Genomic DNA, 70,851 nt, shown 5'->3' on the forward strand with positions numbered 1-70,851 from the left:
ACCTCTGCTCTGCAATAGCCTATAGAATGGGAAAAGAATTTTACCAGCTCCACATCTGACAGGGAGCTAATATCCAAAATATATAAAGAACTCAAGGAACTAGACATTAAAAAAAATCCAACTAAAAACTGGGGCACAGATCTAAACAGAGAATTCTCAATAGAGGAAACCCAAATGACTGAGAAACACTTAAAGAACTGTTCAACATCCTTAGCCATCAGGGAAATGCAAACCAAAACTACTTTGAGATTCTATCATACACCTGTCAGAATGCCAAAATCAATAACACAAAAAACAGCTCATGCTGGCAAGGATGTGGAGTAAGGGGAACACTTCTGTACTGCTGGTGGGAGTGCAAACTTCTACAATCACTATGGAAATCAGTATGGTGGTTCCTCAGAAAATTAGTAATCGATTTACCTCAAGATCCAGCTATACAACTCTTGGCATCCTACTACAAAGACATTTACTCAGCTATGTTCACTGTGGCCTTATTCATAATATCCAAAAACTAGAAGCAACCTAGATATCCCTCAACCAAAGAATGGATAAAGAAAATATGCTACATTTACATGATGGAGTATCACTCAGCAGTTTAAAAAAATGACGTCATGAAATTTGGAGGCAAATGGATGGAACTAGAAAAAAAAATCACACAAGTGAGGTAACTCAGACCCAGAAAGATAAATATGATATGTATGCACTCATGTGTGGATATTAGCCATTAAGTAAATGATAATCATCCTACAATCCATAGACACAGAGAGATTAGATAAAGGGGAAGGGACTGAGGGGGGGCATATATCCCCTCTTGGGATATAGAGAATATATATAGAATATATATCTTGGGATATATGGAATAGATTTTTATAGGTGGAGTGGGGGCAAGTGGGAACAGGAACAGGAAGATCAGGTGGGGAGGAGGAGGGAAGATGGGATTGAGGGAGGGAATATGGGAAGAGATGGTTGGAATTGGGGGACAATTGAAGGATGATATGGAAACCTAGTGCAATGGAAACTTCCTAAAACATATAAAGGCAATCCTAATGAGGTCTCCTAAAAATGGAGGATACTGAGTTCCAACTGGCCATCTCTTGTCACCAAATGAGTCTTCCAGTACCAGGACTGGGTTGCATTCAATTGAGTTGTTGTCCAAGGGAGTCCCATGGGAATCTCCAAACCACCCAGGCTTTTGCTAAGACAATGGGTTGCTCTCTGCAAACCAACAACAGGGCCCCACTGCCAAGGACAGCACCCACAGAACTCACTGAACATGAAGAAGTCAAGCTGGGTGCCTACACGGAGCCTTCACATGGACCTAGTGCAAAAGCAAACACTATTGGTCTAAAAAGGAAAGTATCAATAAAACGACTCCTAATGACATTCTGCTGCACCAATAAATTGGTGCCTTATTTAGTCATCATCAGAGAGGCTTCCTCCTGCAGCAGACAGGAACAGATGCAGAGACCCACACAGCCAGACATTACACAGAGAGAGAGAATTCTTCAAACACACAGCTCTATATAGGATGTCTCCATCAAATCCCTCCCCTCAGAGCTCAGGGAACCACACAGAAGAGGAGACAGAAAGAATGTAAAAGCCAGAAAGGATGGAGGACACCAAGAGAACCAGGCCCTCTGAATCAACTAGGTGAGGCTCATGTGAACTCACAGGGACTGAGGCAGCAAGTCCAGGGCCTCCGTGGGGCTTCGCTAGGTCCTCTGCATACATAGTATAGCTTTTTAGGTTAGTATTTTTATGGGACTCCTGAGCATGGGAGCAAGTGGGTCTCTGATTCTTGTGCCTGCTTTGGGGGCTCTTCCTCCTACTGGGCTGCTGTGTCCAACTTCAATGTGATGGGTTTTGCTTCATCTTGTTATATTTTATTTTGCCATGTTTGGCTGTTATGTCTCAGAAGCCTGTTCTTTTCTAATGAGGTAGAGAAAAGAAGTAGATCCAGAGGAGAGGGGAGACGGGGAGGAACTGGGAGGAGTAGAAGGAGAAGAAACTGTAATCAGGATGTACTGTATGAGAAAAGTATCTGTTTTCAATAAAAGGGGGAAAGCGACACACACATTAAGGAAAGATTACTAACTGGGTTCACTTGTCCAAGGTTAAACCCTGTATCCAAAAAGCACCCAAAGGAAAAGCAGGAGATCCTTCTTGAAACAGTAAATCGACTGAGGATTTATCCTTGCTCTTCAAAAGGGACCCCAAAGGTCAACTACAGTTAAGTAAATCCATGGACCATGATCCACAACTCCTACTATTATCAATAGCTTCTCTAAAACTTCAAATAATACTTTGTAAGGGTCCAAGAAAGTGCTGAAGAAAGACCCCAGACTCAAATAGTATGCAAGAATAAAGAGCATTTATTACCAGCGTGCAGGGTCGAACACCGGTACAAAATGGCGATGGCCCCGAGAGGATTGTGCAGGCTGTTTTTAAGCACAGCTAGGGGAATTCCGGGAACAGTTAAGTCATCTCAAACATGATTGGTCAATGGGCAGCAGCATTACATTAGTATGTTTTTATTGGCTGAGGTTTAGTTTTTCCGTCTTTGGGCATACTGGGGCAAGTCCTGGCCTGTTTCAGGGGGTTACAGGAACTGTCCTTTTTGTTCACTGTCTTGTGATACTGTGGGGGCTGGCTCAGGCCTCATCCTGGCTTCCCTCCTCATCTCTGCTGCCAGGGGTGGTGTAACCTAATTCCCCTTTGTTGGAAAAACAAAACAAAACAAAATTTGTTCTTAAAAAACTGAAACCTAGATCTGGTTGTAAAATGAGAAAAATTTAGACCTCTCAACTACCATAACCACATCCTTTCACCGAGGGCCACTGGATCACCTGAAGTAAGGCCAAGCAGCAGCTTTCCTTAGTAAGAAACCCAAAAGGATCAATCCAAACCCTTTTCCGAAGTCCATATTTGGATCCAAAGCAGCCAAGAACAGCCCTCACCCAATACCCCAAAACTGAGTCCCAAAATCCTAATGAGAAAAATGTTATGATAAAAACAAATATGTAAATTAAATACATTGAAATGTTAAAGGGAAATAAATCATCTTACAGCGGAGTCTAAGATAGCCAGATTAACCTGATTTTAAAAAATAAATTCTTAAAAAAAAAAAAAAACACACACACACACACACAACAAAATCTTTACAGTTAACCTTTTGGTTTGGCCCAAACTGTAGTAGTTCAATACATAAAAAGTCCTATAACAACACATGAACACTTTCACAAGCTGAAGCTAAGTACATTGTGTTGATAAAGTGTCACATGTTGTTTGAGCTACTGAGCAGCTGGATCTAGATGAGGGCTGTATACTGTCCCCACACCCATTTCAAACCCAAGCATGTTTGTCTCAAAGTCCTCCAAGGCCCTTCATCTGGGGGTGGGATGACACCCCCCCCTCCCTCTGTGGAAGGAAAGAGAACAAGAAAACTTCCTGAGAGTAAAAGTCATCAGCCTTGAGAACAATTGAAAAGTGAACTGTTCCCAATGGATGTTAGTGTTGTCAAATCCACATTTCAAACGTGCCCACAGTGAGGAGAGAAACCAGAAGTTCATTGGTGGGAAGCTAAGCCGTGGAGTGAAAGCTCAGTCCAACCCTACCTCCACTTCCCAGTCAGTTCCTCCAGGATGTACTGAGCACCTAATCTAATGAGGATGTGCTGTCTGTTTGTTGTGCTCTCTCTGTCTCTGTCTCTGTCTCTGTCTCTCTCTGTCTGTCTCTGTCTTAATTCTTTTACTTTGCCTTGCTATATACTTAAGAAAACTCAATCACTCAAAATCTAACATATGGCTTCATATATCATTCTCTGGGTGATACAGCACCCAGGACTAAGCAGCTAGACCCACCGACACACACACACACACACACACACACACACACACAGTAATTCCTCCAGGGATGCAGGGTAGGGCCATGAAGGATCCACTGAGCTTTCTGAACAAGTGCAGCCTCCTCCTATAAGTCACTGTCAGTGGATTCAGTAGAACCCTGCCTGGGAAAGGCCAAAGGGGACGGCATAGGTGCCTGGTGATCTTCGTGGGGCCAAGGCAGCAGTACTGAGGCAGCCACAGCAGCTGTTCCTTGCAAATGCTCATACACCCTTTCAAACCTCCCAAGCTCCTCCTGGCCATCGGCTGGATAAAATGGACAAGCAGACAGGTCGTTTTCTCCTTTGAGACCCATAACACACTGAGAGATCCATAAGGACAAAGGAAGATAGCTTACTTTCTTTCCTGCACACCTCCCAAGCTTACTCATTGCTGGGCATGATCTGTTTCTGCTATGTGTAGTGTTCTCAAGGGACAGAATCAACATACTATAGAGAGACAAATCATTTGGGGGTTATGTGGGTATGCATGTGCTATTTGTCATGGGAAGAGGTTCCTGTGATTGGTCACCCCATGACATGCCCATTGTAAAGGAAAAAGCCACACAGCCCATAATGTATTCAGTCAGACCTGACTGGACAGGAGGTGGGAGGGGGGGGAGTCCCGGGTCATGACGGAGCAAAAAGAAATCAGACAACCAGGCCAGGAGATGATGGGCATCTGGACATGACAGAAAGAGTTCGCTCATCATCTGCTTATTTATTAATTTATTTTTTGCCTATCGGTGAGTTTTTAAATTTTTTAATTTATGAGTACAGATATTTTGCCTGCATGTGTGTCTATGCACCACATACATGCAGTACACACAGAGGACAGAGGAGGGCGGCAGATCCCCAAACTTGAGGCCCAGACCATGGTCGGCTAGCATGTGGATACTGGGAACCAAACCTGGGTCCTCCGAAAGAGCAAATGGAGCTCTGAACGTCTGAGCCAGCTCTGCAGCGCCCCAACTAGAGTTTGATTAAAGCGGACCCATCTGCAATCAGTTCTCCATGAACTGAGTGAATTACACAACATTAAACATCTTCACTGACAGGAAGATTCATTGACATTAGAGGAGGCATAGATAATAACAATGAACTGACAGTTACCGTATATTCAATTCAGTTTCCTTAGACAGAAAAGGATTAACAAAGAATGGACATCCCCATGCCAGGAGAGCTTCAAGCCAGCTCCAAGAGGCCATCAGAAACCCAGTAAAGACAACATAATAGGCACCTAATATTGACACCGCCTGTGGGAGGTAGAGGAAGCATCCTGGGTCCCTGCTGGGAATGCCCAACAGCCCATCATCACTCACTGAGACCCACAGCGGCGTTCACAGTCCAAAGTCCCCGGATGCTACAGCGAAGGAGATTCTAGGCAAACATACTTTACCCCCTTGAGCAGTATTTCTCAACCTTCCTAATGCCAACACCTTTTAATACAGTTCTTCATGTGGTGGTGACCCCCAACCATACAATTATTCCATTGCTACTTCATAACTGTAATGTTGCTGCTATTATGAGTTATAATGTAAATATCTGACATACAGGATATTCGATATACGACCCCTATGGAAGAGTTATTTGACCCCCCTACAGGGTCACGACACACAGATTGAGAACAGTTTCTCTAGAGAGTTTTGTCACTGCTGTGAGAGTCTCAGATTAGAATCAAGATATTTCAAACTCCTTCTGTTCCATTAGACTCCTCAGAGCCAGCACGACAGGCTCGGAGCTCAGACTTCCGGAAGCAGCTGTAACACTCGGAGAGTCCAAAAAGGAGAAGGAATGAGACACAGCACAGAGCAAGTGTGTTTCGGGCTTTATTGGCGATGAGAAGGCCTGGGGCAGCCCCCCCCCCCCACTGGGGAACTTGAGACAGTATTGACCTTTAGGGTAATTCTAGGGAGCAGAGTTCAGGGCAGGCATCAGGTCATGGAAGAGGACTGTGTGGTTGGGTTGGGGCACAAATGAGGAAGGGGTCTTGATGAAAGGAAGTGGGGAGATGGAGACTGCATGGGCTTGACCAGGGTCTGAGCTGAGGAGACTGAAAAGCTGGAGAAGGCGGTGGGAAGGAGATGGAAGTGAGATCAGGGAGGCTGAGGGCAGAAGGCCGGCTGTCCCCAGGGCCCGGAGGATCCCCAGTGTGGACTGGTCCTCCTTATGAAAGCCAGTGTAGCGGGGGCCTACTTGTTACTCCAGTGGGCCATCTTTGAAAATATAGGTGTTGAGATGAAGCGGCTGGTCTTCATGTAGGCAGAGATCTTCTTCAGGCCCTGTAAAATGGGAAGGAGGGAGCAGGGGGGCTCAGGTCTGCAGCCCACTGAGAGGAGCAGCCCCGTGCCAGGAACAGCCTTTGTCCTGGGCTCAGGCTGGAGCACAGGGCAGCCTGCTTAGCTCCCAGCCCAGGCCAAAGAGCTCTTCAATTTCCTCTGTTAAAGAGAAGACTGGGTCCTGTGTGAGTTGTTTTATACCCGCTAAAAATTACAATATAGGTTCAGAAAACCTATATTGATCTATATCATTGATCCTGCAAGACCAGTTATCAGGGGAGAATCTGAGGTCTCAATGTCCTCTGGCTAACACAGCTCGTAAAACAGCTGCTTTGGAGCAGACATCTATGGGTGCATTCTCTCTCTCTCTCTCTCTCTCTCTCTCTCTCTCTCTCTCTCTCTCTCTCTCTCTGTCTCCTCCCTCCCTCTTCCCTCTCTACTCCTCTTCTGACCTCCCAAGGAGGCACTGTTCCAATCTCTCTGCATAGAAACGATCCTATTCGTGCAGAGGCTCTTTCTAGCCTGTATTTACACACAGAAGAGATCCACCAGGACAAAGGACCAGGAAAACAGGACTGTGTGTGTTTAGGAAGACAGCCAACACCCAGTGACTCAGCAAATCATGCAAGAAGGGGAACATCAAGATGACAGCCCACGAAGAAAAGCCGAACAGAATTCTAATCAGTTTCCTGAAAGCAGAGTTAACTGTTCTAAACCTGGTGCTCAGTGCAATCTCACTGCACGCTGGCTGTCCTCATCTCCCCTACGAATACAGGCACCACCCCCATCTGACTGCGTGTTGTGCTATGAGCCATACACCAAGCTGGAGAAGACACAGATAATTCCAGAGGGCACAAAGAGGTCCACGGCCAACTATACAGGAGCTGGGCTAAGTGACCCCGAGTTTCTCTACACGCCTGCCCTAGGCCACGCCAGCTATTACACAGTTCCGAGGATACCGAGCCTGGGACAGAACCAGAGCGAATGAGAACTAGCTGAGAAAGGTTGGACATTTAGTTGGGTGGTAGAGCGCTTGCCTAGCAAGCACAAGGCCCTGGGTTCAATCCTCAGCTCTGGGGAAAGAGACAGAGAATTAGCTGAGGACGTGCATCCCTTGACAGAGAATGGGCTAGGTCAACAGACTGCAGATTGGAAAAAAAATCCTTGGATCAGTGTCTCCAATTCCCAGATGTCTGAATGACCCAAGGATGGTGTAGGTGTGGTCCAGCCTGGGCTCAGCAGCCCTGTGCCTCTCACAGTCTGGATCTCTAAAGCTCTCTGCCTACTCAGTCTCAAGATGGAGGCATTTTACATACCCCCTGGGACCCAACATGAAATTCCTAGAGAAGAGACTGCCAGAGAATCAGTGAAGACCCCGTTTCACAGACAGGACCTGTGGGGCGAAAGAGGAGCGTGACCAGGAGGAAACAAGATCTCACCAGCACACACTCAGAGTAGATGTCCCCAGCAGGGTGGGCACTCCCGTGTCTACTCAGGGAGGCCCCAGCTACAGCCCTGAGCTCTCACTGTTCTGCAGAGCAGGGCTGGATTTTCTTGCATCTGGGTACGTCACATCAGTCCTGCCTGTCTCACTTTCCTAATGCCAAGACCCATATACGATTGGTATGTTCTGCTTTGCCAAGGATCCCAAAAGGAAAATGAGGCTGGGGGTGGGGAGGGGGACTGAAGCTTTTTCTTTTGACACAAAGCTGGGACAGTCATTGAATGCTGACCCAGAGACAGATATGGAGCCCAGCACAGCCGCTACTGGTTCTGAACCCATGAACAAGTGAGGACCCTTCACAGAATCAGATCCCTTATCTGTCCGATGGGACTCAGAATCGCATCCACCTTTGGGGATTTTGAAGTGATAAATGTTGCCCCATACAGTTCTTTACAGAAATCTCAAGCAATTCTAGTTATTTTCCTTTACTCTCAGGACTAGAAAAGCATTGTGGAAGAGAGGAAGAAGGCCACCCAAAGGGAGTAGGATCAGGGCATCACCTCAAAGCGGGCCAAGAAGTCCTTCAGGTTTGGGAACCCATCCAGGCACTTGGGCTCAAATATACGGTGCTGGTCAAGGATATCGTAAGCGAGGAAATCCACATAGGTGATCTGCAGGAAGCCAAGGATGAGTGTGCTGGAATTTGAGGCCTGGGAAGATGGCAACTTCTCCCCCACACCTCCCTCCCTTTACCTTGTCCCCTGCAAACCAGGGCCGCTTGCCCAGGAACTCAGAGTAGAGCTTCATCTTCTCCGGGATGGTCTTCAAGAACTCTGGTTTCTGCTTCTCCTGAGGCAGAAAACAGCGGTCACGACCCTAAGACTCAGGCTCCCCAGCAGACAGGTTGGCCTCCCAAAGCTGTGCAAGGGAACAGCCACCTTCCCAACAATGGGCCATGTCTGTGTCTAGGCCTCCATTCAACACATCACTATTTTACTGGTGGCAGAATTAATGTGCGAGGTGATGGAGACTCAGATTGGAATTTCACACTGTCCCTGGGATCTGCCACCACGGAAGTCCAAAAGTTACCCCCAGGACCTCCTGAGCATCTTGCATGTTCTGGCTGCAGAGATGCAGTGGAAGAGAAGACAGTTATACTGGGCTGGGGAGGCAATAAAAACAGATCACATACGTGAAGGGTCTGCATCAATTTAGAGCAGTGACTAATATTCAAAGTTAGAAGCTTGAAGGTCAACTGGCTGATGACCCTGAGCTGCCTATCAGAAAGACGACCTAATTTCTGTTGATACCTAAGACAGAACCATGGGAATGCACTGGACAGATGTGTGAGATCAGTGTGCGATATGACTTATGTTCATCATTTGGGGAGTACACTGTTGCCTGTTGGTAGAGGAGAGCCCAATGTTGATGTCAAGTGTCTTTCTCAATCACAGTTCGCCTTAATTTTTGGAGACAGGGTCTCTCATTGAATCTAGAGCTCACAGACTGGCTGGACTCATTGGCCCGTTTCTCCCCCAGAGCACTATGATTATAAGAGCATGCTGCTACTCCCGGGTTTTTATGTGGCGCTAAGGATCCATTCTAAAGCCCTCATGCCACACAGCAAATGCTTTTAACCACCAGGCCATTCCCACACCCTCTAATTTCATCCTGGAGGCTTTTGGTATGACCACTGGGAAAGACAACACATGGAAGAGGTCAAAGGACAGATATGGTCAAGATTTACAACTATGCTGAAGGACTTAGATCAGCTGTCCACCAGATAATCTCAACCATCTCTTCCATGGTTACATTAGTAATGGTAGATTCACAGTGTTCATGTGCTGTCTCACTGGGGTTATGAGGGACCTTCAGTGTAAAGAAGGAGAACTCAGAGTATCAGTAACACTCTTCATTCACTGAAGGAGGATGCTGCAGCTCTGAACACACGACTTTAAGTCCTACTGCAAACCCTGTCTGCTCCACCCCTGGTGACTCACAAAGTCAGGGTTATAACAGAGCATGATGAGTTGCATGCGGTTGTCCATAACCTGGTTCTCCACAATGTCGGCACGAATCCTCTCCTCCTCTGTCTCTCCACCTGCAGCGCACACAGCACACTCACCCTCAGCATCCCATCCTAGCCAAGACAAAGAGGTTGTCCCACATGACCCAGCCTGTAGCCAGCCCACTCACACAGGTTGTGCTTGCGGGCAAGGTAGCGCAGGATGGCGTTGCTCTGGGTGATCTTGTGTGATCCATCAATTAAGTAGGGCAGCTGAAAAGACAAGCAAGAATGGTCAGATGAGCCGGGCGGTGGTGGCACGCCTTTAATCCCAGCACTCAGGAGGCAGAGGCCAGCCTGGACTACAGAGTGAGTTCCAGGAAAGGTGCAAAGCTACACAGAGAAACCCTGTCTTGAAAAACCATTTAAAAAAAAATGTTCAGATGAGATATGGGGTCCCTGCATCCCTTTTCTGGGTGAGGACAGACAGGTGGTTTGGCACTCAGTGTGGCTGGCAAGGTGAGCCCTCCATGAACACACTTCACACTGAGTAGAAAAGCTGGGTCCCAGCCCAAAACAGAAACACTGTGCAGCTACCAAGAATGAGCGTGGGAGAGCTGAGCCTCTGATCTCAAACTGTCTCAGCCAGGAAAGGAGATAAGATGAGAACACCAGCCTTCCCCATACCTCCCCTTCCCTGCACCTACATTGGGAAAGTCCAGGCCCAGCTTGAACTTCTCATTCAGCCACTGGCTTCTGTCAAAGTCAGGAGCTGTGGACAAGAAGATTTATAAAGAGAAATCACCCCAGTGTCCCACCCTACTCCTGGTATTGGACCAGGAGCAGGAACCCCTGAGGTGAGGAGGTGGGAGGTGAAGGGGTGGAGGAGGTGGTAAGGGAATGGGGGGGGGACTGCAACCCCTCAGAGTCACTTTCCAAGATGGAGGAGAGAGATGTAAGCAACGACTGGCAATAAGAGGAGCCTGGACCCCAACAGTGCACCCAGCCTAGTTAGTTACTAATAACACAAGGACCAGGAACTGCATTCTCGATGTTCTACACTGAAAAACCAAACTGCACCCGCATGAGGTTCCTGGAAGCAGCAGGCTCTAACTCCAACTGTAGGCTGGCTGCAGGCCTGAGGAATAAGAGGCTAAGCACGGGTTGATGGGCATCACTGGGCAGGTGGGAAGCAGGTGACTGTCAGGGAAGGTGCCCTTACCGTCCCCCATGGTGTATCTCTTCTCCTCATAGCTTGAGTCTGTGTACTCCAGGAGCATGCGGATGGGGTGAATCAGCTGGGAGAGAAGAGCACAGGCAGAAGTGAGAAATTGGGGTGACCGTTCTGTATGACTTCATCTTCTCCATTTGAGACCCCCACACTGAGCAAATACAGCCCCCATGCAGTGTGCATATCCAGGAGCGAGTTCGCACCTCCCTCTCCCCTCCCCCACCACCCCCCTATACACACACAGCGTCCTCCTGAGCTCTGAGAGCTACAGGTAGAAGATTCTAGGGAGGCCTGAGGAGTATCCCTCTGCTAGAAAGGGCCTTGCTGTTATGAACTTTCTGTTTCACATCCCGGTCCCCTCTCTTACACCGCGGACGTTCCAGTATCCCAGTATCATAGGCATGGTGCTGGTGCTGTGGCTGGTGCTGGTCTTCTCAGACTGGCTGCAGCAGGGTTGAGCTGGGTCTTTGGACAAGTTGCGACTTTATGCAGACTCCCAGAGAGGCCTAGGAGGGACCAAGCGGCCTGTCCCTCCCCACTCCGCGCCAATCCCAGTCAGGCACGCCCCTTCCTCCCTTGTGTAACCAGAGCTGCAGATCCTGACCCAGAAGGCACAGGGCCACACCCTCTCCGAGAGAGGAGGGATTAGATCCTTTGCCACCTCTGGCCCCAAGATTCTGTTCTGTGCACCCTGAAGGCAAAATCTTTTCTCCTGCTCCAAACCCTCTTAGCCACTGCCGCCATCGCCACCTGCTGGATGCTCCGGAAACTGGCACTGGAAACTGGAGACTGGCCAGAGAGCTAAAGAACCAAGACAGACTCCCTTCTTCCTTTTCTTTGCAGAGCTCGGTTTTCAAACTCAGACTGTGGGAATCTGTCATTGGGGAGGCTCAACTCTCAGCTTAAGGACAAAAAGACGCGCCCCCAACCTGAAGCCTTAATCTATCACCTATCCTTGAAGAAAGGACTCGGCTGATCTGACAGCTACCAGACTATTGGGCGCACAGACTCCAGTTACAGGAACAGTCGGAGACATGAAAACAACCCAGGGCAGGGACAAGCAGAAGAGTAAATGGTCTCTGTATTTTATTTAGATTTGGGAACCCAGTCTTCAATCATAAAAAAATCAATCAGTGTTTTGGCCGTGTTTATGAATCTAAATTCAAGACCCAAACACAGAGAGGCACGAATCTGAGGGAAGCCACAGGCGTGGACAGCAGTCAGCTGACGGAACCAGCAGGGGAGCAAAGAGCTCACCGACGGGGTGTGCAATAGAGTGGGAGAACATGTGTTCCCAGAGGCTTGCTTTCAAGGGACAGCAGGATGTGTCCACACAGGAGCCTGTAACACTCTGCACAGGACACAAGGAGCCCAAAGCTAGATCCTCAGCTCTCCAGATGCCTGGATTCTTTCTGGTCCTGGCCCAGGCTCCTGACACACTTGTGTCTAGATGTGACAGGGTGGGTCAAATGGCCTTTCAAGTTACCCTGGGGTATGTATGGGTCCTGGGGGAACCTTCATAAGGACAACGTCCTACCAACAACAGGTCCCACGTGTCTACTTTCTTCCTTGAAGGCAAGAGACTCTTCCAAAAGCAAGAGGCTTGTGCCTAATTGACCAGAGGATGACATCACCTTGTTTACAGAAACTTATCAGAAATCGTGAAAACAAATGAGGGAAGTGGAGACTAAAATGGGTTTGCGTGTCACAGGGCAAGGCTGCTGCTCTGGAGAAAGTACTTTTGGGATTAAGTCATCCTTCCCTAGGTCTACAGGATGTGAAGCCAGCATGTCACTGAGGGTTTGCCCTCAGGAGGGTGAGGGGTGCAGAGAGGGTGCAGGGGACAGGCTGAGGCTGTCTTCATTCTGTGAAATTAGAGAAGCCACACGTTTTGCAGGTCTCCATGATGACACAAGCTCAGAGACCATGTCACCGGAGCTGACAGTGTCTGTGGCAAATGCTGCTTTAACATTTGGACATTTGGAGAGAAAATTGAACTTTTTGGGTTTATCTGAAAAAAAAAATGAGTGTTAAGTGCTAAGATTGACTAGAATAATAACTTTAAAAGGCATTAAAAAAACATTAAAACAATTTTACATGGAACAGAAATGGTACCACTGTGTTCATCCAGTCTCTTTCTGACTTTATTAAACATTATTTCTCCATCATTAAAATTAGGTCTCTAGCGTAGAGTCCACACAGATAAGAAGGCCCTTCATGTGAACTCTAAATCAGCTACTAAAGACCACAAGTCCAATGGGAATTGCAGGGAGGTATATTGTGTACCCTAATAAACCTATCTGGGGATCATGGGTCAGAGCCTACCACTAGATTAGACAAAGAGGCCAGACAGGAGTGCCACACATCCTTAATCCTATCACTCAGAAGGCAGTGATCCATCTGGAACTCTGTGAGTTCAAGGCCACACTGGGAACCAAGTCAGGCAGTGGTGGCACATACCTTTAATCCCAGTATTGGGAAACACACACACACACATACACACACACACACACACACACACACACACACACACACACACACACACACACCTTTAGTCCTAGGAAGTGATGTTGGGCAGAGAAAGGTGTATAAGACATAAGTAAACAGGAAGTCTTGCTCTTGAGGCTGAGTATTTCATAGAAGTAAGCTAGTGGATGCCTTCTTCTGTTTCTCTGATCTTTCAGCTTTCACTCCAATATCTGGCTCTGGGTTTTTTGTTTTTTTTTTATTATAAGACCTTTTAAGATTTGTGTTACGGAGGTATTTAGCAAGTACGATGCACATTAGTATATTTCCACACACTACACTGGCTGGAGAAGGGGAGTGGATGATAGAGAAGGAATCCTTGCTGGACAGAACAAGAACTCAGGGACCTGGGAAGGGAGCCAGGGCCCTGCAGCCCTTCAGAGGAAAGAACAGCTCTGCAGAAGAGGTAAGGGCTGGGACAGCAAGTCCTCAGTGCAGGGTCCCGGAGTCTAAGAGCATCATCCTTTGAATGACAGAGGTCTCTAAAGGCAACAGGGAGCAGTGGGGACCAGGGACATGGGAAGATGTCTGAAGCCTGTACTGTGCTGGAGAACTGAACCCCAGTGTTGATCACTGATCTCTGGCTGTCACTGTGCCGAGTTACAAGTTCACAGCACAGCCAGTCCAGGTGGCTTAAAAGGACACTGTGCATGAAAAATCTAAATATATTAGAGGGAATTTGTCCTATAGCCTGGAGAGTGACATCTGAAATGGAATCCATAATTCCTTCCAGCCTAATGGGTGACATTTTAATGTTGTCAATGCAAATTCACAGAATTCTACATATAATGGCTTCAGTGGTTTTTTTTTTTCATTTTTTGTTTATTTTTTCTTTTTTTGTTTTCTAAGAGAAGGTTTCTCTATATAACAGTCCTGCTTGTCAAGGAACTCACTCTGTAGACCAGGCTTGACTTGAACTCACAGAGATCTCCTGCCTCTGCCTCCCGAGTGCTGGGATTAAAGGTGTGCATCACAACCGGCCACTGGCTTCATATTTTGAAAGACTACAGGAGAAATGAGCACCAACAAATAACTCAGTGTTCTCTGCCTCGTGGAAACTTTCTGAAAGTCTCTGCAGTGCTGACTGTCCAGAACACTCGGGAAATAGAGAAGACACACAGTATTTTCTCATTCTGCAGGAAATGATGAAGTGAATGTCACCGTGTCCCAGATGTGAAAAAAGAACGCCCTCATCCCTGTGATGGTAAGAACGGGTAAAGGGCTGGGAAGGAAAAGCAGAACAAGGAGCCTGTGCTGTCATCACTACAGAGCAGAGACAGGAGGTGAATTGCTGTGGATATCGCTCTATATAAATAAAACACTGATGGCCATTGACCAGACAGGAAGTATAGGCGGGACAAGGAGAGAGGAGAATTGGGGAAACAGGAAGAAGGGGGAGAGACACTGCAGGCACCGCCAGGACAAGCAACATGTAAAGATGCCGGTAAGCCACCAGCCACATGACAAGGTATAAATTTATAGAAATGGGTTAATTTAAGATATAAGAACAGTTAGCAAGAAGCCTGCCACGGCCATACAGTTTATAACTAATATAAGCGTCTGAGTGATTATTTTATATGTGGATTGTGGGACTATGGGGCTTGGTGGAACCTGGAGAAAAGCCCTCCAGCAACAGTGAATTTTCAGGTTGTGCTTTCATCAGAGAACAGGCAATCTGAGTCAATGGTGGTTGATACCCTAGGAAAACAAAACATCTTCACATTGTGTCTCCACCCAGTGGGTGTTTACAGAGTTAGAGGTGGCTTCAGGGAAGCCACTGTGTGGCCTGCAGGATGCCCTATGTATAAACTCAGATCCATCAAAAAGATAGGAAGGAAGGAGAGAAGGGGAGGGGGAGAGAGAGAGGGAGGGAGTTACCAAGGGAGGGAAGGAATAAGGAAGAGTCACTGGGATTCAAGAAAAGAGAGAGGTTTCTCCGATCCCACCCGGACCTGTGGTCCCACAGCTGCTTATAAAATAATCACTCAGAGGCTTAATATTATTTACCAGTTGCTTGGCCTATGACAGTCTTCTTGCTAGCTAGTTCTATCAACTTAAATTAACCCATTTCTATTAATCTAAGGTTTTCCATGTGTTCCATGGCTTTACCAGTCTGGTGGCATGTTGCTCCTTGGGCGGCAGGCTGGCTTCTCTCCAGACTCCGCCTTTCTCTTTCCTGTCTCTCTCCTTGGATTTCCTGCCTGCCTCTAAGCTGCCTTGCCATAGGCCAAAACAGCTTTATTTATAGCCAATGGGAGCAGCACATATTCACAGCATTTTAAGGTGAATTTTAATGGTCTTATTAATAAAAAAAAAAAAAAAAAAAAAAAAAAAACCAGAGCCAAATATTGGGGTGAAAACTGAGAGACTGAAGAAGCAGAAAGAAGTCAGCCACGTTCTTACTGCTATGAAATCCTCAGCCAAAGAGAGAGTGACTTCCTATATACTCACACCTATCTACCTTTCTGTGCCCTGTAGCTAGAGTTTTCCTGCCTGGCCCACAGTCAGGATAAATCTTTGTCACCCGCCAGTCCCACAGCCGCTCAGACCCAACCAAGTAAACACAGAGACTTATATTGCTTACAAACTGTATGGCCGTGGCAGGCTTCTTGGTAACTGTTCTTATAGCTTAAATTAACCCATTTCCATAAATCTATACCTTGCCACGTGGCTGGTGGCTTACCGGCATCTTCACATGCTGCTGGTCATGACAGTGGCTGACAGTGTCTCTTTCCACCTTCCTGTTCTTTTCTCCTCTCTGTTAGTCCCGCCTATACTTCCTGCCTAACCACTGGCCAATCAGTGTTTTATTTATTGACCAATCAGAGTAATTTGACATACAGACCATCCTACAGCAGTGCCCTGCCATCTTACTACCTCTTTCTGCCCAGCTCTATCATTTCCTGTCTGTCTGTATAGACCTCCAGAACTCTGTGGTTAACTAGTGCTGGGATTAAATGTGTGTGCCACCATGCCTGGCTCTGTTCCCAGTGTGGCCTTGAATTCACAGAGATCCGGGTGAATCCCTGCCTCCTGAATGCTAGGATTAAAGGCGTGTGCTACCATTGCCTGACTTTTATGTTTAATATAGTGGCTGGCTTTGTGCTCTGATCTCCAGATAAGCTTTATTGGGGTGCACAAATAAAACACCACCACAAAACCTACAGAAAGACATCCTACAGCAGGGGGGCAGTGAAGACAGATGGAGAGAAAAGAGAAAGGAACAAAACTTGAGTTTAAATGCATTAAGGTTTCAAAGTGTCAGAAAGCAGCCACGTTTACTGTAAAATAAAACTGCAGAAGAAAAATTGTAGGAAAAAGAAAAATACAGAAATTTCTTTCAATGTGCACATGAACCTAGTAATCATAACATAAAACATTAGCAAAATTGATAGAGCATAACTCCAACCAGAATTAAAAAAAAAAAAAACACAGGAGGAAATTTCAGGTGCTGAAGAAGTGGCACGTGGTAGAAAGTTTGTCTAGCATGCACAACACCCTGGGTTCGGTCCCAGCAAATCACAGAGCAAGCATCGCTGTGCTCACCTGTATTCTCAGCACTTAGCAGGCAGAGGAGGCTGGGACAGGAAGTCAGTCAAGGTCATCTCAGCTCTCCTGGGACATAAGACCTTGCCTGTCCATGGGGGCAGGAAGATTTCAAGTTAATAAATATCAGGAGACAGAAAAGAAGATGTATAAATCTAAACAAATGATTTCAAAATTGGGGATACATGTTTTCCACAGATGCATGTTAATGCTACAATCAATTGCATCTAACAAATACAGCAAAATGGGGATTTCGAAAATGAGGACCTGAGAGGTAATAATGCACACCAACTAGTGATTTTCCTTTTCGTGGCCTGTTTTTCAGAAACTGCCGGTATAAAATTACAAAACCTGCCGGAAACTTACTTCAGTTGTCGTGAACTACTCTGAGGTGTGGCATGAATGGTCATGTGGAAGGCAGCACCAGAGGGTGGCTGTCAATCACTGTCTAGTCTGTACCGAATCCTGAATCCCCACCTAGGCATCACACAGAAAGTGTACTGTATCGTGGTAAAAGTTGTCCAGACAGAGCATGGTCGAGTCAGCAGTCAGAAGGGTGGAGTCAGAGGAGGGGTAAGGGCTTGTAGACATACAGAGCTGCTGGGTTCCGACGGGGGAGCTAGACCATCTGCAAGGCCCTCTGTACACACTAGACATCAAAATACAGAATTGGGTCCTCACTCAGGAATCCTGAAAAATCTGTTTGACTATGTCTACTTGTCAGGAGGGAACCTGAGGTCCAGGAATGCTTAATCAGCTTTCCTATTTTCGCTCTGTGGGTGCCACTCTGTGAGGCCCCTGGGCTCATGCCTCCTGACCTCCTGCAGGGGACCCCATCCATCTCTCTCCATGTGCATAGACCTGTTCCTGGTTCACAGCTAAGCTCCTTCTAGCCTCTGTTTGCCCAAAACCTGAACTCCCAACAGGACAAAGGAATCCAACAAATCCGGGCAGCATAGATGAGATCTTACCAATGACTAAGCAAAAACTGGATGAAAGGGACATTGCCAGCAGACCCAGAAAGAAAGCCTCGTCAGCAATCAAGGCCCTGAGAACAGAAAGGTCACGTTTCTCCACTTGGTGCCTGAGGTCAATCTCACTGTGCCAAAACTAACCTCTTTCCCAGCAGACCCGTCAGAACAACAGTCAAGGACGTTCTATATTCCAGGCCTTCTCTCCAGGCAGTGAGTGGCAAACAGTTTCTAAAGAGGTCAGAGACAACCAGGGCTTACTGTAGCACCACGCCAGCTGCAGCCAGCCTCAAGCGCTGACCTCAGCTCTCCCTCCCCTCTGCCCTCAGGATTGTGACAGAAGGATCTGACACAGACAACACACCAGAGGGCAGGGTTTTCTTTGCTGTGCCCTATGTCCTTATTAACTAATTTGTCTATGTATGCTTGTTTATTGGGAGGGGGACACCCAAGAACCATGAAAACAACTTACTGGAATCAGTCCTCTTTCCACTGTCTGGGTCCTAGAACCAAACTTGGGGTGTCAGCTCTGGCAGCAAGCCCCTTAATCCACTGAGCCCTCACGCTGATCCCAAGAGATTTGTTTGGCTCACGGATTCAGAGAGATTTGGGGGCCAACATGGCAGCAAGTACAGCTCTCTTCCTTTTACCTTGAGCCTGGAAAACAGCGGCCACGCCCCAGATACTATAACATCTTCATTTGCTCAGGGAGGGCCTCCAGGTGCTCTGGCTTCTGTTTCTCCTGATCCCACAGACAGCTATCATCATTCTCGTGCACAGGCTTGCTGGCAGAGAGGATGGCCTGGCGTGGCTGTGCGGGCCCCCGCTGGGCAAGAGGAGCAGCCATTTTCCTGAGCCCGGGGCGTGGGTTAAGGTCAAGTTAATATACAGCAGTGATTGGACCTCATGAAGCCGATGTCTATGAAGGTGATGGGAAGTCAGACTAGAACACAGTATTGTCAGCCTGCCATCCTGTGCACGCCTGTAATGCCAGCGCTCAGGTGGGTGAGCTGGCAACATTGCAGTGAGTTTGGAGTCAGCCTGGGTCACATAGTGGTCTCCAGACCAGCATCGGAGATAGTGGGTTTCAACCACAACATGACTGAAGAGATGGCTCAGCCATTAAGACACTTGATGCTCGGGAAGATGGCCGGAGTTTGGTTCTCAGCACCCACCTGGCATGGCTCGCAACCGCCTGTAACACCAGCTCCAGAGGATCCGACCACCTCTTCTTGCCTCTTAGGTTATCCATAAGTATGTGCACGCATGTGCACGCACACGCACACACACACACACACACACACACACTACAAATAAAATAAGCCTTTAGAAACAATATTTTAATCTGAAAAATGAAAACAGCATAACAAAATTAAAAAGAAGACAAAAACTGTCCCTGAGTCTGTTGCCACTGATGTAAACTCTCTTCTGTGGGTTTGGCACAGCCATGTCTGAATGGAGTGGCAGAAGTCATAAAGCCAGCACAGCTGCTTGACAAAGATCCAGCAGAGCTGAGCCACATGATGGCTGCCATGCCACCTTTGGTTTACATCTCCACCTGTTGCATACTTGGGGCCCTTTTAATATTTGTACGGTTTGAGGATATTGGATTGATGGAAAATTCCTTATCAATCATTTATGCCTTCTCCCAGGAATACTGCTTCTAAGCTTTCCCAGGACAGTCCTGAACATACTATTCCCCTGGCTTTTAGGGGGATATCCTTATCTACTTGAAGGTTTCCCTTACACCTTGGAGGTTGTGACACATAAAGAAACCAGAGGTCTCTTCATGAGGCTATGAGATATTCTTGAAACATCTGTCCCTGTACTTACACAGGAATAAGATATTCAAAACAAAGTAAACTTTAAAGGGTCAACAAGAAGTATCTATCCCATGTCTAATTCCTCCCTCGCCACCCTTGCATCCATCCATCTTCAGACCTTGGCCCCATCCAGAGCTGGACTCCGGCATGGGTCGAACTTAGGAGGCTGTGGACCTCTGACCCCATCCAGCCACGGACAGACTGAAAAAGCAAGGAACTGAATTGTTCCTCAAAGGTCAAGAGCTTTACCCAGTGAGATTTCAGAAGAACAAAGTAAGCATTTGGGAAGATTTCCATAAAGTAGAGGAATAACGGGCTATAAGGAGGGAAGGAGAGGAACGTGGGATTTTTGGCGCTGAGAACAGCATTACATACATGCAGCAAACTGAAAGGCAAGCTGTGGTTTTCTGAGTTACCCGTTAGGAAAATCTGCTGATTCATGTGTATGTATGAGGGACTGCACTGGGAGAGGCTTGCACAGAGTTCATAAGCCAGGGTTCCATGACAGTCCATCCTGGGATTCTCGTTTTCGTTGACTGAGCCAGAAATGCACAGATAGAATGAGTCAGCTGGACCACAGCCCTTGGCGCAGGCCAAGGCCAGAGGTAGAGAGAGTACAGAGCAGACACTACTCTCTGGGAACTCAAGGTCCACTCTGGAAGAACAGACAGTCTTGAGGTTGGTGGGCCTTGATAAGAACATTTAATGCAATTTTCCCAAGGCCAGCCCTGTGAAAATTCCTCCCAGAGTCCTAGGAAAGACACTACATCCAGCGTGGGGTTATGTGAGGGAAAGGAATCTACATACACCGCGCTTTTTTTTTGTCTGTTTACTTTATTCCTCTATGACAAAATTCTATCTATTCAGCTTCATCTCCATCCTCACATTCACCTCTTCCCTGTGCCCACTTTTCCTGTCCTGATAGTTTTAGTGAGCTCCTATGCTTTTGACCTCATCTTCGTCCTCTGTCCCTTTGTCCTCCATCTCACCTTCCTGTCTTACTCCTGTCTCTCAGAAACTCTACCAGAGATCTGCCTTACCCTCTACAGAATCTCTGTCTTCCTCTCTCTTCTCGGGCCACACGGTTCTGTGTCTGCCATCATAATTCTGCCTGGTTCTCTCTGGACCAGTCTATAGCTTCCCCAAGACAGCAACACCTTCACGTTTATGATACAACATAAGAACTGCAAGGTCCCCACCAGAAGTTTCCTGGCAACTTCATTTGCAACCCAAAAAGGGGGAGAGAATAAGGGTGGAGCTACATAGGAACTGGAATAAATCAGAGAGGGAATTTATGTGCTAGGAATATATCCTTAGTGTGATGAGGTGAAAACATTATGAGTCTATCATAAATGTGCTCAAACTATAAACTTACAGGTGATAGGGTAAAGAAATCTATAAGTCACTAAAAATAAAACTGCCACTATTTTTCTCTGCTACCAGTTTTCTGACAGGGTGGGGGAAGAACACTGGCAACTAGTCAATCTGCATCATAGCTTAAAGGACCTGGTGAGAGAAAACCCCTTTGACCTAAGAAGTTGCTCTGGAGCAGTGGGAAAAGGGGGAAGATTTGAACTTGATTTGCAAAAGAAGCAAAGCTAAGCACCTAGAGGGCCAGGCACTTGGCCTGGGAGCCTGGTGGTCTGTAAAAAGACACTTAACCTAGTTCAGGGGCTTCAGGCACCTAGCAGGTGATTTGATAGCTGTTGTGTTCCTGCTCCTTTTTCAATGCTTTGTTTTGGAGCTGGCCCAATCTTTGGATGTGGCTAAAAGGGGGTATTTGCAAAGGGCAGATGCCTAACACATGCTCATTTTATGGGAATTATGACCACAAGAAATTTATAGCAAGGTGCAGCTGAATATTAAAACTGTATAACACCAAATATTTCGTGATAAATGGCTTCCCGTTTGAAAGACCCTTGATTGGTCGAAGTATAACTTATTATATACAGCTGGACTCCTCTATCATTTCTGTGTGGCTAGCCACAAGCATTCACTTGATACAGTTGGGGTTTGGAAGGACAGTGGCACCAACATGGGGAATGACCTGGATTGTACCTATATGAGTTCAAAGAAAAAACAAGTCTGGGTTCGTAAGAACCCAAGAAGAGTCCTGGCCCTGATCCAACCTTGTTAACCCCAGTTCAGAGCACTGGATGACTCAGAAATGTCTCAAAAGAAGATGAACAGACATTGAGGAAGACCCCCAACATTGACCACCACAGCCCTTACACACACACACACACACACACACACACACACACACACACACAGAGAGTGAAGTGAGTGTTTTGACTAGTATTTTCTCAATTTGATACAAGCTAGAGTCATTGGAGAAAGGGACTCTGAATTCAGAAAAAGCCTTCCTAAGATTTGCTGTATTGTTTCTGTTGTTGTTGGGGTTTTGTTGTTTGGTTGTTGAGTTTTGTTTCAGACAGGGTCTCTCTACATAGCAATGGCTGCCCTGGGACTCACTAAGCAGCCAGGCTGGCCTCAACCTCACCGAGGCCCTCCTGTCTCTGCTTCTGGAGCACCACAAATAAAGACCTGCCCCAGCATGGCCAGTGCTTCTCTGCTGCTTTTCTGTTCTAAGAGCTACACTGGGGAGAATATGGCCTGCAAGGTCTAAGTACCGGCCCCACATGGGGGACGTTTCCAACCTCTGTTCTAGGTGCTGGTCCACATTTTATCCTCCCTACTCAACATTATCAGGGCCACCCCTGACCTTATTACATCCTTTCCAGTTTATCTTCTTTGCCTTTTAGTTAAAATTTAACAAATGTTGACTGAAATAACGTGAGCTTACCAGTCTCACAAACAGGCTGTGGGTATGAAGGCAACCCCCATCGGGGCTCTCATCCAGAGGTGCTACCTGGTACAGGGAGGTCACGGACACTGCCTGACAAAGGCCAGAGTCTATGATCCAGCCGCTGGCATGGAACCCTGCTCAGCAGGTGCTTCTGCAACGTGCCCAAGTCCTTCATGGGTGACTTGATGCAAAATGCCCACAGCTTTTGACCATATGCCTGTGCCAGTCACCGGGGCCCAGCACACTAGGCCAGCCCATGCCCAGCCATGCTCTCCCTACGCAGCTGCAGACTCTTGAGGAGCCTGCTCAGCTGAGAGGGTCTCTGGCTCAGACTCCAGCATCATCGCAGGGACATGGTACGGTAATGACTCTGGATAAGATGCTTCTTTCCAGAGCTCTAAGCCCTGCCGCTGCTTGTATGGACTGGCCAAACATCTCTGGAGATACCTCATTCCGATTCCAAATTTCCCGTTCATCAACCATGTGCCAAGCCTGGACATGCATATCAAAGATGAACAATCCAAAGATAGCATTGTGGTATACACCTATAATCCCAGTATGTAGGAGGAAGAAAAGGAGAATAATGAGATCAAGAGGTATCTCAGCCACATAGTAAGTAAGGACCCAGCCAAAGTGGGTGATGTGAGATCCTGGATCAAAACCACCAACAACCAGAGGCTGGAGACATGGGTCACAGGTTAAGAGTACACTGCTCTAGAGCGGTTCTGTTCCCAGCACCCACATGCCATCTGTAATTCCAGCTCCAGGGGTCTGATGCCCTCTTCTGGCATCAGCAGGCACTGGGTACCCATGTGGTGCTCATACACACAAGCTGGCAAAACACGCATGCACATGAAATAAAAATAGATACATCTTGATAAAACAATGAAAGGATGAGGGAAGGGAGAAAAGGAGCCATCCTCTGACTCACTTTGGCTACATCAACTGCGGACAGTGGAGAATGTTGCTGGAGAGAAATGTTGAGAACGCAAACGAGGGAAACTGAGGACAGCTGAGGAGGACGACAGAAGATGGTCATCTAGGGCCTGCCTGCTCAGCCTTCCCTTCAGCCCAGAATCTCTCTGAAGCATGACACGAGCTTCCCATGGACAACTGAGGCACTGCACTCTGAAGAGTAAGTGAGAGAGGAAGGAGAGCTCTCCCATGGGAATACCAGCTTGAGGAGCACGGGGACATGGACAGGGTGAAAGGATGAACGGCACTGGTTGGTCGGCGGAAGAGTCACGAGCCATGGCTACCAGAGTTAGAATGGGCGTTATTAGAAAGAACAGGGGATAGGACGGAGGAGCCAAGCCTGGCAGAGAGGAAACAGAAAGAGAGGCTCAGAGAGAGAGACCGTGTGGGTCCGCGTCTGACTTTTTAGGGCGGAGACACAGTTGCCCACTGATGACATAAGGTGACAAACAAGACCCCAAGCTGCGCATGTACAGAATCCTAACACAGGGACATCAAGGACTTTAAACAACCCAGAGTCCCTACATTTCCTTCTCCAGCCCCTCCTGCAGGAAGCAAAACAGAGACACCCCCCCCAAAAAAAGCTAACGCAGTTGGTCCTGAGATTCACAGAAACCAAACAAGACACAGGACAAATGTCATTCAGACTTTACTGGGGATCAGACAGGGCTGCTCACTCTGAGGACCAGGGCGAGCACAGAGGCAGATCTGACCTCTCAGAGCTTACTGGGGATTCTGGGGTCTGGTACAAGTGTGGTCTTTAAAGATCCAGCTCCAAGACTGCACCCAGGGTATGCAAAAAAAAACAAAACAAACAAAAAAAATTCCAGGATGTCAGCGAGAACTAAACTTTTCTATCTGAGGTATATTAGGAAAGAAACACATGCATTCTGATGGTAACTTTCTCTTTTATTTCATCTTGAAAAATCTTTTTCTTCTGACAATCTCTTTGTCTCTACATAGCTACATCTCTCTCCAACAAAAAACTCTAGACAAAATATGAGTTGCATTTTGAGGGTCACAGCACATTTCTTGAGTAAACAATAAGAGGCAAAGCCATTCTGATAACACATGAGAAATCACACAGTTTCTCTCAGACTTGGGACATCACACTGACCAGCTGGAAGTGAGTTACCATGGCAATGCTTAACTGTCAGCCAGCTCCTTGGTGACCAGGTGGGAGCCACCTAACACTGAATGCTTCAGCACCTCCTGGAGAGACAATAACCTTAAAAGCATCCCAGGATCTAAACATAAACAGTTGGCTGAACCTTGAGTCTTGTATCATAAAAATTAGATTTGGAGTTTGTACAAAATAATCAAAGGCTAAAAAGAATTTATGCAGAGTGTTACGTCTACTAAAGGCTTTGTGCCTGACCTTGGTTCAACAAACAGACACTTGGGAATTTGTCCTTGTGCATTCATTTCCAGGGGCAACTCGTTTACTTTGAATTTGCTTTGAGGTCTTAAATCAGCTAATTGTGTAAAAAGGTATCTTTGTACCCGAGAATACTGTTACTTTCCTATGTCAGCCTGAGCTATGAAAAGTATCCTAGCATTATTTCTATTCACCAAAATTATACAGCATAAGAAGAAATCATCTTCTTGACCATCCACAGATTATATATATATATATATATATATATATATATATATATCCAGTAGATGGAATATATTCACAAGATAAACACACAGGCAGTGGGGGAAATACTAATAGCTGTTTTAGGGGAGAAATGTAGTGGCACATGAGAAAGAGTACAGACAGAAGCAAAAGAGTCATCATAGGCAGTGGCCCTGGAAGCCTTGATTGAAGAGTTTCCTCCATCAGAGAGTTCTTCATCTCATTGACCTCATGAATATCAGTTATCATCTGCTGTCATATGCCATGGACCATGGCAGGTCCATTCCTCCAGTCAGCAGTGAGGGATGACTGGATGCAGGGCAGGAAAAAGGAATAGGAGCAGGAGATGAGGAAGAAATGGGGAGCCCAAGGATCCAGAGGTTTGACTGAAGGAAGGGCTTGTGAGAAGAAGTGGAGCAACAGGGAATAGAAAGAAGGAGAAAACATTTGGTGGGGACACAGAGCCATGCCCAAGGGCCTGAGCCAGCAGGGTGGTCATGAACATTCTTGTGGGTCTGAGCTTTGTAGTCCTATTTTGGGTTCCAAAAGGCCAGCTTTACATAAAATGGTTTGTATATAAAGCGGCTGCTTTTCATGTAGTCAGATATCTTCTTCAGGCCCTGCAGGGGGAGGAGAAGGCAGAAATTCAGGATCTGTGGCACCACTGCGGACACACATTTCACTCTAAGAACCCCAACACAGCATGCGCTGCTCAGGTGCCCAGCACTGGTAAGGGAAGGCTTCGATTCCCAGTAAGGAAGGAGAAACTGAACACTGCTCTCTCAACGGTGTGTCCATATGCAGTCGCTGTACAGGTACAGGGAGAGCACACCACAAGATCCTGCAGAACAGTGATCTGCTCGGCATTAGACAGGAGGGAGTCCACCCAGAGGCCAGGAGCTTCTCTCCTGCTCCCGTGGCTAGAAAGACAACAGTCTATACCCCTGTCTGTAAGGAAGATCTCTGCATCTCCCACTCTGGCTCTCTTGCCTCACTCCCCAAGCAAGAAACCCCTTGTCGCTCTCTGTTTACATAAACACTCTTGCTTTGCCACTTGCAGGCTCCTTCTTGCCTGTTATGCCACATGGAGGAGGGACCAAGAAGGACAAAGGCATGAGCACCATGCCAGTGTACTTTGGAAGAGAGCAAAGACCTCACCCAGTACCTCAGCAAATCCTGACTTAATGAGGATGGGGATGAGTGAACCAGCAAGGAGATAATGGAGTGGCCTTTGCCATTCTCTTGAAGCAGAAAAACCTAAACTTTGAAACCTGGTAGATGAATTCATACTCAGTGCGCCCATCCTGTTTTTCCCAGCCCTACTAGTGAAGACCCTACCGAAAGACTCTGTGCCGTGTTCCGTCTTTCCAGTAGAATGCCTAGATAAGCTGTGAAGAATGCAGAGTTCCAGGGCTGCCTGGACCCAAGTGGGCAGGCTTAGCTGGCCTTGAACTGCAGCCTCCCACACTCCCACTGTGCTGACAGCCACTTCTTACACAATCTCCAGAGCTGAGCAGCCTGGACCAGAACCCAAGCTGATGGAAACTAACAAAACACATCGCTGGTTGGGCAGTTTCAAGGACAGAAAAGAAGATTCCGTGCTAAGACTCCCATTGGACTACAGCCTTGACCCCCAGTTCTCTAGTGAAGTAGGTTTTGTGGCTGTCACATGGACCTCATAGTCAGGCATGCCTGCCACGCTGCATCCCTGGATGGAGATGCACCTTTCCAAGTCCTACTGAGCTGAAACTGTGCCACATATAGAGACACCAGAGAAGGTGAATGAAAATGACCGAAAAATCCCATTTCAACGACTTCACAGTCAAACACCAAGCTGTTGCTGAGAAGGAAGATGAAAGGGAAGAAATGGGATACCTAAACACTGAACAACTCAGGAGAACATCCTCCAACAGCAGCGACCTGTCCACTCAGCCTGGCACCGGCTGTAGCCCTGGGTCCCAGTGCTTCCCCAGTCAGGAATCTGACTGCGCAGAGAATTGGACAGGCCGGATATGCACACTGCACCTTGGCACTGCACATCAGTCCTGCCATATTTCCCCCTCTCAACAGCACTTGCTGTACACTCCCGACATGTCCTGAATTTCCATAGGCCTCAGGGCTGGAAAATCCAGGCTCCCTGGCAACCTATGGCTTTTTTCCTTTGGCATCAGGGAGCTCTACTGTCCTCTGTTCTTGAAGCTACACGCACACAGGGAAACAAACACAACCTCCTCCAATGGTACTGGTTCCCTGAGAAACTGACAATCTCTATAGTCAGCCTCCTTAACAGTCCAATGGAACAGACATTGCTACAGAGCATGTAGGTTGTGATGAGAAATTTCATGCAGAAGATCTAAGGATTGAACACAGGTCACTGCCCAACAAATGTTAATTATTTTCCATTTCCATTCCAAAGAGTAGAAAGTTATGGTGGTTTGAAAGAAAGTGTCCCTCAAAGGGAGTGAGTGGCACTATTAGGAGGTGTGGCCTTGTTGGAGATCTGAAGAGTGCTTTGACATCAGACATGGAGATGCAGAGTTTGTATTTGCCCAGCTGGTTTTTAGTCTTGCTTTGGTCCGGTATTTTCCCACTGTGTTTTGGAATGATATTGTATATCCTGTGCTTTGGAAGTATATGATTTGCTTTCTGATTTTGATTTTATAGTAGATTTAGGGATTATATGAATCTCAGAAGAGACTTTGAACTTCAGCCTTTTAAATAAGTTTGAGATTGTGATAGACTATGGAGACTTTTGAAGTTGGACTGAATGCATTTTTGCATTGTGATATAGTGACTAGCCTTTGGAGCCAGGGAGTAGAATGTGGTGGTTTAAGAGAAAATGGCCCAAAAGGGAGTGTGTTGTAGGATGTTTTGTATGCTGTGAATATGTGTTGCTCTGATTGGTTGATAAATAAAACAATGATTGGCCAGTAGCCAGGCAGGAAGTATAGGTGGGACAAGCAGACAAAGAGAATTCTGGGAAGAGGAAGGATGAGTCAGGAGATGCCAGCCCACTGTCCATGAGCAGCATGTAACGGCACACATGTAAAGCCACGGAAAACGTGGTGACATATAGATTAACAGAAATGGGCTGAGTTTAAGTGCAAGAACTAGTCAGTGGTAGGCCTGAGCTAATGGCCGAGCAGTTTAATGAATATAAGCCTCTGTGTGTTTACTTGGGTCTGAGCGGCTGCTGACAGGGCGGGACACCAGGAAAACTTCAACTACAAATGATGCCCATGTGTGGGGCAAAACTTTCCACCTAAAACCCAAGAAAGCTTAAAAAAATTTTGAAAAAAAAAAAAAAGATTCTAAAATGGAACTAAAACCAGCTTCCTAGCTGTCTCTCAGGCCAGCCACAGCACAGCCTACAGGTCTAGAGTCTCTCAGAGGTGGGCAGAGCCAGCAGCTAAAGCTGCCATTTCAGTCCTAACCACTCTGCAGTTTAAAGCAATAGATTCACAATAAGTCAGATTCAGATTAAGTAAACCTCTAAATGGTTTACAGTATGTGTAAAAATGTATGTAGACTTGAAATAAGAGAGAGAGAAAAGAACATAGACAGTTATATAAAGAAATAGAAAGTTTCAAAAAAATAAAGCCTTTAAAGAGACAGTAAAAGTAATTAAAAAATAAGCCATGAGGGGTTGGGGGTTTAGCTCAGTGGTAAAGCGCTTGTCTAGCAAGCACAAGGCCCTGGGTTCGGTCCTCAGCTCCAAATAAATAAATAAAATAAGCCATGAAAAGATGAAAATCACACAGAGAGTCTGGATTATATTGTCTTTGGAATTTTTTTTACTGCAGAAAGACATTTAATTATAAAAGCTGCAGAGTTAAATCAATATGTATATTTTAAAGGTATCTTGATTTAAAAAAAATTATGTCTAAGGATACACTGCTTTGGAAAAGAGGTTCTGCTTTTGTTTTTACAGAAGATGAGAACCTGTGGATTGCTTTCAGGCAAATATGATTTGACCAGCCAAGACACCCTGAAAGGTCTCCAATGATACCATGGCCCAGATCATCCAACATCCAAAATCAACTTCAAGGCAACTGACTCAGAGAATACAGCCTTGCAGACTACTCCAGTCAAGACTTGACCATAATCCTAAAATTTTCTTTATGTCCCCATAAGAATACAGCCCCCTCTATCAGCAGGAAGTAGACTAGAAAACTACATCCACATTCCCCAAAAATGGATTATGGATGTTTGTCTTTGTTTAGATTGTTAGTTGCAAATTGTTATTGGTCATAGTCAATCTCTTTCTATAACAAGAAAGGAAGATATGATATAGAAATGTAGGATACAGATATGATAGGATGAAAGGGTAGATTATTGAACCTACTTTTAAACAGCAACAACTTGTTTAAAAATGTTTTACAATGCTATGGATTTTAGTTTATTAAGACAAATTTAAAGTTAATTTTGTTATAATATATATATATATATATATTTTTCTACTCTTGTTTATTTTGTTCGTGCAACTCATTTGAAATTGTAGTGTATAGTTGAGAAATACAGATTAATAATTAGTCATCTATGATAATCAAACTTATAGTCATGTTAGTTAAGTTTTCTAGGTATACATAGATATATTTCAAATAGGTAGGTAATCTTCAAACACTTCAAAGACCTACAGAATATGGCATTTAAAATGTTTTAAAAATGTAGACTTTCTGGACAGTGAGACACATCTGATCCTGGCAGCACCAATTTAGTTCAAAAAGAAAGATGGGCATTAAAGACACTCCATATGGGATTTATCTTCTTCTTGGCAAAAATAGTCATTTGGGTAAGAAACTGCTCTTGCCTGGACTGCTTGACAAAATGTTGTACTGACTGGACATGCAAGACCCATAGGAAGGTGACCAATGAACTTTGCAAGGCGGGATGGTCCTTCAAGTTCCTGCTTCTCAGAAGAGACTGCCAGATATTCTACAGGACCCAGAGAAAAGTGACTGAGAGACTCTAGGTCTGTGGGCTAAAGATAGATGCCCCAATGCTGCAGAGGAACTTTGGATGACTGTCCAGGCAGGCAGCTGTCTCTGTCATTTCCAGAGTTTTGGAGGTTGCTTAAAATGCTCTTCCTGTTTTTCTTAGGTAATATTATATCCTTCTGAGGTCTTTGATGTAGTTGAAGACTAGATAGTTATAATTATAATTTTCCTTGGTTATGATAAAAGATAAATTAGATATGGAAGTTTAGACTCACAAATATAGGCTACAGAGAATATTTTCTCTGATTTTGCCAAATACAAATAGACTAGATATTATAACTGTAATTCTTGCTTGATACCTGTTCTATTATATGTAATTTTACTAGGTTAAAGTTAAAACCTTCCTATTTGATTAGACAGAAAAGGGGAAGTGCTGTGGGATGTTTTGTATGCTGTGATATGTGTTGCTCTGATTGGTTGATAAATAAAACATTGATTGGCCAGTAGCCAGGCAGAAGAAGCAGACAAAGAGAATTCTGGGAAGAGGAAGGATGAGTCTGGGGACGCCAGCCCACCGTCCAGGGAGCAGCATGTAATGGCACACAGGTAAAGCCACAGAAAATGTGGCGACATATACATTAACAGAAATGGGCTGAGTTTAAGTGTAAGAGCTAGTCAGTGGTAGGCCTGAGCTAATGGCTGAGTAGTTTTAATTAATATAAGCCTCTGTGTGTTTACTTGGGTCTGAGTGGCTACTGACAGGGCGGGACACCAGGAAAACTTCAGCTACAGGAGTGGCACTATTAGGAGGTGTGGCCTTGTTGGAGTAGGTGTGGTGGTGTTGTGTGTAACTATGGGGGTAGGCTTTGGGGTCTCCTTTGCTCAAGTTACTGCCCAGTGTTTTATACCACTTCCTGTTGCCTTCAGATCAACACAGAATTCTCAACTGCTTCTCCAGTTCTATGTCAGCCTGAATGCACCCATAATTACAGCTGCCATGGTCCCTACCATGATGATGCTGGACTAAACCTCTAAAACTATAAGCTGCCACCTCAGTTAAATGTTTTCCTTATAAGACTTGCCATGGTCATGGTGTCTCTTCACAGCAATAGAAATGCTAAATAAGACAAAAGTCATCCTGGAAAGGGAGAAGGGAAAAAGGACATCGAATGAGAAGGAGAATCAGGGCATCACCTCAAAGCGAACCATGAAGTCGTTCAGGTTTGGGAAGGCATCCAGGCAGTGGGGCTGAAATATACGGTGCTGGTCAAGGATGTCATAAACGAGGAAATCCACATAGGTGATCTGCAGGAAGCCAAGGGTGAGTGTGCTGGAATCTGAGGCCTGGGAAGAATGGCAAATTTTCCTCCTCACCCCCTCTCTTTACCTTGTTCCCTGCACACCAGGGCCGCTTGCCCAGGAACTCAGAATAGAGCTTTATCTTCTCGGGGATGGTCTTCAAGAACTCTGGCTTTAGCTTCTCCTGAGGCAGAAAACAGCCGTCACCACCCTAAGACTCAGGCTCCCCAGCAGACAGGTTGGCCTCCCAGAGCTATGCAAGGGAACAGCCACCTTCCCAACAATAAGCCAGGTCTGTGTCTAGGCCTCCATTTAACACATCACTATTTTGTTGATGGCAGAATTAATGTGCGAGGTGATGGAGACTCAGATTGGAATTTCACACTGTCCCTGGGATCTGCCATGACTGAAGTCCAAACCAGTACTGGGAGATACCCCCAAGGAACTCCTGAGTATCTTGCACGTTCTAGCCTCAGAGACCCAGTGGAACCACAGGTACAAAGGACATAAAGACCCCAGAAGAAGACAGTTATACTGGGTTGGGAAGAGCACAAGAACATATGTGAAGAGCATGCCTATAAAAAAGATGTCCTGATTTCTGTTGATACCTAAGACAGAACCATGGGAACGCACTGGACAGATGTGTGAGACCAGTGTGCGATATGACCTATGTTCATCATTTGGGGAGTACACTGTTGCCTGTTGGTAGAAGGGAGCCCAGTGTTGATGTCAAGTCTCTTTCTCAATCAGGGTTCACATTAATTTTTGGAGACAGGGTCTCTCATTGAATCTAGAGCTCACAGACTGCCTGGACTCATTGGCCGATTCTCCCCCAGAGCACTATGATTATAAGAGCATGCTGCTACTCTCAGGTTGTTATGTGGTGCTCAGGATCTGTTCTAAAGCCCTCATGTCACACAGCAAATGCTTTTAACCACTAGGCTATTCCCACACCCTCTAATTTCATCCTGGAGGCTTTTGGTATGACCACTGGGAAAGACAACACATGGAAGAGGTCAAAGGACAGATATGGTCAAGATTTACAACTATGCTGAAGGACTTAGATCAGCTGTCCACCAGATAATCTCAACCATCTCTTCCATGGTTACATTAGTAATGTTAGATTCACAGTGTTCATGTGCTGTCTCACTGGGGTTATGAGGGACCTTCAGTGTAGAGAAGGAGAACTCAGAGTATCAGTAACACTCTTCATTCACTGAAGGAGGATGCTGCAGCTCTGAACACAACGACTTTAAGTCCTGCTGCAAACCCTGTCTGCTCCACCCCTGGCGACTCACAAAGTCAGGGTTGTAACAGAGCCTGATGAGCTGCATGCGGTTGTCCATAACCTGGTTCTCCACAATGTCGGCACGAATCCTCTCCTCCTCTGTCTCTCCACCTGCAGCGCACACAGCACACTCACCCTCAGCATCCCATCCTAGCCAAGACAAGGAGGTTGTCTCCCATGTCCCACCCCGCTGCCAGCCCACTCACACAGGTTGTGCTTGCGGGCAATGTAGCGAATGATGGCGTTGCTCTGGGTGATCTTGTGTGGCCCATCAATTAAGTAGGGCAGCTGAAAAGACAAGCAAGAATGGTCAGATGAGATATCGGGTCCCTGCATCTCTTTTCTGGGTGAGAACAGGAAGGTGGTTTGGCACTCAGTGTGCCTGCCATTAGAAGCCCTCCATGAACACACTTCATACTGAATGGAAGAGCTGGGTCCCAGCCCAAAACAGAAACACTGTGCAGCCACCAGGAATGGGAGCAAGTGAGCAGAAGCACTGATCCCAACCCCTCAGCCAGACAAGAAGATGAGGTGAGGACACCATGCCTTCGCCAAACCTCCTTTTCCCTGCACCTACGTTGGGAAAGTCCAGGCCCAGCTTGAATTTGTCACTCAGCCACTGGCTTTGTTCATAATCGGGAGCTGTAGGCAAGACGATGTGAAAAGAAATCAGTTCAGTGTCCTACCCTACTCCTAGTATTAGACCAGGAGCAAGAAAGAACCCCTGAGGCAGTGTGTGTGTGTGTGTGTGTGTGTGTGTGTGTGTGTGTGTGTGTGTGTGTAACTCAGAGTCACTTTCCAAGATGGGGGAGAGGGATATAAGCAACGACTGGCAATAAGAGGAGCCTGGACCCCAACAGTACACCCAGCCTAGTTAGTTACTAACAACACATGGACCAGGAACTCCATTCTCCGTGTGGGGGAATGAAAAACCAAACTGCACCCGCATGAGGTTCCTGGAAGCAGCAGGCTCTAACTCCAACTGTAGGCTGGCTGCAGGCCTGAGGAATAAGGGGCTAAACACGGGTTGATGGGCATCACTGGGCAGGTGGGAAGCAGGTGACTGACAGGGAAGGTGCGCTTACCGTCCCCCATGGTGTATTTCTTCTCCTCATAGCTTGAGTCTGTGTACTCCAGGAGCATGCGGATGGGTTGTGTCAGCTGAGAAAGAAGATCAGAGACAGAGCTGAGAAACTGTGGTGACCGTTCTGTATGACTTCATCTTCTCCATTTGAGACCCCCACACTGAGCAAATACAGCCACCATGCAGTGTGCATATCCAGGCACGAGTTTGCACCTCCCTCTCCCCTCCCCCCGCCCCCCCCTCCCGCTACCCCCCTCTTCCCACAGCGTCCCCTGTGTGGAAGCTCCTGAGCTCTGAGAGCTACAGGCAGAAGATTCTAGGGAGGCCTGAGGAGTATCCCTCTGCTAGAAAGGGCCTTGCTGTTATGAACTTTCTGTTCACATCCCGGTCCCCTCTCTTACACCGCGGACGTTCCAGTATCCCAGTATCATAGGCATGGTGCTGGTGCTGTGGCTGGTGCTGGTCTTCTCAGACTGGCTGCAGCAGGGTTGAGCTGGGTCTTTGGACAAGTTACAACTTTATGCAGACTCCCAGAGAGGCCTAGGAGGGACCAAGCGGCCTGTCCCTCCCCACTCCGCGCCAATCCCAGTCAGGCACGCCCCTTCCTCCCTTGTGTAACCAGAGCTGCAGATCCTGACCCAGAAGGCACAGGGCCACACCCTCTCCGAGAGAGGAGGGATTAGACCCTTGGTTGCCTCTGCCCCAAGACTCTGTTCTGTTCACCCTGAAGGCAAAATCTTTTCTCCTGCTCCAAACCCTCTTAGCCACTGCCGCCATCGCCACCTGCTGGATGCTCCGGAAACTGGCACTGGAAACTGGAGACTGGCCAGAGAGCTAAAGAACCAAGACAGTCTCCCTTCTTCCTTTTCTTTGCAGAGCTCGGTTTTCAAACTCAGACTGTGGGAATCTGTTATTGGGGAGGCTCAACTCTCAGCTTAAGGACAAAAAGATGCGCCCCGCGCCCCCAACCTGAAGCCTTAATCTAGCACCTATCCTTGAAGAAAGGACTCTGCTGATCTGACAGCTACCAGACTATTGGGCGCACAGACTCCAGTTATAGGAACAGTCCGTGAATGGAAACAAGCCAGGGCAGGGACAAGCAGAAGAGTAAATGCTCTCTGTATTTTATTTAGATTTGAGAACCCAGTCCTTCAGGTTATCAATCATAAAAAAAATAAATCAGTGTTTTGGCCGTGTTTATGAATCTAAATTCAAGACCCAAACACAGAGAGGCATGAATCTGAGGGAAGCCACAGGCGTGGACAGCAGTCAGCTGACGGAACCAGCAGGGGAGCAAAGAGCTCACCGACGGGGTGTGCAATAGAGTGGGAGAGCATGTGTTCACAGAGGCCTGCTTTCAAGGGACAGCAGGATGTGTCCACACAGGAGCCTGTAACACTCTGCACAGGACACAAGGAGCCCAAAGCTAGACCCTCAGCTCTCCAGATGCCTGGATTCTTTCTGGTCCTGGCCCAGGCTCCTGACACACTTGTGTCTAGATGTGACAGGGTGGGTCAAATGGCCTTTCAAGTCACCCTGGGGTATGTATGGGTCCTGGGGGAACCTTCATAAGGACAACGTCCTACCAACAACAGGGTCCCACATGTCTACTTTCTTCCTTGAAGACAAGAGACTTTTCCAAAAGCAAGAGGCTTGTGCTTAATTGACCAGAGGATGACATCACCTTGTTTACAGAAACTTATCAGAAAGACAATACTATTCGTATACACACATAACTACCTGGTTCCATGAGCTCCTGGGTCTTAGATCTTTAATCATTTACTATTCTAAGAGTTATTACACACATTGAGCTTAGAAAATTTAACTTTCTGGTCTTATTTGAAAAAAAAATGAGTGTTAAGTGCTAAGATTGACTAGAATAATAACTTTAAAAGACATTAAAAGAACATTAAAACAATTTTACATGGAACAGAAATGGTACCATTGTGCTCATCCAGTCTGTTTCCTCCTCTATTAAACATTATTTCTCCATTATTAAAATTGAGTCTCTAGCGTAGAGTCCCCACAGATAAGAAGGTCCTTCATGTGAACTGTAAATTGGCTACTAAAGACCACAAGTTCAATGGGAATTGTAGGGAGGTATTTAGCAAGTATGAGGCACATCAGTATATTTCCACACACTACACTGGCTGGAGAAGGGGAGTGGATGATAGAGAAGGAATCCTTGCTGGACAGAACAAGAACTCAGGGGACCTGGGAAGGGAGAACAGCTCTGCAGAAGAGGGTAGGGGCTGGGACAGCAAGTCCTCAGTGCAGGGTCCCGGAGTCTAAGAGCATCATCCTTTGAATGAGAGAGGTCTCTAAAGGCAACAGGGAGCAGTGGGGACCAGGGACATGGGAAGATGTCTGAAGCCTGTACTGTGCTGGAGAACTGAACCCCAGTGTTGATCACTGATCTCTGGCTGTCACTGTGCTCAGTCACAAGTTCACAGCACAGCCAGTCCAGGTGGCTTAAAAGGACACTGTGCATGAAAAATCTAAATATATTGGAGGGAATTTGTCCTATAACCTGTAGAGTGACATCTGAAATGGAATCCATAATTCCTTCCAGCCTAATGGGTGACATTTTAATGTTGTCAATGCAAATTCACAGAATTCTACATATAATGGCTTCATATTTTTTGAAAGACTACAGGAGAAATGAGGACCAACAAATAACTCAGTGTTCTCTGCCTCAGGGAGACTTTCTGAAAGTCTCTGCAGTGCTGACTGTCCAGAACACTCGGGAAATAGAGAAGATACATAGTGTTTTCTCATTTTGCAGGAAATGATGAAGAGAATGTCACCATGTCCCAGACGTGAACAAAGAAGGCCCTCACCCCTGTGATGGTAAGAACGGGAAAAGGGCTGGGAAGGAAAAGCAGAACAAGGAGCTGGTGCTGCCGTCACCACGGAGCAGAGACAGGAGGTGAATCTTCAGGTTGTGCTTTCATCAGAGAACAGGCAATCTCAGTCAATGGTGGTTGATACCCTAGGAAAACAAACCATCTTCACATTGTGTCCTCACCCTGTGGGTGTTTACAGAGTTAGAGGTAGCTTCAGGGAAGCCACTGTATGGCCTGCAGGAGGCCCTGTGTATAAACCCAGATCCATCAAAAAGATAGGAAGGAAGGGGGGGGGGCAGAGAGAGGGGGGAGGGAAGAAGGAAGCAGCTGCTCCTCCTGTGTGAGCATCACACAGAGCCCAAGTGCTCCTCTCCTACCGCACAGGTAGAAAGACAACAGGCCATACCTGTCACTCCAGGCAGCGGCTCTGTATCTTCCATTCTGGCTCTCTTAGCTCACTCTTCGAACAAGAAATTTCTTGTCATTCTTGGTTTTTCACCAGCAGGTCCCTGGTTGCCTATATTTCCACATGGAAAGGGGCCAAGCACAGCAAAGAGACCAGTAACATGCCAGCAAACTTTGGAAGAGAGCAAAGACCTCACCTAGTACCTTAGTAAAAACTAAATGAGAATAAGGATAGGTGAACCAGCAAGGAGATAGTGGAGTAGCTTTGGTCATTCTCCTGAAGCAGAAAATCTAAACTCTGAAGCCTGGTAGAGGAATGCACACTCAGTGTGTCCATCTTTCTTTTCCCAGCCCTATTAGTGACAACCCTGCATAAAGACACCATGCCGTGTGCCGTCTTTCCAGCTGAGTGCCCAGATAAGCTGTGAAGAAGTCATAGTTCCTGGGCTGCCTGTGCCCACGAGGGCAGGCCTGGCTGGCCTTGAACTGCAGCCTCCCACACTCTCCATCTGCACAGTACAGTCAGTTTGTACAGTATGGTACAGTATGCTCACATTATCTCCAGGGTTAGCCGCCTGGATCAGTGTGATGAGAACTAGCTCAGAAAGTACCTCACTCTCCGGATGCCTGCTGCTTATAAACTCCTGACCCATGGCTTTTCCCTTTAGCATAAGTCAGGGACAAGGAAGAAAGAGAATGTAGTGACTGTCATTTCCTGCAGGAACCAGCACCCTCCTTATCTGTCCAGAGCCATTGGTGATTCTATCCCCTATACAGGTTACTGTAATGACAAACTTCGTTCAGTAGATGTAAGACTTGAACTGAAAGGACCAAGCAGACGCCATTACAGGCTACTCAGTCTTCTCTCAGAGATCAGGCCTCAATTTCAGGTTCCTGGGACTTGAGCAAGCAGTTTCTGGGAGGGCCATGAACAAAAGACAGTCCTGGCAGTAGCTCCCTTTCTGCACGTACTCTGACTGTTCAAGGTTCAGCCAGTTGTTGACTGTCTGGGACCCCTCACCAACTTAGAGCTATGTGTATGGGTCAATGTGAAAGCCTGGGCCTCTGAGCCAGCCCCCACAGTCAGTACGTGCTAGGCCAGCCAGCCTCCATGACAGCTCAAGGACAGAGCCTGGTACTTGTCCAGGCCTGCCCAGCAATGGATAACTGTAACCCCCAACTAACCCTAGCCAATTAGAAGTTACTAACATAGCCGGGCAGTGGTGGTGCATGCCTTTAATCCCAGCACTCGGAAGGCAGAGGCAGGTGGATCCCTGTGAGTTCGAGGCCAGCCTGGTCTACAGAGTGAGATCCAGGACAGGTACCAAAGCTACACAGAGAAACCCTGTCTCGGAAGGAAAACAAAAAAAACAAAACAACAACAACAACAACAAAAAAAAAAAACACTGCCACATTGCTACTCAGGATCTCTCCTGCTCTGTTGCTGCATCAGACTGACAGAGAGTCCTGAGTTAACTTGAAATAATACAAAGACTCTTTGCTTTTGTACCGGATTCGGTTTCTTGGTGGTCTTTGGGGTTGCTGGGTACAACAGAACACAGGCCCAGCCTTCAATAAATGCCAGTTATTCTCCATTTCCATTCCAAGGAAGGCATCGTGGAAAGCAGAGAAGGGGAAGACTAAAGGAAGCAGGATCAGGGAGAGATCGTTTCAAAATGGGATGAAGTCCTTCAGGTTTGGGGATGCATCCAGGCACTCAGATACACAGTGCTGGCCAAAGACATTACAAAGGAAATTCACATAGGTCCGCTGCAAGAAGCTGAGGGTGCGGCCACTGAAAACTGGTAGACTTGGAAACGGCTACTCCTCAGCCTCACCTCTCTCGCCTTTACCTCATCCCCTGCAAACCGTGGGTGAACCCAAAGAACTCACAGAACCAGCAGTAGGAACTGGAGCATTCAGAACTCTGTCTCTACTGTCGGGGGCTGGAGTTCCACTGTGGACAGCCTGGACTGGATCTTAAGACTTAGGAGTGATGACTGGGAGTTTCCATTTGGCACACTGAGTGTTGTGGTTACTCTCTCGGCTCTTTTAATCACTGTCTGTATGGTGAGTAGCACTGAGAGGTTCTGGTAGCAAACGGGACCACAGCGAATGGGAAGGCAAGAGGACACCACCCTTCCCCTAACCACGCCCCCTTCCCTGTACCTATGTGAGGAAAATCCAAGCAAGCCCAGCTTGAATTTTCAACCCAGCAACTGGCTTTGCTCATAGTCAGGAGCTGTGGTAGACAAAAAGTTGTAGAATAAAGATCAAAGATTCCCTGGGTCCACGCTCCCTTTTCCAGGACCTTCCCAAGAAATCAAGGACGAGAATCCCTGCGCATAAGCCAGCAGCCTCACACTAATTCACATTCCAAGGCTGCAGGTATGAGGAGGAGCTCGTGCTTACAAGGACTGTTGTAGTTGGAATTTTCTTTGAACTGCCAACCAGCTCCCAAAAATAAAGACCCGGAGACTTATTATTCATTATGAATGCTTGGCCTTAGCTTAGGCTTGTCCCGCTAGCTCTTTTAACTTAATTTAACCAGTTTCTATTCATCTACAGTTTGCCTCGGGCTTTTTGCCTTTCATTCTGTATGTCCTACTTTCCTGCTTCCTGTGTGTCTGTCTGGCCGGTCCCTGACATCTCCCTCGCATGGCTTTTTCTTTCCTCTTTTCTCTCTCATGCCTAAATTCCTCCTCCTACTTAACTCTCCCTGCCTGGAAGTCCCTCCTCTCCTCCTCCCTCGCTATTGGCCATTCAGCTTTTTATTAGACCAATCAGGTGCCTTAGGCAGACAAGGCAAAACAGCAACACGTCTTTGCATAGTTAAACAAATATTCTGCAGCAGATTGTGGCCCTACCTCACCAAGGCTTGTGCAGGCCTATGCACCCTCTAATGTGGAATGCGGCCCAGTTACAACACAAGGGAACCCAGCCCTCGATTTCCATTGCCCTGCACTGGAAGACCAACCTCAAGGCGGTTTTCTGGAAGAGTATCTTCTAGTTCCAGCTGGAGGAGGCCTGCACAGCCCAACAACGAGGGGCCATGCATGGTTTGCCGGGCATTGATGGGAAGAAACTGGGCAAAAGTCTGACAAACAGGGTGCAATCGCCATTCCCCAAGGTGTATCTCTTCTCCTCACAGCTTGTTGTCTGTCCGTTCCAGAAACAGGAGGACGGCGTGAGGCAACTGTGAGAGCTGACCCATGTCAAGTCAGAGATGGTGAAACCCTGGCAGGATGACTTCCTCCCTGCCTGATGAGTCTCCTCCACCTTACTCCTAACAACCACCTCCCCACACATCACATTACACCAGCACTAGCTCTTGTGTTTGAACTCCTGGCAGGCAAAGCTTTCCAGCAACTTCTGAACTAAGTCTATACTTTAGAATTTATTCCTATGTATTCCCCACATCCCTGTAGCCCCCTCACTCGTCCCCATAAGTCCTAGTTGATAGGAATTCTAGCCACGCCCCCATGATCGCATATGCCCTGGCAAGACACTTAGTCATTTCTGCCTAGAGATTTCTGAGTCATTCATCCTACATAATCCATGAACTGTGTGGTCATGTAATTTTCATGCAGTGTAATCATGTAATCTATGCACATGTGTGGAGTAGCCATGTGGGCTCATGTGCACATGCACAGAGTCGTCCTTAAAGGGCAGGTCTCATGTACCCTCCCCCTCCTCAGCACATGTCTTTTCAGCAGACCTGACCGCACATTCTGTCCTGTCCCCTTGCTCCTCTTAAGAAACTCTGATAGTGGGATTTGTTGTGTTTCGTGACTTTCCCTCGCAGGGTAAGAGCGCCACATAAAACCAACACCAGTAACCCAGGGCCAGGGGCTGGATGTGAGTCTCCAGCAGGTGGATGGGGGCCTTTGCTTGTCCCAGGCCTCCGACCGAGGCCTGGGCAGACAGGACGCAGGACCTGGCTGCAGTCTCCAGTTGGGCCACTGCCCTACCCTTCCGCAACTGCAAACATTCCAGGAAGGAAATACAGGAGCAAGATCCAGGGACCCGCTAGCAGGGAGAAGTAAAATTCAATCCAGCCTCATTGTGGATTGTCCTAGAACAAATGAAGGCACTCAAAAGGCAGGGCTGGACTGGCCAGCTGCCCACACTGCCCTCCCTAGTCAGCTGTGTCCATAGGGAGAAGGCAGTACAGTTGCAGACACTCTTGATAGCCAAAGTGCAACGCCGGTCATTATCTTCCTGGCATTGCTCATATTTCACCATTAACTCCCTGCCTTGGCTCTGGGTGGCTCCGGATGGCAGAAACAGGTTGCTCAAGCAGAGAGATTAGTGCCCCCTGTCATCTATAGCCATTCATAAATCCCAGATGGCATTCAGAACTCTGCTAAGCTGGGCAGCTCCAAGCCACATACACACACGACCAGTAGAAGCTTGAAAAATATTCAGGATCACTGGGAAGATGTAAAACCACGAGACACACCTTCTCCAGTAAGAACTGCTATAATCAAACAGAACAAAGGTATCAGGGGCAGGTGAGAACTTGGACAGAAGAGAACTCTTAAGACACTAATGATAAGAGTGTGTACGTTATCACAATCTGGTGTTTCTCTAAAAATCAGAAATAGAGCTACTGTTACACTCAGTCCACTGTGGGCCACGAGGAAGGAGAGAGACACTTACGGCTTCCAACGACTTTAAAAAATCACCACATAAGCGGAGTCGCTGATCGATCAGGGATGCAGGACAGGACCAAGACTCGGGATCCCTGCCGTTCCTGGAAGCCCCAAACGGGCAGAAGCGGGGTTTATAAGCACAAAGCCATAAACACACCTGTGCCAAGTTACAGTTACATTTCTCACGAGTCAGGATTCAGGGATTAGGGGCTTTCCCTGTGTCCCATCATTATCAACTGACACAGAATGTTCCATTGCAGTCAGACTTTCTTTTCTACCGCCAGCCCCCAAATAATGGCGCAGAGACTTCTTGTTAGTTATGAAAGCTCTGCCTCAGCTTAGGCCTGTCCCACTAGCTCTTATAACTTAAATTAACCCACTTATATTAATCTATGCTATGCCACATGGTGTTACCTCTCTTTCATCTTGCACCTCCTGTTTCCTCTCCATTTAGCTGGCGACTCCATCTTCCTTTTTTCCAGAGTCTTCTCTGCCCCTGGAAGTCCCACCCAACCTCTTCCTGCCTAGCTATTGGCCATTCAGCTCTTTATTAAACCAATCGCAGTGACACATCTTCCCACAACATTCAACCAATTAGATTCGTTTGTCCTTTTTGTCGTTAGGTTTTGTTGTTAGGAACAAGCGTTATGTTTAGGGGACTGTTGCTTAGGGAGGAAGTTGGTTAGCTTCTGGACGGTCCCCATGGGACTTACATAGGAACTTGAACTTTGTTTCATCCTATGGGTAAAATGGAGTCTGAAGTCAAAATGGCTCTATTGTCAACTTCCACCCCTGCATGAGATAGCATGTGATCTGGTAATGCCAATACTGGGTCTATATCCACAGGAAATTATATTGGTATGCTAAAGAGTATGCACTTTGCAATAGCCAAGAAATGGATATCATCTAAGTAGTCATCCATTAGCCCAGCAGTCGGTAGTGGCGCACGCCTTTAATACCAGCACTCAGGAGGCAGAAGCAGGTGGATCTTTGTGAGTTTGAGGCCAGCTGGTCTACAAAGTGAGTTCCAGGACAGCCAGGGCTGTTAAACAGAGAAAAACTAAAAAACAAACAAACAAAATGGCTGTATTTAGGTATTAAGATTAGATGTATTAAGATGCTTTTGCCCACTCCCTTCATTACCATGTGATCCAGCAATGCCAATACCGGGCATTATAGCCACAGAAAATACAATTAGTGTGATAGGCGTATGCACTTTACCATAGTCAAGAAATGAACACCGTCTAACAGCCATCAACTGAAAAATAGATAAAGAAAATGTAATACATATGTATTATGGAATACTCTTTAACCATAAAAAACAGAAAAAAAAAATTCTCCAATCAAGAGTCCTAGGGAAACTGGAGAGTCACATGCAAAAGATAGGAATGAGATTCCTGTCTTTTATCCTGTACAAAAATAAATTCCAAATGAACCTAAAGCCTTAATGTAAGAGTTCAATAGCTCTGAAAAATAAATGCAAGAATTGGCAAGTCAGATCGCATCAAAAAGTAAGTTGCTCCACAGCTAAAAAAACTCTCTGTAGAGGGAGGAGAGACTTGCAGATGGGAAGAAATCTCTGCCAGCTGTTCATCTGACCCAGGATGAACACCCAGAATATGAAAAGAATGTAAAACCCCAGCCAACCACGACGACACATGCCTGTAATCCCAATACCAGGAGGTAAAAGCATGAGGATCCCAAGTTTGACCCCAGCTTGACCTATATAGTGGAATCTTGTTAAAAGAAGAGAAAAAAAAAAGATAAAACCCATAACAACAAAATAACTACATAATGAGCAAATGCTATGAAAGAAATGATGCAAATAAGCCATAAATGTGTTTTTCAGATGTTTGACATTTTCACTCCTCAAGAAAAAGCAAAGGAAAGCTACACTGAGATTCCAACTCTGTCAGAATGCTGTTCTAAAGGGAAATCAGTGCTGCCAGGGATGCAGAGGGAGCAGTGGTTATGTGCTGTTAGTAAGCGTGCAGATTGGCACAGTGCTACCTACAAAAGCTGTATGGAAGATCCTCTGAAAACCAAAAACCAGGACTGCCATATGATCCTGCTCCATCATGGCACACCCGTGTTTCCTGCAACTAGGAATAGTAGCCAAGTTATGGGCTCAGCATAGGTTCACTGCAACAGGGGAATGGCTAAATAAAACACCGTGGAGTATTACCCATAAAGGATGAAACTGTCATTGCAGAAAAGTAAATGGAATTGGGGAGCATTGCGTTAAGCGAAAACAAGCCAGATTCAGACTGACAAATATTGCATGTTTTCTCTCATATAAGGAAACAAGTGCCCCTGTATTTGAAATCTGTTCCAAACAGAAAAAGACCCCCAAGAAATGAAAATGCTATGTTTTGTGTTTTATTTCTTTTTTTAAATTTTTTTTTATTTTGGAAACAACCTAAATGCCTGTCAACTGAAGAATGGATTAAGAAAATGTGGTATATATACACAATGGAGTACTACTCAGCAGAGAAAAACAATGACAGCATGAAATTTGCAGGCAAATGGATGGAACTAGAAAAAAAATTATCCTGAGTGAGGTAACCCAAACCCAGAAGGACAAACATGGTATATACTCACTCATAAGTGGATTCTAGATATAAAGCAAAGAAAAATCAGACTGCAACCCACAGAACCATAGAGGCTATATATATAGCACAGGGGACCCTAGGATGACTGTTGCTTATAGTAAGTTTCAGTTTTACTCAATTACTGAGCAAGCCTCAATGAAACATTTCACTATTAAGATAAGAATTTATACTGTATCAAGCTGATAATAGAAAAATAAATTAATTAATTAATTTTAAAAAATAAAAATAAAAAAATAAAAATTTGAACTATTAAAAAAACAAACAAACATATTTTGCTAAAGTTAAAAAAAAATTTTATTCATTTTACATACCAATCACAGATCTCCCTCTCTTCCTTCCTGTCACCTCATCCCCAGTCTCCCCCCCCCCAATGCCCCTGCCTCCATTCCCTCCTCCAAAAAGGTAAGGCCTCCCATAGAGAGTCAGCAGAGCCTGGTACATTCAGTTGAGGCAGGTCCAAGCCTCTCCCTCTGCATCAAGGCTGTGCAAAGTGTCCCCCCATAGGTAATAGGCTCCAAAAAGCCAGCTCATGCACCAGGGATATATGGTGATATTTTATTTGTGCTGAAATGTGATTTTATTTGTATGTTAATAAATAAAGTTGCCTGGAGGTCAGAGCTAATAGCAAGCCATTTAGCAGAAGTCTGGCAGTGGTAGCACACGCCCTTAATCTGATCACATGACAGGCAGATCTCTGTGTGTTCAAGAACACAGCCAGCGTGGTGACACACACCTTTAATCCAAGTACCAACCTGAGACCTGGAGGTCTATATAGACAGGCAGTGACAAAGAAGTCATGTGGTTGGGTTTAGATCCAATGAGAAGGCAGAACAGAAAGGCAATAAAAATACAGACACGCAGGAAGTAGGTCTCTTTCTCAGGGGAAGGACAGCAGTGGCAGTGGGAGGTAAGAAGGTGGTCTTAGTTCTTGGCTACTGCTCTCTGACCTCTTGGGCTTTTAACACTGCATTTGGTTCTGTGTTTCTTATTTAATAAGACTGTCTGGAATTACATCTACAGGGATGGATCCTGATCCTACTGCCACGGGGCTCCTTTAGCAGACCAAGCTACACAACTGTCTCGTTTATGCAGAGGACCTAGTCCAGTCCCATGGAGGCTCCACAGCTGTTGGTCTACAGTTCATGAGTTCCCACTAGCTTGGTTTCCTCATCATAATCTTGATGACCCTTGCTCACAGAATCCCTCTTCCCTCTCTTCGACTGGACTTCTGGAGCTCAACCTGGTGCTTGATTGTGGATCTCTGCATCTGCTTCCATCAGTTATTAGATGAAGGCTCTATGGTGACAGGGTATTCACTGATCTGATGACCGGGTTAGCCAGCTCAGGCACCCTCTACACTATTGCTAGTTTCTCACGGCATCACCATCCCTGACCTCAAGCTCTACTATAGAGCTACAGTAATAAAAACAGCTTGGTACGGGCATAAAAACCGACATGTGGACCAATGGAATCAAACTGAAGGCTCTGATATTAATCTGCACACCTATGAACGCCTGATTTTTGACAAAGAAGCCAAAACTGTACAATGAAAAAAAGAAAGCATCTTCAACAAATGGTGCCGGCATAACTGGATGTCAACATGTAGAAGATTGCAAAGAGATCCACATCTGTCACCGTGTATAAAACTTAAGTCCAAGTGGATCAAAGACCTCAACATATATCCAGTTGCACTGAACTTAATAGAAGAGAAAGTAGGAAGTAGTCTTGAACGCATCAGCACAGGAGACCCCTTCCTAAATATAACACCAGTAGCACAGACACTGAGAGCAACAGTTAATAAATGGGACCTCCTAAAACTGAGAAGCTTCTGTGAGGCAAAGAACATGGTAAACAAGACAAAACGACAGCCTACAGAATGGGAAGTGTTTTATTTCTTTATAGACTATTCTTTCATTATTGTAATTAATTTTTGTGTTTGTTTGCTATATATAATCAAGGTTCTCCACAGAAATAGAACAAATAAATATCAATGCATTACATATGAGTAACATGATTGGAATTGGATGAAAAACATTATGGAGTGGGGACGTTTTATGTTCTCTGCGATTCGAAGAAGAATGGGAGTCTGTGGCATAGCTCAGTCAAGTTGAGGGACAGGATGGAGGGCAATGCTGTAAGTCTCCATTCGGTTGGAACCTCCAGCTTGCCCCTGCATGATCCAGAAAACCCCATTCCTTTCTCTCTCTCTCTCTCTCTCTCTCTCTCTCTCTCTCTCTCTCTCTCTCTCTCTCTCTCTCTCTTTCCCCCAACCCCACCCTCTCAGAGAATTTCCAAGAAAGAAAAGCAGCCAAAAAGCCCAGTTCTGAATTCTTCACAGCCAGGCAACTCCTCCTCTAAGTCACCAGCAGCCCAAGTCCCCGCCTAAAGTGGTCAGCTTTTGATCATACTTGGGCACAAACCCAGCTTCTGGTGTACACGTCAGCACCTACAGGCTATATAAGCTCACTGTTTTAGTTCAGGCATCTGACTTCTCCTGCCTCAATCTCTGGAGCATTGCTTTGCTCAAATAAACCTGTTCTTTTTCTTTTTCAGTTGATCTGGCTTACTGCATCGTCAGAGAAACCTATTGTTGGACTACAGAAAACCTATTAGTCTCTGCCAAGTTTTAGGGTAGAGAACCTGTAGCCTAGCTGTTGTAAGACAGGAGAAGATAAAATATCCTAGTCAAAATGAGGAAGGAAATTCACCCTTCTGTATTAGAATTGTCCAGGCCCTGAGTGATTAACAGGTGCCATCTCCCAGTGGTGAGCAAATTATCTTCTCTGCTAAATCAAATGCTAAGCTTTTCTGGAAACACCACAGCAGACATAATGAGGAATGGTATCTTGTATGTGACATCTACATAAAATTAACTATCACATTATATGGTGGGTAACCTAGAACAGAATCACAGTTACACAACCCTAAGGAACCAGAGCTGTGGACTGCCTCAGGTCCATCTTTCCACTTTCTCCAGGAAATGACTAAGCAATAAGTAGGAAATTAATAAACAGCTTTATTCAGGGAGATTCACAGACTTTGATTCCTCAAGTGGAAACACGTACAAACAATAATCTACAAAGAGGCCAGGCAAACATTCCAAAGCGTGATGAAACAAGGAAAATGAGCTAGGTGTGGTGGTGCACACCTTTGACCCCGGTATTTGGGAGGGAGAGGTGGGTGGATCTCTGAGTTCAAGGCCAGCATGGTCTACAAAGTGAGTTCCAGTCAGGACTACACAGAAAAACCAAAGGGGGAGGGGAATGAGAGTAGATATGAAATTGCTGTGCTGGCCACCAAGTGCCTATGTAGTTGAAAAAGAGGTTGCCACCAAAAGTTATTCTATTGGAAGAGCAAAAGATAATATCTTATAAAGTACTAAACTAATTTTACCTTTTGCCTTGTAGTATCTACTTGGTGATTTCTCCTATTAAAATGACTAAAGCCAGAGATGAACATGATGCTGGCTAGAAGGTTTTAAGTTATTGAAATCCATATCTCTAATAGCATGAAGACAACCAGACAGAGCGTACTAAGATTATATTAATCTCAAAGAAGTCAGCATCTGTAAAAATCAAATGAGAGTCGGGAGTGAGGAAAACACCTGCCTGCAAACTTAGCTACTCATCTTGGTGCCATGGAGGGAACTCACCGAGCTGCTGGGAATCCTGGAGTCTCCTGAAGCCCATTCTAGGTGTGATTTCTAAATCACTTCAGGAGAACACGACGCAGAAGAAGGACTAGTGAGCAATGAGTCTCACACATGTTCCAATCAGTGCAAAAATTCACCCACATTGGTCCCCCACTGGATGGAGGCCACTCTGCAGGGGACACACTAGGATCTTGCAGGGTTTAGCCACTGTTCTGCTGACTAATGGCATTTGTCAGTTCATAGGCTAAGTGACGGGATGTCCACTTTGGGGAAATGCCTCTGGAAGGCTTAGTCCCATTTTTGGAGATGTATTTCTGATAGTTTTTTAACGAATCTTGGCTGATCAGCAATACTATCTTTTGGTGCTTTGCTGATGGGACAATCACTTTGGAATACTGCAATACCCACCAGAGCTGAACATGTACCTGCCTCTGACCCACTCTTGTTAGGAGGTCAGAATGCTTTTGTCTTCCAAGAGACGGGTACAACTTACGAAAAAAATATTGAAGTGAGCTTTGTTTTAATTTTTAAATCATTTCTTCTATGTTTTCAGACTATAATTACATTTCCCCTTCCCCTTCCTCCCTCCAGACCTTTCCATGTCCCTCTCCTTGTTCTTTCAAATTCCATAGCCTCTTTTTCATTAATTGCTGTACATATATGTGTGTATGCACATATATATTCTAAATACATAAATACAACCTGCTCAGTTTATGTTCCTTGTATGCATGTTTTCAGGGCTGACCATTTGGTATTGGGTAACCAGTTAGAGTGCTCTTCCCTGGGGAGGACTATTGCTCCCGTTCCCAGCGTTCCTTGGTTACCTGTAGTTCTTTATCTAGAGTTCAGGCCTCGTGAGCTTCCCCGATGTCCACGTTAGCACGCCTGTGGGTGTTGTCCTGGTTCGGCTTTTATCGAGGCAACCACACCGGTGAGATGTCACGGGTGCAGCTTCTGACATTCCTAGGAGACACGTTCTCACAGCAAACTCCCTGTTCCTCTGGCTCTTAACCTTCCCGTCCACTCTTCTGCAGTGGTCCCTGAGCCTTCGGTGTTGGATTTGAACTCTAGATAGCATCAGTTGGACTGGGCTCCACAACTCCGCATTTTGATTGCTTATGGTTTTCTGTATTGCTCTCCACCTACCGCAAGGATAAGTTTCTTGATGAGGGGGTGTGAAGTGTACCCTTCTCGATAGTTATAAGAACAAATACGTAGAGTGTAATTAGGGATTATGCGGGAGGAGGCAACCAATGCCTGTAATGTTCTGGGAGTCTCAGACAACCCGGACCAACAACTCAAAAAGAGGGTTGCTCCTGACTGGTGTGGCTTTTGTTCAATGGCCTTTGGTTCTTGGAGGCAGTACTGTCAGCCCAGAGCAACCTTATTTGAAATCTGCAGGGGAGAAGCCTACGCTCGGGAAGCTGTGAAAGGGTGTGAAGAAGCACCCGGCCGGGTACGGATCCCTGCAAAGACTTTGACTTGGAGATCTCAAGACAAAGGTGGCCATCTAAAGTATCGACGTAGAGCATGGACAGGAGAATTCTAGTCAGAGCGACTAGACTCTTCTTACCAGAAACACTCCATTTCTGGGGCGAGGTGGGGGGGCGCGTGTGAAACCAAAAGTTCACGCTACAATTCTATGCCTATCCGAAGTACTGCTGATATAAATGGTAGAAAAGACATCTGGAATTATTTTTTTTTTTTTTTGGTTTTTTTTTTTTTTTTTTTCGAGACAGGGTTTCTCTGTGTAGCTTTGCGCCTTTCCTGGAGCTCACTTGGTAGCCCAGGCTGGCCTCGAACTCACAGAGATCCGCCTGGCTCTGCCTCCCGAGTGCTGGGATTAAAGGCGTGCGCCACCAACGCCCGGCCCGACATCTGGAATTATGAAAGCACGAAGAAATTTATTTCACAGGGTCTCACAGAGAGAAGGGATTAGCCAAGTTGGTCCCCATCCCTGGTGACCAAGACAGGATACTCCAAAGGCATCGGGAACCAAGAGGAGAAAGGATCCTGGAGACACATAGGTAAAATGCAGCCATAGTACTGGGAAGCAGAGGGGATTCTGGTTTACGGCTGGGGACTCCCACCAGCCTGGGTCCTCACCCCTGAGGCCTGTATGATAAACCTCAGTAATGCTAGAGTACAGGAGACCCCAAGCCCCAAAAGGCTCGCTTTAAGTGACACAGAGCCTCCTGGAGCTGCCTGTTGTGACGCTATCAGGTGGGGTCAGGACGTCCCAAACCCCTGCTTATCCAACCAGAATCCCTGTGAACTTGGCCTCTGAACAGGCCTCGAGGCAGTCTTTGGGGCAGCAGTGAAAGCTGGCAGTGTAGCAGCCAGGGCCAGTGTGGATCAAGCCCAACAGCAGGTACCTGACATGGCCGGGCAGCGCCCCCATACATGAGGCGTCTCCAGCCTCCCGACAGGCACAGGGAGCCCAGGCTGAGCTCTGAGGGAGAGTCCCAGCTCTTCACATCACAGCAAATGACAGGCAAGACCATCAAGTGGGTGCAAGACAGTCACGCTAGAAGAGCACTTGCTGAAGGAAAACGGGGAGTCTAGGCTTTAAAGGGCTTGAGAGGGCAGGGACTGGGTGAAAGAGAAGAGGACCCAGGGCACTCTGGGATCAGGAAGGGGACAGGAAGAAGAAGGAAGTGCCAGGGCCACAGGAAGTTCCACTGTTCCCAGAGCCCCAGGTTTCCATCTCCGGCCCCGTCAAGGCCCTACTTATTGCCCCACGTGGCCACCTTTGTATACAGAGGCGTTCGGAGGAAGCGGCCACTCTTCATGTAGGCAGAGATCTTCTTCAGTCCCTGAGAGTTAGAAAAAGAAAAGAAAACCAATGTGGGCTTGCTCTTGGCCAGAGAGGGTAATCATCTTCCTCTTCCTCACACTGCTCTTAAGAGGCACACATCTGGGACCTGCCTGGGCTTTGTCTCCAATGTTGTATTCTCTCAGCACTCCCTCCTGCCCTCCCTAAGGGGCCTTGTCACCCCATCTACACAGACATGCTCCTCTTGCACACATAAACTCCATATTGCCTGGGTCTGCACATTGAGTAGGAATCTATCAAGACAAAAGGGCATGATAGCAGATAACCCCTATCTCATCCAGTGCCTTGGCAAAACCAGGGTCAAAGTTTATAGATATAGATAGACCAGAAAAGCAAGCCAGGCTCACCCTAATCATTCCCTTAAGGAGAAAGTCAAACTTCTGCACCTGGTGCTGAGCCTCAACCAATCCTGTCTCCAGCCTGGATACAGGGACCAGGCTCAATGACAGTCACCTGTGTTACTGGCCTTCTACCAGGAGAGTGAGCCCCTAGAAAAATCTCTAAAGAGCTCAGCGAAGTCCAGAGATGTCTGTATCCAAGGGACCAAGTTCACATTTAGCCTAAAGCTGCAGCCTTCAGGTCTCCCCAGCCTCTTCGTTCTCAAAGGCACCCAGTTTGGACCAAATGATGAGAACTAGCTGAGAAAGTTCATCACTTGATAAGGAATGGGACAGGAAAATGAGTTCCAGACTGAAAAGCCCATGGGACTAAGGTCTCCAACCCCCAAGTTTCTAATAAATTAGGTGGTGTGGGCATCAAACAAGCAGTCTCTGGTGAATCGGGGCTCCATGGCACCCAGGTGGTACCACACACCCGTCCCAGTCTGGTGTGCCTGATGTTATCCAATACACACGGTGCCAAAGTGGGTCTAAGGACCACCTTTTCCTTTCTTATTGGGCATGGCATGTGCCTTATTCAGAAATCAGAAAATACAAGCAAAACTAAGCATATGATGACATCTCACAAAAGGAACACTTGGACACCCAAAAGGAAAAAAAATCGAAGGAGTGAGAGAGGAAAGCCATGACACACATTTCAGGATAAAATTCTCTAACAGGGGCCCCACAAGGTCTCAGCAAAACATTCAGCACATCAAGTACAAGTATTCGTTACATCCGGGTGCTTTGTAACACGTTCCTTTGACTTGCCCTCCTAACCCAGGCAGCAGCCACGGCCTGCTGCCCAAGGAGCAGGACATCAACAGGGACCCCAGCACAGTTCTGCTGGTGCTGACACCTTGAGCAGGTAAGCAACCCTCTACGGTTTCACATTTCCTTATCTGAGCAGTGGGGCTGATCATTCTCCACACCCTGGACAAACGCTGTAATGATAATCTTGATCAGCAGACACAAGGTGCTGAGCACCGGTTCCGGCAGAGAGTGGGTCCTCAATGCACGCTACTTTGTCCTCACGCCATCTCCAAGCCCAAGAAAACATCAGCTGGCAGCCAAGAGCAAGGAGGACCAGGGCATCACCTCAAAGCGGGCCACAAAGTCCTTCAGGTTTGGGAAGGCATCCAGGCACTTGGGTTCGAATATAAGGTGCAAGTCTAGGATATCATAAGCAAGGAAATCCACAAAAGTAATCTGCAAAAGACCAAGAATGGGGGGGGACATGAAATTCTGCCCCCTGGGAAGAATGACAACCCCAACTTCTTCTCTTTTACCTTTTCACCAACAAACCACGTCTGCTTCCCCAGGAACTGTGAGAAGAGCTTCATCGTCCCAGGCAGCTGCTCCGAGTATTCAGCCTTCAGTTTCTCCTGAAGCAAAAACAGCTGTCACCATGGAAGTTCCCTGGCACAGTGACCAGGTCCAACAGTATCGTGCACGGCCCTAAATGGTCAGGGGTGGGCAGACATCTCCACTAAGATGGAGACCGCATCGTTGTCCAGGCTTTGATTGAATGTATCAACACTTACTTATTAGATTCCATGGTAGCTCACCCCACCCTTCAAATGCAATGGGAAGCCAGAGAAGAATCAGACACTGTCCACAATGGGACATCATCATTCCTGATGCCTAAGCCTACAGGTGCCTGGAGCAGGCAGCAGGCCCTGGGTCTGATGCCAGGCAGCATCAAAGAAGTATTTGGAGGAGAAGAGAGTTCCACATAATACGTTCCAGAAGGATGAAATATACTTGAGTTTCCCCCAGTCAACTGAGGAGTATTTGAGGCTGGCAGGCAAGGAGAGAAAGTCCTTCAGGCTGCTCCTGATCTACAGATAGGAAATTTGCTGACTCGCGTGGGTGTGAAGAGAAGCACTTTGAGAGGTTGGAAAGGGTTCCGTGAGTCCTGCACCTTGGACTTCTTTTTCTAATCCACTGAGTATGCATGTATTTCATGGTCAGCAATGTTGCGAACTACCTGGTGGAGGGTCTACGGCAGAGCGCACAGGGTGAGGACACTTGGAAACATGACTTCACCATCTAGGAACTTAGTGTCCACTCTGGAAGTCTGTACTGTACCCTCAGATAGGTAGGGCCTAAGTAAGAGTGTTCGTTTGATAGTTCAGTGTTATGGAGACTGCTGGGGACAACCCAGAAAACATCCTGGAGGATAAGTGGCTAAGAAATTCAAAAAGTAAATAAGACCTGTGCAGATGGGAACCTGAGAGAGCTGAGTCCCGACCCAAACACTGCCTGGTCCAGCCCAGTCTGGGAGATGGATGGGACTCACAAAGTCTGGGCTGTAACAGACTCTAGCCAGCTGATTGGAGACATCCATAGCCTGGTTCTCCAAAATGTCCACACGAATCTTTTCTTCTTCCGTCTCCCCACCTGCAGCACACACAGCACACTCATCCTCAGCATCCCATCCTAGCCAAGCCAAGGAGGTTGTCTCCCATGTCCCACCCTGCAGCCGGCCCACTCACACAGGTTGTTCTTGCGGGCAATGTAGCGCAGGATGGCGTTGCTCTGGGTGATCTTGTGTGATCCATCGATTAAGTAGGGCAGCTGTTTGGACAAGCAGGGATGGTCAGATGGGATCTGAGGTCCCAGACTCACTTCCCTAAGTTAGGACAGACACGTGGCCCTGTGGCCTGGCATTCAGTGTGGCTAGCATGGGAAGCCCTCCATGAACACACTGCACACTGAAAGGAAGAGCTGGGACCCAGCCCATCACAGAGACACTGTGCAGCCACCAGGAGTGGGAGCAGGAGAGCAGAAGCTCTGATCCCAACCCCCTCAGCCAGGCAAGAAGATAAGGTGAGGACACCATGCCTTCCCCAAACCTCCCCTTCCCTGCACCTACGTTGGGAAAGTCCAGGCCCAGCTTGAATTTCTCACTCAGCCATTGGCTTCTGTCATAGTCAGGAGCTACAGTTGAAAAGATTACATAAAAAGAAATCAGCCTAGTGTCCAGCACACATGTTCTAGGAACTCAGCCCCTTAAAGCAGGGGATCTGCAACCTCACACACTTCCAGGGATGAAGAGTGCTTGGGACTGTGGGCCCGACATCTCTACGACTTAGCAAGTCTTCATAGGGAATGTGATCTAATTTCAACAGGAGTAAGGGGACCCACCCCTCCACCTCCAGGGTTCCGTGTTGAAAGATCAAGCCCACTCTCTGGAAGTTTCTGTAAGAGGCAAGATTCTAAGTCCACATGGAGGAGCCCTGTACTGCAGAGCCCTGTAATGTAGTGTAGGTCAGAAATGGGTTGCTAGGCACCAGTGGACAGGGGTAGGGAAGAGTCTGACCAGAAGAATGTCATTACCATCGCCCATGGTGTATCTCTTCTCCTCATAGCTTGAGTCTGTGTATTCCAGGAGCAGGCGGATAGCGTGAGCCAGCTGCAGAGATAGGTCAGGAATGGGAACTGGGGTTTCTGTGTGACTTCGCCTCCACCAAGAGAGTACACAGACGCACACGCCAGCAAGCATGTGTGCAATAATCTGAGCTGGACAAGGGATTCCTCTAGACCTCTCCCTTCCACCGCTTCCCTCATCCTAGCCCCTCGATCCTTTCCACCCGTCAAGTGGTCGCTCACCCCACGGATGTCCCAGTAACCCAGCGTCATAGGCATGGTGCTGGTGCCAGCGGCTGAGTCCACTGTCCTCCGGGGAGAGCTGCTTTGACTTTATCCTCCTGCTCTAGGATAGCTGGGCGGAGCTGGCGTCCGGTGTAGTCCTGCCCCTACTGGCTCCGCCCGGCAACACACACCCAGCTCTACGGCTCTAACCTAGACGGTGTCACCTGCAGAAGCAAAAGTACTGAGTTCCGCCCCCAAGAGACCGGAAAGCGTAAGATGCGGTTCCGCCTGCAGTCCCACCCTCATCCTCCGGCCGACTGCGCAGAAGCAGAGCACTGGCCGAGCCGGTATCTTTCCCAGACAGGTCGCCCTGCTGTTCTCGAAGTGTGGTAGGGTCAGACCACAAGGGAGTCCCCAACCCGAAAGTATTGATTAGGCACTTCATCCCTGTTGTCAATCAAGGCAGACTCCTGCAGGGCTCTGCCGAAGACAGTTGAGGTGATGTTTCTCCACCTGGCAGAGAGCAGTCTCTGTTCAGAAGTACCTCTGAATTCAAAGAGATGATTTTTATCACGGATAAACCTCTGATTTTAAAAAGTGGGAAAATGGAAATTTTGAATGTTCGCACATGGTCAGGATGTCCGCTCATATTATTCAGGGAGTTAACACGAGTCACGTGTCTCCTAACAAGTGTAGCAGCTTTCACTATATTGTGAAGCTGAGTGTACACCTGAGTGTACTTACACAGACCTAAGACTTCCTGAAATGTCGGAGGGTGCACAAGGCCAGTGCGTGTGGAGCTCAGGGTCAGCGTTCAGCGTCCAGCAAATGCAATCAAGAAAGCGACGCCTGAGATGTCTATAGGAGCTGTTCAGAGCAGGGTATACTGTTCCACAACACTGGTTTGTGTGTGTGTACAAAGACTATGTCTGGGGGCCGGGGGAAGTGGCCTCTCCTTTTGTACAGCAGGTGTCTCATACATGCGTTATGGCTTTAAAGACTCCTACAGGGTCATCAAATAGGAAGAACTTTAAATTCCATTAGAATTCTATGGGACTTTCTAAATATATAGGGTCCATCTTTAACCAAAATGTGCTAGAGTGGCAGGTGACGATACCTGAAATTCTTACTAATCTTAAGAGTGTACTGTGGCAGTGCATCATGACAAAAATCTCTTTTATATTCTAAGAGACTGAGACTTTTGCTGGACCTCACAGCCAGAGTTAATATCACACTTAAGACTGCCATCTTGCTGTGTACTCAGCCTGTCTGTGAACTAAGCTAACACATAGCTATAATCAGGTTTTTGTTTGTTTGTTTGGTTGGTTGGTTGGTTGGTTGGGGTTTTTGTTTTGTTTGTTGTCTTTTATTTTTGTTTTTGTTATGAGACAGGGGCAGGATCTCTCTACATGGTCCTGGCTGTCCTGGAATTCACTCTGCAAACCAGGCTGACCTCGAACTCACAGAAATCTGCCTGCCTCTGCCTCCTGAGTGCTGGGAATTAAAGGTGTGTGCCACCATACCTGGTACTATAATCTTAAATGATGTACTTGTCTTAGCTACTTTTCTGCTGCTGAGGAAAGGCCCCATGACCAAGGCATCGATCTCATAGAAGAAAGCATCCTGCATGTTGGTTGATTGCCGTGGATAAGCCATCACTTCCCTTGCTTGTCTTCTGTGTCCCCTACCCATTATCGAGGGTAGAACTATTTCTCCAAGTCTCCCAGTGTTTTAGTCTGTGATTTTTGTTGTTTGAGCAAGGCTTGACTATGTAGCCATGGCTGGCCAGAACTCATTCAAGGCTTGACTATGTAGCCATGGCTGGCCAGGAACTCATTATGCAGACCAGGGTGCCCTCAAACTCACAGAGATCTACATTCTGCAAATTTGTGCTATATGTATTTTGTTCCAGTCCCACTGTGGAAGTCGGCCTTTATGGAAAGGAATCTATTATTCCTCTTGGGAGTTCTCCTAAATTATCTGTGCTTGCCTCATTTTGGAAGGTTTTTGCTTATCCTTACATAAAAAACATGATTTCTTGGTAGATGATAGTTTTAATTATCTGGAACATTCCAAGGACTAGTTGGAATCAGAGTAAGTTAATATGCAGGAGACTGGTCAGCCTCATGTCACATGAGAGACAGTAGAACACAGATAACTCCTGACCAGTGAGTGTCTTTGTTATCATAAGAGTGAGTTACTTTGTGTCTCAAGATGGACAAAAGCTCAGGGGGTTAGGTTTTTGTTTTGTTTTGTTTTGTTTTGTTTTTGTCTTTTGTTTTTTAAATTTTTTATTTTTGATTATTTAATACCTCTGTGCAAGGCAGACATTATTGAGTGGAATTAAACAGTTCCTGAAAAACAGGTCCAGATACCCCGAGGAAAGCAAAGAGCTGAGGCAGCCAGAGTAACCCCAATATAAATTAAAATTCATTGGCCTTGCCGAGAGGCCTATAATGACCTCAAGAGGAGCCTAAGTTTGGCAACACTGGAGATTGGAATTGATAACGTGAGAGAAAGTGACTACCAAAGCGGCCCCTGAAGGGGAACTTTCCATCTGCAGCTTTTAGAAAAGCAGCTGTGAAGTTTTTGTCAGGGTCAGGTGAGGGTCATTACGTCAGCAAGTCATCAGCGGCAGAACAGGAGCAGTGACCTGGGAGAAAGGCAGGGAAGTGTTATGGTCTCTTAAGCGACAGGTGGAGGGTACAAGGAGTCAGACATAGAAGAATAACAATAGGAGAAATAATCTTTAGATTTTAGAGGGCGTCAGGGGAATGAAGAAGAAGCCTAATAGTTAGGAAAGGGCTTTGAATCCAAATGTTAATCTTTATCAAAGGCGGGAGCAGAAGCTGTTCACCTGTGACTCAGCATCTTCTGGAAAATTCCTAGGAATCTCATTTTAAGATTTCCATGGATGGCTGGTGTGATTTGAAAGAAAATGGCCCCCAAAGGAAGTGGGACTATTAGGAGGTGTGGCTTTGTTGGAGTAGGTGTGGCCTTGTTGGAGGAAGTGAGTCACTGTGGAAGTGGGCTTTGAGGTCTCATCTATGCTTAAGCCATGCACAATGTTTGAAACCACTTCCGATTGCCTGGAAGACGTAGGGCATGCACAATGTTTGAAACCACTTCCGATTGCCTGGAAGACGTAGGGACTCTCAGCTCCTTCTCCAGCACCATGTCTGCCTGCAGGCAGTCATGGCCCACCATGATGATGATGGGCTGCACCTCCGAACTGTACGCCAGCCACTCCAGTTACAAGTTTTCTTTTATAAGAGTTGGCATGGCCATGGTGTCTCTTCACAGCAATAGAAACCCTAAGACAGCTGGAAAGATGACTCAGCCATTAAGAACACTTAGTCCTCTTGCAGAGGACCTGTGTTCAGTTTCCAGCATCTACATCAAGTAGCTCACAACCCTCTTCGGGCCTCCACTGGCACTTGCATGTATGTGGTACACACATACATACATGTAAAATAATAACCAAGTCCTTAAAGAATGTTTCCAATAGCTCAGTGCTTTGGAGGGAATATGTATCCTTTGAGCTGATCAATACTAACCTGCAGATCAATACTTCGGAGTTCCGTAAAATCCTTTTCATGTGGGCTGAAGGGAAACTTTTCTCAGGCCCTTTCAGAACAGAGTTTCGAGCTGCAGATGATAGGTAGGTGGTTTGACAAGGCAATGCAGCTAGTGTCTCTTGATAACACTGATGTACTGGATGAATCCCTTGCATCCCTTGATCATAGTTCACTGGAATCCCATAGCATCTAAGGTGGGGCTGGGGGCTTTCAAACACATGGACCAGCATCTTACTAACTCATCAGGTCAACTCAGGCCTAGAAGGGACTGATCTGGTATTCATTAAAGCTAATGGTGATGTGTTGAGCTATGGATTTATAAGGGTGCTTTCTTTGTTCATTTAGTTTTACAATTCTACAAGGTCTTTCTATTTTTCCTGAGAATTATGGATGATGAGGACAGTAAGCTTTCGGGGAAAATACGAACTTTACAGAGTACCTTAATGACAACTTTAGATGCGTGTTATTACTAGAGAGAGAAATGGAAATTCCAGGTTGCAGAACAAAAGCCAAGCAAAAATTATTTTTGGCCACAGTTAAAGATTTACAAGGAAGGAAAAGCATGTTCATAATCTACTGCAGAAGGCAGTCACATTGAAATCCATGTAGAGGCCAGAAGAGTCCTCAAGACTTGGTTCTTTTTATTAGCAGCACACTGCTGTCAGGAAGACATGTTTTTTTGTTTGTTTGTTTAGTTTTTTTTTTTTTTTTTTTTTTGGTTTTTCGAGACAGGGTTTCTCTGTGTAGCTTTGCGCCTTTCCTGGAACTTGCTTATGGAGACCAGGCTGGCCTTGAACTCACAGAGATCCGCCTGCCTCTGCCTCCCGAGTGCTGGGATTAAAGGCGTGCGCCACCGCCACCCGGGTAGGAAGACATGTTTTTAAAACCTCTCAAAGTTTCCCATTTTTCTGCTTTTTTTTGAGTCACTTATCTGTGATAATTAGAAGCTAACTCTTCAAATCCCTCCAAAGTTTGTTTTGCCGTGTGATTGTAATCTTTGTTACTGCTGCTGTATTTAGCTCACTGTGCTCCTAAAGCGCTACTCTGAAGTTCTAGGTCCCATGCTTAACAAACATTCCCTTTGTGTTGCAGCCAAAGTCTCCTTGCTGTTTCACAGGGGGTTTTATTGTTGCTGCTATGGTTTAGGGGTTTGGTTTTGTTAAGACTGTCTCATGCCATAGCCCAGATTGTCCTGGAACTCGCTTGTTGAAACAGTTGCTGTAGGATAATGTTCTTGTACACTGTGAAGATTTGTCACTCAAATTGGTTTGATAAAACGCTGATTGGCCAGTAGCCAGACAGGAAGCATAGGTAGGGTGACCAGACTAGAAGAATTCCGGGAAGAGGAAGGGCAGAGTCAGGAGTCACAAGCCAGATGCAGAGGAAGCAAAATGAGAATGTTGTATTGAGAAAAGGTTCCAAGCCACATGGCCAAACATAGATAAGAATTATGGGTTAATTTAAGTGTAAGAGCTAGTTAGTAATAAGCCTGAGCTACCAGCCAAGCATTTATAAGTAATATTAAGCCTTGGAGTAAATTATTTAAGAAGTGGCTGCCAGGTATTTGGGAACAGGTAGGTAGGAAAGAAACTTCCATCTACAGATAATCTCACACTACACCCAGACTGTCCCAGAACTCATGATGAAGCAGGAGCTGACCTTGACCTCCTGAGAGCTGGAATACAATGTATGAATCCACCACAGCTGGCTTAAAAGGTTTGTTTTAATCTGTTGTTTCAGTTTTATAATTTTTTGCCAAGGCCAGAAAACTATCCATTTCTAATGCATTCAAAGTTGACAGAACTTCACCCCTAAAGGAAAAATTACCTGCTGTGAGCATGAATGCTTTTCCAGCTAGAAGAGTCAGGTAAAGACAGTTATTTCAGACACCAGAAGTGATTTCATTCCTAATGTAGTCTATGTTTTAAGAGCAAATTTAGGTCTATGGTAATACTTTTTTTTTTTTTTTTTTTTTTTGGTTTTTCGAGACAGGGTTTCTCTTGTGTAGCTTTGTGCCTTTCCTGGAACTCACTTGATAGCCCAGGCTGGCTGGCCTCGAACTCATGGAGATCCGCCTGCCTCTGCCTCCCGAGTGCTGGGATTAAAGGCGTGTGCCACCACTGCCCAGCTGGTAACACTTTTAAAGATTTTAAAAATTATATACGTCTGTGTATGGATATCTGAACATGAGTGCAAGTGCCCTTGGAGGCCAGAAGCATCCAATTCCCTGTAGCTGGAGTTACAGAAGGTTGTGAGCCACCCAGTGTGGGTTCTGGGAACCGAACTTGGGTCCTCTGCAAGAGCAGTGCCTGCTTTTAAAAAAAAAAAAAAAAATATTTATTCTTATTTTAGGTACTGGTGTTTTGCCTGCATGTATATCTGTGTGAAGGTGTCAGATCTTGGAGTTACAGACATGTTAGCTGCCATGTGGGTGCTGGAATTTGAACCCAGGTCCTCTGGAAGTCAGTGCTCTTAACTGCTGAGCCATCTCTCCAGCCCCCAGTGCCTGCTCTTAACCCCTAATCCATCTCTCCAGCCTCTGTCATAACATTTTAAAATATAAGAAAATAAAGTCAGGCCAGAGCATTCTAGGTGACTTTTTAATAATAATAATAATAATAATAATAATAATAATAATAATAATAATAATAAGATTTAAGAGTGAAAGAAAAGTATAGAGAATTAACAGAACAATCCCATGGGGGGGAAAAAGCCAGATCCTAAACCTTTAGCTACATTTGTGACAGATTATAGTTGATTTTCACACGTAGACAAACAAACAAACAAAAAAAACCCAAATTTTTGATATAGCAAAGCTTACTTTCTTTGCGTTTCAGACAGGGTCTCCGTAGGTAGCCCAGGCTGGCCTCTCATCTCCCTCTTTCTGCCTTTGCCTCTCACAGTGTGCCACCACGCCCAGCTTAAAGCTTTAGGTAAGTTTTTAAGCACATGGTGTAGTTCTGTTAACTGTAAGCACAATGTCCTACAACACATATATACAGTGTATTCCCCTTGAGTGGCTGGGGGGAGGCGCCGTTCAATGCAGCTGACATTTTCTGCTCCATTAGCCTCAGGAAGACGCCATTTTTGGACTACTCTATATTTGCACAAGCTTGCCTTTGTTAGATGTCTCCGCTAAGTGGAATTATGCAATATTTGTTTCCCTGTGGATGGTTAATTTCACTTCCCTGATTTATCCATGTTGTTGTATGTTGCAGAATTTTTTTCTTTATTAAGGCTAAGTAATATCAATACGTTTTCTTAATCCGCCAGCCCACTGATGAGCATTTAAGTCGTTTGCATGCATGGGCTGTGGTTGGTTTGCTGCGGTAAACAGAGGCATGGCAAGATCTCTTTGAGATGTTGATTTCAGTTGCGGGGAGCTTGTGTCACTGGATGTGGAATATTGGGATCATGTGGTGATATTTTATTTGTACTGAAATGTTATTTTAATTTTATGTTAATAAATAAAGTTGCCCTGGGGTCAGAGCTATTAGAGCCATAGTAAGAGCGTGGTGGTTAGAAGAGCTAGGTAGATTTCTGTGTGTTCAGGGATACAGCCAGTATTGGAGACATACGCCTTTAAGACCTGGAGGGCGGTACTTACAGGCAGTGATGAGGCAGTCATGTGGTTGGGTTTACAACCAATGAGAAGGCAGAACAGAAAGATTATTTAAACAGGGACACAGGAAGTACCTCCCTCTCTCGGGGAAGCTAGGAGCACTGCAGGAGGTAAGATTTTATCTCTGAGCTCTGACCTCTCGGCTTTTCTCTTTTACCTTGGCTCTGTGTTTCTTATTTTAATAATACGATTGGTTACATCTACATCTGGCGCCCAACGTGACGAGAATCCATTAAAAACTGCTTGGGGCCGGCTCCCTAGCCGGAGCAGCCGGCTCCCTAGCCCCAGCCCAGGTCTGCTTGGGCTCAGGCCGGACTGTGAGCTGCTTGCTTAAAGCCAGTGCTACAAACAGCTCAGGCCTGCCCTGCTAAACAGGGCCCCTGGCTGTAAAGCCAAGCCTTGACTCGGCTCAGAGGGAACAAGTGGCTGGCTTTAAGCTTTAGCCGGCTACCCCTTCGCTTTCACTTTCACTTTCACTTTCGCTTTCGCTTTTGCTTTCTCTCTTGCTTTCTCTCTGTCTCTCTGTTTCTCTCTCTCTCTCTCTCTCTCTCTCTCTCTCTCTCTCTCTCTCTCTCTCTGGATTTACACCTAGGACTCTAGGTGGCTGTTTTGAAATTCGCTCGGATTTCTACTGTTCTACGCAGATTTGGTAAGTCATAAAGGAAACTATTTAAAAGACAAATTTTTTCCACATTTAAAAAAATGGGTTTCCTGTGTACATTGGAAGAAAATTGGGTTTTGTTTGAAATTTTAGGCAGTCTGACAATGGAACAACTATATGAAAAGATTAGTATTATGGGAATTATGCAGTTTATCACCATGCTTATTCTCATTTTACTATTTAAAAAGATAGTCGATTTAAGTGCCAGGATAACAGCTTTAGAAAAACCTGTTAATTTTAACAGTGAAGTTGGTTCAAGTTTGGATCATAAGGTTACAGAAAGAAAGCCTGTTTTCACACAGTCATCCTTAATTTATCCTGTAACCGTACAGCAGATGCCTGATCAAATGGCTACACAAAATATCTGGGCTCCAATTGAACTGATGGATTTTAAAAGGTTTAAGGAGGCAATAGTATCTTATGGCATGCATTCCCCATATGTAAAGCAAATGTTAAACTCTTGGTCAACATATAATAGGATTATACCACAGGACTGGCGGGACCTTGCACAAGCTGTTCTGGAACCCAGCCAGAGAATTCAATTTCTAACGTGGTTTAAGGACGAAGCTAGAAACGTAGAAACACAATGGAGGGATAAAGGAATACAAGTTTGTCAGGATCAGCTTATTGGAGAAGGCCAATATGCTTCAATACAAACACAATGTTTATATGATGTTCAAACTGTAATTTTATGTCGAATGGCAGCTTTGAATGCATGGGACAGAGTTGATGAACCAGGAAAAATACCTGAGTCATTCACAAAGGTTATGCAAGGCCCAAAAGAATCTTTCACAGATTTTTTAGAAAGACTGGCTTCAGCAGTAAACAGAATGGTCTCAGGATCAGAAGCTAGTAAGGCAATAATTGAAGCTTTGGCATTTGAGAATGCGAATGCAGCATGCAAAAGAATAATCAGGCCGTTAAGGGCAAGATCTGCACCTTTGGAAGATTGGATTAGAGAAACAATTAATGTTGAGGTTGATGAGCATGATACGTGGGTAGGAGAAGTAATTTCAAAAGGTTTGAGGAGTGTTAGATGTTTTGGGTGTGGAAAGCAAGGACATTTTAAAAGGGACTGTAAACAGGTCATTCCTAGAAGCAATGTTTCTTCAAGGAACAATGGCAACAGAATGCCCCTTCCTTCTGGAGTATGCAGAAGGTGCGGTAAGGGAAAACACTGGACCAATGAATGTAGATCAACAAAGGACAGACAGGGTAATCCTTTGCCTCAGTTTTCGGGAAACTCCCGGAGGGGCCTCATGCAGGCCCCCATAGCAAAACCAGTTCAAACCTTTCCTGCAGCTGTAGAGGAAATCCCTGCTCTGAGCGATTAAATAACCAAATGACTATTGGAATAAATCATGCTGGTCAGGATGATGAAAAAGAGAGAATAGAAAATTCAGGAGAAAACATAAAGAAAATTTTTTGGCAAACTTCTATTAATGAACAGAGACCAAAATTAACGATAAAAATAAATGGTGTTTTGTTGTCTGGTCTGGTAGACACAGGTGCGGACATTACCATAATTGCACCAGAATTTTGGCATCCAGCTTGGCCTCTTCAGGAGGTAAACGTTCAACTGTTAGGAATTGGGACATTATCTGGAGTGAAACAGAGTGCAAGATGGCTGGAATGTATAGGTCCAGAAGGACAGAGAGGAAAATTAAAACCATATGTCGCTAACATAGCTATGAACCTGTGGGGTCGAGACTTGTTGCAACAATGGAATACTCAGATTAAAATCCCTCCAATCTCAGAAACAAATCATAAACTAGTACATGTTTCTGAGAGAAATATTAGAAGGCATTATTTTGAGTGGTCACCAGCCATCCATATTATACAAGAACAGGGCACAACAACTGATAATCTTCCAAAAATACCAACAGCTCTACCTTTAAAATGGTTAACAGACAAGCCTGTATGGGTTCAGCAATGGCCTTTAACAACAGAGAAACTCCAGGCTTTAGAAGAGCTGGTAGAAGAACAGTTAAATGCTCAGCATATTGAACAGTCAACCAGCCCTTGGAATTCTCCTGTATTTGTTATTAAAAAGAAATCTGGTAAATGGAGAATGGTAACAGACCTTAGAGCAATTAACAAAGTAATTCAGCCGATGGGCTCTCTACAATCTGGAATTCCTTTGCCTACTCTGTTACCAAAAGGATGGCCTCTCATAGTTATTGATTTAAAAGACTGTTTCTTTTCAATACCCTTACAAGAAAAAGACAGAGAAAGATTTGCTTTCACAGTGCCTACTTACAATAATTCTCAACCGGTTAAAAGATTTCAATGGAGGGTCCTCCCACAGGGAATGTTAAATAGCCCAACTCTGTGCCAATATTTTGTACAACAGCCATTGGAAGTGATACGTAAAAAATTTCCTAAATCTATAATTTATCATTATATGGATGATATTTTACTAGCTGACTCAAATGCAGATACTTTAGAAAGAATGTTTGAAGAAGTAAAGAAAATTTTGCCTTGCTGGGGATTACAAATTGCTCCTGAAAAAATACAAAGAGGAGATTCTATTAATTATTTAGGATATAAAATAGAGCTACAAAAAATTAGACCCCAAAAGGTGCAAATTAGGAGAGATAGACTACAGACTCTTAATGACTTTCAAAGATTATTTGGAGATATTTCTCATCTACGAACTATTGTTGGGGTAAAAAATGATGAACTGACTAATTTGTTCAAAACCTTAGAAGGTGACAAGGACTTAAATAGTCCAAGAGAATTATCACCTGAAGCTGAGAAAGAATTGGCCTTGGTAGAAAAGAAAGTACATGAAGGGCACGTGGATCGTATTGATCCAAAGCTGGATTGCATTTTGGTTATCTTACCCTCTAGGCATTCCCCTACTGGAATATTAATGCAGAGGGAAGATATTATATTGGAATGGATATTTTTACCAAATAAACCAAATAAAAAATTAAAAACTTATGGGGAAAAAATCTCTGACTTGATTTGGAAAGGAAAATTGAGACTTCGTCAATTAGCAGGAATAGACCCAGCAGAAATTGTCGTACCTTTAACTAAGGAGGACATTGAAAAATTATGGACAGAAAGTGAACCTTGGCAAAGAGCTTGCAGTAATTTTTTGGGAGAAATTAACAGCAAATATCCCAAAAGCAACAGAATTGATTTTATAAAGAGAGCTGATTGGATCTTGCCTCGAATTGTACGGCAAAAACCCATATCTGGAGTTCGTACATTTTATACAGATGCCAACAAACAAGGAAAGGCAGGTTACAAATCAGAAAATTTAAGTAAAGTGGTACAAAGTCCTTATAATTCAGTGCAAAAATCAGAATTGTATGCTATTCTGTTGGTATTAATGGATTTTTCAGAACCTCTCAACATAGTAACTGACTCTCAGTATGCTGAAAGAGTGGTATTACATATTGAGACTGCAGAATTTATCCCTGATGCTTCAGAATTAACTTCACTATTTATTCAATTACAAGATACAATCAGGAAAAGGAGTCATCCTTTATATATAACTCACATCCGATCTCATACTGGTCTGCCAGGCCCTCTAGCACAAGGCAATGATGAGATTGATAAATTATTGATAGGAAATGTGCTGGAGGCCTCAGAATTTCATAAAAAACATCATGTCAATAGTAAAGGTTTAAAAAAGGATTTTTCCATAACCTGGCAACAAGCCAAAGAAATAGTAAAGAAATGTCCTACTTGTTCCTTCTATAATCAAACACCATTACCAGCAGGATGTAACCCAAAGGGTACTCAGAGGAATGAAATCTGGCAGATGGACGTGTTTCACTTTGCAGAATTTGGAAAATTGAAATATGTACACCACACCATTGATACTTATTCAGGTTTTCAATGGGCAACTGCTTTGAGTTCTGAAAAAGCTGATTCTGTAATCACTCATTTGCTAGAAGTCATGGCCATCATGGGTATACCTGCACAAATCAAAACTGACAATGCTCCATCATATGTCTCTGTTAAAATGAAACAGTTTTTTGCTTATTACAATATAAAGCATATTACAGGTATACCACATAATCCTACAGGTCAAGCAGTTATAGAAAGGTCAAACAGAACTCTAAAGGATATGCTAAATAAACAGAAAGGAGTAAAAAAAAACCCCAGAAATAGACTGCATAATGCTCTATTAACTTTGAATTTTCTGAATGCCAATGAGAAAGGAACAACAGCTGCAGAGAGACATTGGGTAATAGAAAAAACTACAGAATTAAATCAGCCTATATACTTTAAGGATGTGCTGACCTCAGAATGGAAGCCAGGGTATGTATTACGTTGGGGACGAGGTTTTGCTTTTGTTTCTATAGGAGAAGATAAGCTGTGGGTACCATCAAAATTGATAAAGGTTTGATTTGAACAAGAGAAACCTCTTAATTAGAGGAGGTGATAGTTCATCAACCAGCATGAACATCCAATTTAAACTAACTTGTACCTGTAACACATGTCTTTTCATTTAACCAGATAATAACTTGCCAAAAAGGAACATCCCCAAAATTAGTCTTGGGGGAAGGTTTTTGTTTTTGTCTTTTAGGAGAATGAAGGTTAAGGAATCTGAAGGACACAAGACAAATGAGACAACTGAAGAAAAGGGACAAATCATCTATCCCAGGAAACAGAGTATATGGGAGTATATGGCATATGGGTATATATTATCTAAAAAATTTTATGTCTTCTTAAATGTTTGTTTCTGCTTTTCTCTAAAGATTTAACACTATTGGTTTTCTAATAGTCCCAGTTCAATTAAAATTTAAAGCTGACTTTGGAGTTGGAGAATGGCTCTCTCCTTCTTCAAACTCAAGCATGTTGTTAAAAGGAAAATGCAAACTCCCTGTATCATGCCAGAAAGAGCCATTTTCTGCTATGGGACAGGACAAAAGCCAAATTAATTAAGGGACTATTCTATTACTAATCTCAACTCTTTGATTCTATTCTGATTCTTTAAACTTTTCTTAAAGTATAAATTTTATATCAAAATTTACAAGATTAATATATATATACATTTTAAACTTTGTTAAGATATGAATGGTCATATAGAGTACTAACTAATTCTAGAAAAAAGGCTTCAGTTAGCTGCATATATATGTCTTTGTGTTCGAGTCTCTTATCAGTTTTCTGCAGGAAATCACGGCCAGGCCTAACATCAACTGAAGTCTCTGGAAAGAAGATGGGGCCCCACAACAACAACAACAACAACAATTCCACGTGGACAATAATAATATCACTAAACTGACAAACATCATCTACAGATCAGCTTTGAACTACAAGGTGCTCAGAGCAATTTTGAGATGACTAGCTGAGATGATCCAGTCTCAAAGACTACTTGAATAAGGACTTGAGATAAACCCTGAACTTTGGCTTTATACACAGACTGGATAATAATGAAGGATATAGTTACCTTTCCTAGAATTTGACAATTAACCTAAATTTTTCTTTCAGGATAAAGATAACTTCGCCCATACCCAGCAGGAAGCAATTTTAAGAATATGACACCCACATTGCCAAAGAAGTGGTGTGGGGTGGGTGGTTTTTTGGTTCTTTTAATGGGTTTTGGGTCTGGGATAATTTTCATTGTTTAGGGGGTTGGTTACACGTTGTTGTCAAGGGTTAGGAAAAAGGCTAAGCAAAGGAGATTAGATTTAAGGTTCTTGTTTAAAAAAAAGAAAAAGAAAGAAAGAAAGAAAGAAAGAAAGAAAGAAAAGAAAAAGACAATTACTAGTTTTAAATACTTTACATTATTACCAACTATTAGGATATAAAGAAATGAAAGTTAGTAGTTAGACATTACAATAGAAATTGTAGTCATATTAGATATGTTTTAAAAATTGAGCAGATATATTTTAGACAGGTCATCTTCAAACCCTTCAGAGATCTACAGAATATGGCATTTAAAATGTTTTAATAACTTAGAAATTTTTCTTTTTTGAGACATGTCGGCTCCTGGCAGTACCAATCTACTTCAGAGAAAATATGGGCATTGAAGAAACTGCATATGGAGTTAATTTTCATTGTGGCAAAAGTTAGCCACTGGACAACAAAGTATCCTCAAATCAACAGGAAAAAATGGACAGACAGAACACGAAACAAAGGACTACCAATTCCTGCCAAAACAAGTGTGGTTATGGCTTTATCAGACGGCATCTTCTGAGGCCAGGACAATATGGCACCATCCCTGAAGTGGCCTTCACAATCTGGAAAAGGTACAGTGCCCTTTTCTTTGAAGGCAGCTGAACAGGCAGTGGGCCGATGGCTTCTGTTGTGCAATGGAACAGCAACTGAAAGCTCACGCCTCTCAATAGTAGACTGGCATTTAATAGAGGGATGTGGAGAAGGGGATGCTTAGATGAAGCCATATATACACAGCCAAGAAGAATGGACAGCTGAATTCAAAAACCATCAACAATTTCCAGAATTTAAAATCCTGAATCATGACATGACACTAGTGGAATTCAGGTGTTTCTGGTACATGGACTGCTCTCACCCAGTGTGAGGTTGAACTGTTGACCTTGTGTACAACCTACTTCACAAATGAGTCTGTCAGATACGCTAAGCCTATAGGCTGAAGATGATGCCCCAACACTGTGGAGAAACCTCAGGTGACTGTCCAGGCAGCTGGCTGTTTCTGTCAACTCACAAAATTTTTGGAAGTTGCTTTTGTGCACTTCCTGTTTTTATTTTTGTTAGCTAATATTATTTCCTTCTTGGGTCTCTGAGGGAGTTGAAGATTAGTTAGTTATAGTTGAAGATTAATTAGGATAGAAAGTGAATTAGATACATTTTGAACTTACTAAAATAGGATAGATAAGGGAATTATTTTCTCTGATTTGTCAAATACAAATGGACTAGACATCGTTTAGGTATTTGTTACTTGTATATATTGTATATAGTTATTGTACTTTTGTATATAGTTCTTCTTTTGTTAGTTATAACCTTTTGCCTTTTTTCTTTTTATTAAAATAGAAAAGGGGAAATGTGGTGATATTTTATTTGTACTGAAATGTTATTTTAATTTTATGTTAATAAATAAAGTTGCCCTGGGGTCAGAGCTATTAGAGCCATAGTAAGAGCGTGGTGGTTAGAAGAGCTAGGTAGATTTCTGTGTGTTCAGGGATACAGCCAGTATTGGAGACATACGCCTTTAAGACCTGGAGGGCGGTACTTACAGGCAGTGATGAGGCAGTCATGTGGTTGGGTTTACAACCAATGAGAAGGCAGAACAGAAAGATTATTTAAACAGGGACACAGGAAGTACCTCCCTCTCTCGGGGAAGCTAGGAGCACTGCAGGAGGTAAGATTTTATCTCTGAGCTCTGACCTCTTGGCTTTTCTCTTTTACCTTGGCTCTGTGTTTCTTATTTTAATAATACGATTGGTTACATCTACAGGATCATGTGGTAGTTTCTTTTTTAACTACCTCCATGCTGTTTTTCCATAGTGCTTTCGCCATTTGTATTCCTGCCAACAGTATGTAAACATTCCAATTTCTGTACTTGTTATTGGGGATGGTAGCTACTCTTGCTGGCTGTGAAATGATTACTCACTTTGGTTTTGATTCCCATTCCCTCATGGTTAGTAATGTTGAGAGTCTTTTAACATACCTGGTAGCCATTTGCCTGTCTTCTTTGGAGAAATGTCTATTCTGGGCCTTTGCAAAGATGGTTCAACAAATGCAAATCAATCAATTGGACATGTCATGTTAACAGAATGAAAGATTAAAAAAAAAACACATATCGTTTTAATAGATATAGAAGTAGCATCATGTAAAATTCAACCACTCTTGTTGGAACATGGTCAAAAGAATGACGTGCGGTGAACAATGCCTTGCAGAACTGTGAAAGAAGCTCCAGGAAAAAAGGCTGAGGGCCTTTTTACCTCAGGTGCGTTTTGTTCCCTGGATTGTTCTTGGATGTGGTTTTGTGCCTCCCATGTTAAACATTTGCATTGGGTTTACAAGGCATGTTTATTCTTGTTGGATGTCGGAACATTGCTATAGAACCCAGTCTGGTGAAAGGACGTGCTGAGTGCTGTCCCCAGTGTGCCCTGAATGTGCGTACGGCCTCTGCCTTGCTCTCATGATTTCCCAGATATAGTCTGTTGTATGTGGCAGGCAATTGTGTTTAAACTGGTCTGTCCTGAGAAAGTTCTGGGGAAGGACTACTCTGTCAATATTTAATATGTGCTTACTGATGTTTATTTACATGCTTTTCTGAACTCAAATAACCTTCCTTGGATCATCACTTTCTTTGTTACATTCATGTATAAAAGTACACTAAAACTCAAG

At 45.3% G+C, this 70,851-nt stretch overlaps 3 protein-coding genes across 4 annotated transcripts; all 3 read right to left on the reverse strand.

Moving 5' to 3' along the window:
* Positions 1 to 5,696: 5,696 nt before the first annotated feature.
* On the reverse strand, positions 5,697 to 11,404 carry LOC102904443 (glutathione S-transferase Mu 1). The gene is made up of 8 exons (XM_006979489.4): positions 11,207 to 11,404; positions 10,831 to 10,906; positions 10,316 to 10,380; positions 9,800 to 9,881; positions 9,604 to 9,704; positions 8,357 to 8,452; positions 8,164 to 8,274; positions 5,697 to 6,162 (listed from the first exon to the last, which is right to left on the reverse strand). The coding sequence occupies exons 1-8, from the start codon at positions 11,240 to 11,242 to the stop codon at positions 6,073 to 6,075; spliced, it is 657 nt and encodes a 218-aa protein (XP_006979551.2). The 5' UTR covers positions 11,243 to 11,404; the 3' UTR covers positions 5,697 to 6,072.
* Positions 11,405 to 24,377: 12,973 nt separating this feature from the next.
* LOC102903913 (glutathione S-transferase Mu 1) lies at positions 24,378 to 34,422 on the reverse strand. Of its 2 annotated transcripts, XM_006979487.4 has the most exons (8): positions 34,120 to 34,403; positions 33,720 to 33,795; positions 33,212 to 33,276; positions 32,841 to 32,922; positions 32,645 to 32,745; positions 31,435 to 31,530; positions 31,242 to 31,352; positions 24,378 to 25,730 (listed from the first exon to the last, which is right to left on the reverse strand). In XM_006979487.4, the coding sequence occupies exons 1-8, from the start codon at positions 34,153 to 34,155 to the stop codon at positions 25,641 to 25,643; spliced, it is 657 nt and encodes a 218-aa protein (XP_006979549.2). In that variant the 5' UTR covers positions 34,156 to 34,403; the 3' UTR covers positions 24,378 to 25,640. The 2 variants fall into 2 exon arrangements, with proteins under 2 accessions (XP_006979549.2, XP_006979550.2); XM_006979488.4 differs by lacking the exon at positions 31,242 to 31,352 and having other exon boundaries at positions 34,120 to 34,422.
* A 15,350-nt stretch (positions 34,423 to 49,772) lies between these two features.
* Positions 49,773 to 55,004, reverse strand: LOC102903605 (glutathione S-transferase Mu 4). The gene is made up of 8 exons (XM_006979486.4): positions 54,717 to 55,004; positions 54,444 to 54,519; positions 53,980 to 54,044; positions 53,600 to 53,681; positions 53,404 to 53,504; positions 52,391 to 52,486; positions 52,200 to 52,310; positions 49,773 to 50,704 (listed from the first exon to the last, which is right to left on the reverse strand). The coding sequence occupies exons 1-8, from the start codon at positions 54,750 to 54,752 to the stop codon at positions 50,615 to 50,617; spliced, it is 657 nt and encodes a 218-aa protein (XP_006979548.1). The 5' UTR covers positions 54,753 to 55,004; the 3' UTR covers positions 49,773 to 50,614.
* Between the last annotated feature and the right edge of the window lie 15,847 nt (positions 55,005 to 70,851).

The sequence above is a fragment of the Peromyscus maniculatus genome, chromosome 6 (assembly GCF_049852395.1).
Source record: "Peromyscus maniculatus bairdii isolate BWxNUB_F1_BW_parent chromosome 6, HU_Pman_BW_mat_3.1, whole genome shotgun sequence".
NCBI lineage: Eukaryota > Metazoa > Chordata > Mammalia > Rodentia > Cricetidae > Peromyscus > Peromyscus maniculatus.

Coding starts and splice junctions, on each gene's coding strand:
- LOC102903913 (XM_006979487.4), bottom strand. CDS start 34,155: ATGCCTATGATACTGGGATACTGGAACGTCCGCGGT. Junction 33,277..33,719: donor GAAATACACCATGGGGGACG/GTAAGCGCACCT, acceptor TCTTGCCTACAG/CTCCCGATTATGAACAAAGC. Junction 31,531..32,644: donor TCTGTTACAACCCTGACTTT/GTGAGTCGCCAG, acceptor TTTCTGCCTCAG/GAGAAGCTAAAGCCAGAGTT.
- LOC102904443 (XM_006979489.4), bottom strand. CDS start 11,242: ATGCCTATGATACTGGGATACTGGAACGTCCGCGGT. Junction 10,381..10,830: donor GAGATACACCATGGGGGACG/GTAAGGGCACCT, acceptor TCTTGTCCACAG/CTCCTGACTTTGACAGAAGC. Junction 8,275..8,356: donor CCTGGTTTGCAGGGGACAAG/GTAAAGGGAGGG, acceptor GGCTTCCTGCAG/ATCACCTATGTGGATTTCCT.
- LOC102903605 (XM_006979486.4), bottom strand. CDS start 54,752: ATGCCTATGACGCTGGGTTACTGGGACATCCGTGGG. Junction 53,682..53,979: donor TGGGCCTGGACTTTCCCAAC/GTAGGTGCAGGG, acceptor TTGTCCAAACAG/CTGCCCTACTTAATCGATGG. Junction 52,487..53,403: donor TCTGTTACAGCCCAGACTTT/GTGAGTCCCATC, acceptor TTTTTGCTTCAG/GAGAAACTGAAGGCTGAATA.